Raw genomic sequence first — 59,059 nt, 5'->3', positions numbered from 1 at the left:
CTTCATTCCTCAGCCTCCATCTCTCTCCCTTATAACTCTCAGATTCAGCCAGGCTGTTCATAACTTGCTGCATTGGATTCTGAGAGTGGATTCTGAGAGTAGCTTCTGACCTGTGCCAGCACAAAGCCTCCTGTATCCGCCTCTGTCATCTCATTCGAGCCTGTCCCATTCTCAAAGTAGCTGCTGCTGCCGGAATCATCTTTGGTCCCTTCCTTACCTCCAGGCTTGACTACTTCACTGCTGCAATCAATAATTTTACGCATTTGCCCTTCTGTAAACTTGAAATCATCTCAGACTTTGCTCTTGTTTCATGGCAACAATTCTCATTCCTCTGTGGCTCATGTGTCCACTGACCTGTGCTGTTACCCATTCAAGCAACAACCAAATTTTAAAATTCTCATTTTAGTCTTCAAATCTCTCCAATGGTTTCTCCCATCTTTATCTTTGTAATCTCTGTATGTTGAGATGAGTGTGCTGCTCCAATAGTGAGTGTCTTTGAACAGAACTTGCAGGTAATGGTCTCCCATGTAACTGCTGCTCTTGACCTTCTTAACGGTAGTAGTTTGAAAGGAGCTATCTAAAGAGTTTTGACTTTCCAAACATCCTGATATTGCTTTCTTGATAATTGATTCTAACAGCTTCCCATCAACAGCTGTTGAACTAACTGGTCTGCAATTTCTCACGTATTGCTTCTCTCCCTTTTTGAATACAGGTGTTACATTAGTATTTTTCCACTCCAGTGGATTCATAAGATATCAGAGGCCATTCAGCCCAGCAAGTCTGCTCCGTCACCCAATCACGGCTGAAGTCAACTCCTTTCTGGCGCTTCCTCTTCGTAAACTTTGATCACCTTGACAATCAAGAATCTACCTATCCCAGTCTTAAGAAAGATTCATTGAGTTTATTTATGTCCAAGGAATTTTGGAATATTGTAACTAACGTATCCACTGCCTTTAGTACATTAGAATGTGGACCATTAGGCCCAGGGGACCTGTCTGCCCTCAATCCTGATAGTGTACCTATCGACGTTGATTGTTTAAGTTCTACCCTTTCGATAGCCTCTGACTCGCCGGTTCCAATGGGGATAGTATTGCTGTCCTCCAATGTGAAAGCTGAGGAAAGTTTTGATTTAGCAGCTCTGCTATTTCAGTGTTCCCCCCATTAACTCAGCGGTTTCACCTTCCAAGGGACCAACATTTACTTCAGCGATTCTGTTCCCTTCAGCATTTCAATACCAGCTCTTGCTATTCTTTTTGATATTTTGTGCTGGGTTTATTTCGCAATTTACCTTACCTATTTTTATGAATTTTATTCATATCCGTTTGTTTATGTCTGAAAGTTTCTCAATGCTTCAGCCTTCCAGAGGTCTGGAATAACTGCTGAAAATTGAAAGAAAATACGTTCAAACTTAAAAGAAACTCATCTTTCAAATGGCTGGGGGCGGGGAAAACGATTGCCCCGCCGCCATTGTCTCCGAATTCTTGGAGGACTCCTCCGACCGCGCCACTTCGGCGGGTGATGACGTCACCAGGAGGTAACCCCGCCCCCTTTGAGTTGGCGCATGTGCAATGGGACAAAGACAGTGTTACTGAGTGTGGGAGAGGAATGGCGCCGGCGGATGAAGGAGCAAGAACAGGAGCCGCTGGAAAAGCTGAGCAGGTCCGGCAGCTCGTGTCGGGAGGAATGTGAGGAGGTGTTTCGGGTCCGGGGATCCTCCTTCAGAACAGGACCAGGTTTCAGGAACATCCCGGGGAGGTGGCCAGGCCCGAGCGCCAAGACCTGGCTCCTGCCCCCGGGGAGAGGAGACAGTGAGACAGGGTAGGATTGGGAACCGCGGGAGGAGGGAGACTGGGGAGTTTATAAACTCCTACGGGGAGGCCTCAGGCCTCCAATAGAAGCCCCACAGGCCCAGTGTTTACTTCACCGGCGAAGGAGCTCTCGGGTTGCCCGGGCAACCGGCCGCCAGCTTTGTGAGGGTCAGGCGCCTGTTGTCTTGGGACGGGGTTGTTGGATTGTTGTATAATATTGATCTCCTCTGTACTTTTAATCTTGAAGATTTTAAAAATGTACACTGGCTTCAATTTATGAATTCTAAGTACAGAAGCAAAATATAAACATCTCCTTGCATGCCTCCCAACATGTACATAGGGGCCAAGACTGTCTCAAGATTTACTGAGGTGCTGAATCAATACCTCTTTCCGTTTTGATTTATGAAGGTGGTGCCCAGCAGACTCCTGCACACAGCGTGTTCTGTCAGCCTTTATGGGAGAGATATGATAGCAAAACCCGTGTAGCCAAGTAATTTGAAGTCACACTTTGGTGCTTTAATCCCCTCAAATTCAGCATTACGTAAAGGCTATAGGTGTACCAGACTCCCTAGGACAGCCAGGATGGATAACAAAGAGGAGAGCTGAGGTGTTATCCTCGTCAAGCCTGTAACTTCTGCAAAAAACACCATCAAGTTAGTTTCATGCAATGTTCCCTTCAGCAATCCCACGCTGACTCTTCCTAATCCACCTTTCTCCGTGTGACTACAAATTTTGACCCGAATAACTATTTCTGCTTTTCCACCAAATTTAAACTGGCTGCCCTATAATTGCTGAGCATATATTTACAACCTTTCTTAAACAAGGCTGCAATGGTTGCAGTTTTCCAGTCACTTCCTCCAATTCCATGGAAGACTGTTGAATTATGGCGAATGCTCCCACAATTTCTGTCGTCCCTTTCTTCAAGATCCTTGGATACATTTCATCGAGTCCCAGTGCCTTGTCAACTTCTAAGTGCCAACAGCTTATCGAAGACTTCTTTCATATTAATTTTGAACTTATACAGTGACAAAGTCACCTTGTTGGTTGCCCCGTAAGAATTAGTTAGAGTGGAGTGAAAACAGAGGGGGAGAGAGAGTGGGATGGTGTTTTCAATTTTGTGGAATAAGAAAAGAATATTCTGCAGAAAGTAGAATTGCTTGTTCTGAATTTCTACCCTGCACTGACAGTGATGAATTTTATAATTTCTTTTTGCAGCGTATTTGAAGATCTGAAGACAGAAGTTTCAAAATGAACAGGTGTAAGCGTTATGCCGGAAACATTGACTCTCTGCTCCTCGGATGCTGCCGGACCTGCTGTGCTTTCCCAGTGCTGCGCTTTTTGACTCTGACATCAATGTCTGACAGTCACCCAATCCATCAGGACCGCAACAATTTTCAACTATGATTCTGTGATAAGGAAACAAGCTTTTTGGTTCTTGTTTGAGTACTTTTTCAGCATCAGTGGGACTGGATGAGAGACCCTACTGTTGCAGCGCACTGAGCGTGGAGCGTGTAACAGCTATACGGCCTGAAAACAGGAATTCACAGTGGGGAGGGGCTGTACAAGTGTTTGCGTACAGCTGAAGCTTCAGCCATGGAGAAACCGGAGGAATCCCGTACTGTGGAGAAACCATGGAAGTGTGGTAACTGTGGGAAAGGCTTTCGTGCCCCGTCTGCCCCAGAGGCTTATCAGCGCAGCCACACCGGGGAGAGGCCATTCTCCTGCCCAGTCTATAGGAAGGCCTTCAGCAAATCCTCCGACCTGCTAAAGCACCACCAGATCCACAGAGGGGAGAGGCCATTCAGCTGCCCTGAGTACGGCAAGGCCTTCAGCAATTCCACCACCCTGCTAACCCACAAGCGGGTCCAGGCAGGGGAGAGGACCTTCAGCTGCTCCGAGTGTGGGAAGGCCTTCAGCAATTCCTCCGACCTGCTGAAGCACCAGCGGGTCCACACCGGGGAGAGGCCATTCTCTTGCCCTGACTGCGGACAGGCCTTCGGTGATTCCTCTGCCCTGCTGACCCACCGGCGGGTCCACACAGGGGAAAGGCCCTTCAGCTGTCCCGACTGCGGGAAGGCCTTCAGCAAATCCTCTGACCTGCTGAAGCACCAGCGGGTCCACACGGGGGAGAGGCCGTTCTCCTGCCCGGAGTGTGGGAAGGCCTTCAGCTATTCCTCTGCCTTGCTGGCCCACCGGCGGGTCCACACCGGGGAAAGGCCCTTCAGCTGCCCCGAGTGTGGGAAGGCCTTCAGCAGTTCCTACAGGCTGAACCACCAACGGGTTCACACGGGTGAAAGGCCTTTCAGCTGCTTAGAGTGCGGGAAAGCCTTCAGCAATTCCTCTAACCTGCTGACCCACCAGCGAGTCCACACACAGGAGAAACCCTTCAGCTGTCCCGAGTGCGGGAAGGCCTTCAACAGTTCCTCCCACCTGCTGACCCATCAGCGGGTCCACACAGGGGAGAGGCCGTTCCCCTGCACAGTGTGTGGGAAGGCTTTTAGCAATTCCTCCAACCTGCTGAACCACCAGCGGGTCCACACAGGCGAGAAGCCCTTCACCTGCTCTCAGTGTGGGAAGGGTTTCACCCGCTCCTTCAACCTGCGGAGCCACCAGCGAGTTCACGAGGATTGAAGGAGCAATGAGTTGGAGGGGTTGGTGGTGGCGGTGTTGGATGTGGAGAGTGTGTGCGCTTTGACCGTGAGCTGTTTTTAAAAAAAAACCTACTTTTTCTATGCCTTTTTGCTGGGGGGAATCTGAAGCTGTAACAAAGTTGGGTCACAGTAAAGTTTACCTGAACTTAACGTCAGGCTCAGGTTCTCATTGAAAGCTTTGAGCTCCAAATGGTTTTTGTTTTAAAGCTGCTCATTTCTTTCAGCCTCCTGCACTAAGTTTCCAATGTCGTGTATCAATGGAGCAGTGAATGAGTAGCTACTATCATTAGAAATTGTACATTTTTCAGTCTGTAATGAGTACTGCACTATTTCATCAGCATTGTAAAGTTTACTGGCAGTAGTAAAGGGTGTGGGCCGTGTTCACTAGAAACGACTTGGAGGAGCCAGTGTTGGACTGGGGTGGGTAAAGTTAAAAATCATAGTTAAGTTAAAAAGCACCAAGATATAGTCCAACAGGTTTATTTGGATGCACTAGCTTCCAGAGCACTGCTCCTTCATCAGGTAGCTGTGGAGCACGATCATCAGACACAGAATTTAAAGCAAAAGATCACAGTGTCATGCAACAGAAATGATATATTGAAAAAAACCTGGATTGCTGTTAAGTCTTTCATCTTTTAGAATGGGTTGCAGGTTTTGCTTCATTAATGTATAAATCCCAGAACATTTTTAAGTCAGTCTCGAGATGACTTAAGGTTTTATAAAAATAGGTGACATCTCAGCTCTCACAATGTATGAAAGGTGTGAAGTTTGAATGTGTCTGTATCCAAATCTTGAATCAGACTGGTTCTATTACCAAAGTAGGAATTTATAAAATAATACATGGATTGACTACCTGCCGATTTCTGCTCAAAGCGCACATCGAATGTATCTGCAAATGCAAATTCACCACATCGACCCATATGTATGTGTTTGCAAGTGTGCATGCTTGGTAACGTTTGTCTGTGTGATGGAGTATAAGCCTCTGAGAAGGACAGAATAGTGACAGACATCATCTCTGTTCTCTGCAGTTGGCAGCAGGAGGCCAGATGGCATCAGGATTCAGGAACCAACGTGCTCAGGGCTGGAGAAGTGGGAAAGGGAGGCTGCAGTGGGTGTGGTTCAACAATGTCAGGACGAGACAGCCAGTCAGAAACTACAAAGACAAAGCAGAACCCCAAAGCTATGGGCAGCACAGTGATTCTGTGGCTAGTGCTGCTGCCTCATATTGCCAGGGACCTGGGTTTGATTCCAGCCTCTGGGGACTGTCTGTGTGGACTTTGTGTATGGTTTACCTCTGGGTGCTGCGGTTTCTACCCACAGTCCAACAATCTGCAGTTCAGAGTAATAAGTCAGGGGGAGCTGCAAAGCTATATGGTAGGTGAGTTGGTCTGGTGGGAAGCTTGGTGTGAATTAGATGGGTCAAATAGCCTGCAGGGATTATATGATTCTGCTACCATGACCACGTGTATATTGAGAAGTGACTGCTGTGGTCCTGGGAAAGGTGGGATTTGTGGTGTCGCTGCCCGCTGTCCATTCTCTCCCTGTCCCCCCAACTCTTGTCCATTTTCTCTCTCTCGACCCCCAGCCATTCTCTTTCCTTACTTCCCCCAGCACCTGTTATTTCTTGTGCCTCAAGACTTCTTTGATTGCTGTATCAAGACTTTCTAAGAAAAGAGAGAGAATGGATGTTGATGAGTCTATATGAGAGATGGGGGTGTATGAGAAATGGCTGATCTTTAAAATGAAGAATAGCTAAAATTATATATTCAGAAACATCATTAAAGCATCTTCAATTTTATTAAAAAGCTGCAGGCACCTTTCTGAACCTGCATTGAAATATGAGCAGTTCGGCCACAGTTGAGTACAGGCTGTAATGGGTGAATTCCTAGTCTTGTGATATAGGTTCCAACTATGTAGAACAAGAGTCACAGAGTTAGCAACGGACTGCTTATGCTCTTCGGTGTCAGCAAAAATCTGCGCATACTCCTAGATTTCTGCACAAACGGTTTGCCACCTTCTTTTGATGGACCAATAGAGAGCCCTGGAGAATCGGAAAGAGACTGGACCTCCTGCCATTCAGAGCTCCCCATTCTCTGAATGCGGAAGTTGGACAATGAGCTTTGAAAGCTGCTAATCTCTCCCTGAACAATGGTTGAGCTTCACCCCAGACTGCAACTTCATTCCTCTGTCCAACATCTGTGAGTACAGCACTCTCTTTTCCGTTTCTTGTTTTGCATTCTGGGCTTCAATTGTTGACTTACAGCAAGTGAAAGGAAGTGAATCTAGGGAGGGGACGGACTACGGAAACGTTGGTCCAGGTCGTTCTCAGTCGGCAAACACATGGCAATTGCATTAGCACAAATGTGATAATATAGCCTTTAGTGTGGAATAAAAAGCAGAAAGGAGTTGCATTGTTAAAAGTGACACATTGGGATGTGAAGGAAGTGAGGACTGCAGATGCTAGAGATTAAGAGTCAAAGTGTGGCGCTGGAAAAGCACAGCAGGTCAGACAGTATCCGAGGACCAGGAGAGTCAACATTTCAGACATGAGCCCTTCATCAGGAATGATGTGTGATGTACAAAAGGCCTTCTACAGGCCGCCTCCTTGCGAAACGTTTCAGAGAACACCTCTGGGACGCCCGGACCAACCAACCCAACCACCCTGTGCCTCAACACTTTAACTCCCCCTCCCACTCCACCAAGGACATGCAGGTCCTTGGACTCCTCCATCGCCAGACCATAGCAACACGACAGCTGGAGGAAGAGTGCCTCATCTTCTGCCTAGGAACCCTCCAACCTAAAGGGATCAATTCAGATTTCTCCAGTTTCCTCATTTCCCCTCCTCCCACCTTGTCTCAGTCCCAACCCTCGAACTCAGCACCACCTTCCTAACCTGCAATCTTCTTCCTGACCTCTCCGCCCCCACTCCAGTCTATCACCCTCACCTTAACCTCCTTCCACCTATCGCATTCCCAATGCCCCTCCCCCAAGTCCCTCCTCCCTACCTTTTATCTTGGCACACTCTCCTCATTCCTGAAGAAGGGCTCATGCCCGAAACGGCGATTCTCCTGCTCTTTGGATGCTGCCTGACCTGCTGTGCTTTTCCAGCAACACATTTTCAGCTCAGCGTCCTTCTACACTCGTCAATGCCAATTGTCAGACAGGTGAAAGAAGCAATCAGCAAGGCAAGTGATATATTACTGGAAAAGCGCAGCAGGTCAGGCAGCATCCAGGGAACAGGAGAATCGACGTTTCGGGCATAAGCCCTTCTTCAGGAATGAGGAAAGTTTGTCCAGCAGGCTAGGATAAAAGGTAGGGAGGAGGGACTTGGGGGAGGGGCGTCGGAAATGTGATAGGTGGAAAGAGGTCAAGGTGAGGGTGATAGGTCAGACTGTGGTGGAGGCGGAGAGGTCGGGAAGATGATCTCAGGTTAGGAAGGCGGTGCTGAATTTGATGGATTTGACTGAGACAGGGTGGGGGGAGGGGAAATGAGGAAACTGGTGAAATCCGAGTTCATCCCTTGTGGTTGGAGGGTTCCCAGCTGGAAAATGAGGCGTTCTTCCTCCAACCGTCGTTTTGTTGTGGTCTGACGATGGAGGAGTCCAAAGACCTGCATATCCTTGGTGGAGTGGGAGGGGGAATTGAAATGTTGAGCTACAGGGTGGTTGGGTTGGTTGTTCCGGGTGTCCCAGAGGTGTTCTCTGAAACGCTCCGCAAGTAGCCGGTCTGTCTCCCCAATATAGAGGAGGCCACATCGGGTGCAGAGGATGCAATAGATGATATGTGTGGAGGTGCAGGTGAATCTGTGGCGGATATGGAAGTTTCCTTTGGGGCCTTGGAGGGAGGTGAAGGGGGAGGTGTGGGCGCAAGTCTTGCACCTCCTGCGGTTGCAGGGGAAGGTGCCGGGAGTGGAGGTTGGGTTGGTGGGACGCCCGGACCAACCAACCCAACCACCCTGTGCCTCAACACTTTAACTCCCCCTCCCACTCCACCAAGGACATGCAGGTCGGTGAACTCCTCCATCGCCAGACCATAGCAACACGACAGCTGGAGGAAGAGTGCCTCATCTTCTGCCTAGGAACCCTCCAACCTAAAGGGATCAATTCAGATTTCTCCAGTTTCCTCATTTCTCCTCCCCCCACCTTGTCTCAGTCCCAACCCTCGAACTCAGCACCACCTTCCTAACCTGCAATCTTCTTCCTGACCTCTCCGCCCCCACTCCAGTCTATCACCCTCACCTTAACCTCCTTCCACCTATCGCATTTCCAATGCCCCTCCCCCAAGTCCCTCCTCCCTACCTTTTATCTTGGCACACTCTCCTCATTCCTGAAGAAGGGCTCATGCCCGAAACGGCGATTCTCCTGCTCTTTGGATGCTGCCTGACCTGCTGCACTTTTCCAGCAACACATCTCCGGCTCTGATCTCCAGCATCTGCAGACCTCACTTTCTCCCCAAGTGATATATTAGCAAGAGGAGTTGAGTTCAGAAGTGGGGATGTCTTCCTGCAGTTGTGAAGGGTCATTGAATATATTCAAGGCTGAATTCATCTGATTTTTGAACAAAGTGGATGGTGATGGGGGAAAGTTTAAAAAAAAAAGTTTTTAAGACCAGTACAGAATAGTTCCAAAGTAATACAGAACAGAAACAGACCCTTCAGTCCAACTAGTCCATGCTGACTATATTCACAAACGAACCTAGTCCCATCTAGTTTGACCTATATCCCTCCAAACCTTTCCTATTAATGTACTTATCCAAATGTCTTAAATGTTGACAGTTCCTGCATCCACCATTTCTCAGAACATTGAAAGAGAGTGATTCCACATGTAAACCAAAAGAAAAAGGTGCTCTTCATGTCTTTTTTTAAAAATCTTTCTCCTCTCACCTTAAAAATGTACTCCTTAATCTTGAAACCCCCACCCGAAGGAAACAGCATCTGCCATGCACATCAATATCCCTTCTTGACTTTATAAACTAAGGTCACCTCTCAACCTCTTGTGCTGCAGTGAAAAGTGTCCCAGCATATCCACCTCGATGTAGGTATATTCATATCCAGTTATGATCTGTTCAATGCTGGTGCAGTCCCGAAAGACCAAATGGCCTACCTCTGCTCCCAATTCTCACCCTCATGAGTCTAAGGACAGCAAGAGACCATAAAACATTGGAGCACAAAATTAGGCTATTCAGCCCATCAGGTATCTTCATACCATTCAATCGTGGCTGATAGGTTTCTCAATCCCATTCTCCCGCTTTCTCCCTGTAACTCTCGATCCCCTTGATACGCGACAGCCTATCTATCTCAGTCTTAAATATCCTCAGTGACCTGGCCTGCTCAGCCTTCTGTGGCAATGAATTCAATAGATTCGCCACTCTCTGGTTGAAAGGTTCCTCCTTATCTCTGTTCTAAAAGGTCTTCCCTTTACTCGAAGGCTGGGGCCTCGGTCTCTAGTCTCTTCTGTCAGTGGAAACATCTTCCCAACGTTCACTCTGCCCTGGCCGTTCAGTATGTTTCAATTAGATCTCCCCTGTGTGGGGGCCTGTGTTATGAACTAAACCAGACCATGCAAAACATTCTTAAGCAGGCAGCCCCACACCATAACTTTGCAATTTGTTTCAGTAAGTGTACAGTAAAAATTACCTGGAGTAAGTTAGCTTGGTTGATTACTAGATTTTAAAACAAACAATAATTATTCACAAAATTACACAATTAAACACAAAGATCAGAATAAAGAACCCCTACAGAACTCAGCCTATCCAACTAGACTTAATTATGCTGTTCGAATATATACAACAGTCCGAATAAGCAAACTCAATTTGAAAACCAGTATAAATAGAACACATGCCTACAGATTGAAGTTGAGGGGCAGAAAAGAGAGAGAAAGTTTCCACACAGCTCCCTGTTGAATTTCCAACCAGTTTGAAAGCTGACTACGCCCCCTTTTTTTTTTTAATACAGGTCACTTCTAAAATATGACCATGTTGGCCTGAAATCTCATCAGTTTACATATAAACAAAAGGCCTCTTAAAATCCTTTTCATCTCAATACCAAACCAGACTGATCGGAGATTGACCCAGTTTATTACCCCTCTGGGAAAAAAGTCAAAGACACAGTCTCCTTGAGCCAAGGAACATCTTCTAGGAAAAAAAGGTACTAGCTTTGTGACACCTGTTAATCAGCAAGAACCAGACACTTCAGGAGGAGGTACAGCAGGGATTAGGTTCAACAAAGTGAGAATGGAGGGAGTGAGAGGGGATATGGGGCCTCTGGACGGTAGGATAAAATGGCTGAAGGAGCTGCACAAGATAGCTTCTGCTTTGCTACGTGACGAGCTGCTGCTTGTGTCTGTAGCTGTATAAACAACTAACTACTAAAACCACTAGAATGCAGAAGTAGACCAATGAGAAAGTACTAACCACACTCTGCAAGCTGCAAGTCCTTTGTATCTCAAGATAAAGATGACCTAACCTTTATGACTTAACTTGTTTACCAATTATCATAAGAGTCATAGAGATGTACAGCATGGAAACAGACCCTTCGGTCCAACCCGTCCAGATATCCCAACACAATCGAGTCCCACCTACCAGTACCCAGCCCATATCCCTCCAAACCCCTCCTATTCATCCAAATGCCTTTTCAAATGTTACAATTATATCAGCCTCCACCACTTCCTCTGGCAGTTCATTCCATACACGTACCACCCTCTGCGTGAAAAGGTTGCCCCTTAGGTCTCTTTTATATCTTTCCCCTCTCACCCTAAACCTATGCCCTCTAGTTTTAGACTCCCTGACCCCAGGGAAAAGACTTTGTCTATTAATTCTATCCATGCCCCTCATGATTTTGTAAAATTCTATAAGGTCACCCCTCAACCTCCGATGCTCCAGGGAAAACAGCCCCAGCCTGTTCAGCCTTTCCCTAAAGCTCAAATCCTCCAGCTCTGGCAACATCCTTGTAAATCTTCTCTGGATCCTTTCAAGTTTCACAACATCTTCCCGATAGGAAGGAGACCAGAATTGCATGCAATATTCCAACAGTGACCTAACCAATGTCCTGTACAGCCGCAACAGGACCTCCCAACTCCTGTACTCAATACTCTGACCAATAAAAGAAAGCATACCAAATGCCCTCTTCACTATCCTATCTACCTGCGACTCCACTTTCAAGGAGCTATGAACCTGCACTCCGAGGTCTCTTTGTTCAGCAACACTCCCTAGGACCTTACTATTAAGTGTTTCGATCAGAGTGGCGCTGGAAAAGCACAGCAGGTCAGGTAGCATCCAAGGAACAGGAAAATCAACGTTTCGGGCAAAAGCCCTTCATCAGGAATTCAGCTTTATTCCTGACGAAGGGCTTTTGTCTGAAACATTGATTTTCCTGTTCCTCGGATGCAGCCTGACTTACTGTGCTTTTCCAGCACCACTCTGATCGAAACTCTGGTTTCCAGCATCTGCAGTCCTCACTTTTGCCTAGTTGATCCTTACCATGAAGTGTATAATCCTGCTAAGATTTGTTTTCCCAAAATGCAGCACCTCACATTTATTTTAATTAAACTCCATCTGCCACTTCTCAGTCCATTGGCCCATCTGGTCAAGATTCTGTTGTAATCTGAGGTAACCCTCTTCTCTGTCCACTACACCTCCAATTTTGGTGTCATCTGCAAACTTACTAACTGTTCCTCTTATGCTTACATCCAAAATCATTTATGTAAATGACAAAAAGTAGAGGACCCAGCACTGATCCTTGTGACACTCCACTGGTCACAGGCCTCCAGTCTGAAAAACAATCCTCCACCACCACCCTCCGTCTTCTACCTTTGGAGCCAGTTCTGTATCCAAATGGCTAGTTCTCCCTGTATTCTGTGAGATCTAACCTTGCTAATCAGTCTCCCATGGGCAACCTTGTCGAATGCCTTACTGAAGTCCATATACATCACATCTATCACTATGCCCTCATCAATCCTCTTTGTTACTTCCTCAAAAAACTCAATCTGACTATCCCTAATCAGTCATTGCCTTTCCAAATACATGTACATCCTGTCCCTCAGGATTCCCTCCAACAACTTGCCCACCATTGATGTCAGGCTCACTGGTCTATAGTTCCCTGGCTTGTCCTTACCACCCTTCTTAAACAGTGGCAACACGTTAGCCAACCTCCAGTCTTCTGGCACCTCACCTGTTGACGATCAACGGTACAAATATTTCAGCAAGAGGCCCAGCAATCACTTCTCTAGCTTCCCACAGAGTTCTAGGGTACACCTGATCAGGTCCTGGGAATTTATCCACTTTTAGGTGGTTTCAAGACATGCAGCATTTTCTCCTCTGTAATATGGACATTTTGCAAGATGTCACCATCTATTTCCCTACAATCTATATCTTCTATATCCTTTTCCACAGTAAATACTGATGCAAAATACTAACTTAGTATCTCCCCCATTTTCTGCCGCTCCACACAAAGACCGCCATGCTGATCTTTGCGGGGCCCTATTCTCTCCCTAGTTACCCTTTTGTCCTTAATATATATATGTAAAAACTCTTTGAATTCTCCTTAATTTTACTTGCCAAAGCTATCTCATGTCCACTTTTTGCCCTCCTGATTTCCCTCAAGTATACTTCTACTTCCTTTATTCTCTAAGGATTCACTATACATAACATATGCTTCCTTTTTCTTAACCAAACCCTCAATTTCTTTCGTCATCCAGCATTCCTTATACCTACCAGCCTTTCCTTTCACCCTAACAGGAATATCCTTTCTCTGGATTCTCACTATCTCATTTCTGAAGGCTTCCCATTTTCCAGCCGTCCCTTTACCTGCGAACATCTGTCCCCAGTCAGTTTTGAAAAGTTCTTGCCTAATGCCGTTACAATTGGCTTTTCTCCAATTTACAATCTGGTCAATCCTTTTCCATCATTTTAAATCTAATAGAATTATGGTCGCTGGCTCCAAAGTGCTCCCCCACTGACACCCCAGTCACCTGCCCTGCCTTATTTCCCAACAGTAAGTCAAGGTTTGCACCTTCTCTAGTAGGTACATCCGCATACAGAATCAGACAATTGTCTTGTACACACTTGACAAATTCCTCTCCATCTAAACACTTAACACTATGGCAATCCCAGTCTATGTTTGGAAAGTTAAAATCCCCTATCATTACCACCCTATTTTTCTTATAGATAACTAAGATCTGCTTACAAGTTTGTTTCTCAATTTCCCTCTGACTATTAGGGGGTCTATAATACAATCCCAATAACGTTATCATCCCTTTCTTATTTCTCGGTTCCACCCAAATAACTTCCCTAGATGTATTTCCGGTAATATCCTCCCTCAGCACAGCTGTAATGTTATCCCTTGCTAAAACAAGGGTGGGCAGGACTTGTACAGTTAATGGTAGGGCCCTGTTGTAAAACAGAGAGACATGGGGGAGCAGGAGTTCAGGTACATAGTTCTTTGAAAGTTGCATCACTGGTAGATAGGGTGGCTAAGAAGGCATTTAGCACAAATACCTTCATTGTTCACGCTGTTGAGTTTCTGAGTTGAGACATCATGTAGAGATTGTACAGAATGTTGGTGAGGCCATTTTAGAGTACTGAGTACAGTTCTGGTGACCCTGTAATAGGAAGAACTCTATTAGAGAGGGTTTGGTAAAGATTTACCAGAACGTTACCAGGACTGGAGGGTTTGAGTTATAAGGAGAGGGTGGAGCACAGGAGGTTGAGGGGTGACCTCATTGAGATTTATAAAATCTGAGGAGTGGAGGTAAGGATTATAGCAAAGGGCTGTTCCTTAGCATCGGGATACTCAAAACGGTGGGGCATATTGTTTTAACGTGAGAGGAGGGAGATTTAAAAGGAACCTGAAGGGCAACGTTTTGACAGTGTTGTTTGCATGTGGAATGAACTTGCTGAGGATGTGGTAGATGCAGGTACAGCTACAACATTTAAACGACATTTAGATGGGTACATGAAGAGAAAGGTTTAGAGGGATATGGGCCAAATACAGGCAAATGGAACTAGTTTAATTTGGGAATTCTGGTCGGTATGAAGAGGTTGGACCATGCTGTAAACCTCTATGAACCAGAAATGATCTTATTCACAGAGACCTGGGTTCAATTCCCGATTCAGACGACTGACTGTGTGGAGTTTGCACATTCTCCCCGTGTCCGCGTGGGTTTCCTCCGGGTGCTCCGGTTTCCTCCCACAGTCCAAAGATGTGCAGGTCAGGTGAATTGGCCATGCTAAATTGCCCGTAGTGTTAGGTAAAAGGGGTAAATGTAGGGGAATGGGTGGGTTGCGCTTCGGCGGGTTGGTGTGGACTTGTTGGGCCGAAGGGCCTGTTTCCACACTGTAAGTAATCTAATCTAATCTAATCTAATCTAAACCAGTAGAATTCTGAAAGGGGCTTGACAGGATAGATGCAGATAAAAATTTTCCTTCGTTGGGGGCGTCATAGAATCCTGACAACGTGGAAGCAGGTCATTCGGCCCATCTATTCCATTCTGGCCCTTGATATTGCATCCCACCCATACCTACCCCCTTACTCCGTATTTCCCATGGCTAATCCATCCTAACTTGCACATCCCTGGCAATAGGACTCAGCTGGAGAGGTTCTCACACAATGTCAAAGGCATTGAAACCCATCATTCAGGGAACCCCTAGCTTCTGTCACGACACTACAGATTTCTTACAGAAACTCAGCACCCATGGACCAGTACTCTCAATGTCGGCATCACGGCAACAGCCTTATTACTCAATACCAACAACTGCCAATCTCAGACCACTGTCCTACAACTCATCCACTTTATCCTCGATCACAACATCTTCACCTTTGACAACCAGTTCTTCATCCAGACCATGGAGCCAAATTTGCACCCCAATATGCCAACATTTTTATGCACAGGTTCGAACAAGACGACTTCTCTACGCAGGACCTCCAACCAACACTATACACCAGGTACATTGACGACACTTTCTTCTTCTGGACACATGGAGAGGAGTCACGGAAAAAGCTATACAGTGATATCAACGTGTTCCATCCCACCAAACTCATTTTGGACTATTCTCTACTATCTGTCTCAATCTTGGACACCTGCATCTCCATCAAGGATGGGCAGCAACTCAGCACCACACACAACCTCAAACCCACACATAACCTCACGATGCTACACTTCTCCAGCTTCCACCCAAAACAGCCATCCCCTTATGGACAAGCCCTACGCATACACAGGATCTGTTCAGATGAGGAGGAACATGACGGGCACTTAGAAGTATTCAGGGATGCTCAACTCATTGGCCGCCGGTTCCAACATGCCATGGTGAACCATGGGAAATGCAGGGTTATAGTTTCATAGAAGCAAGAGTAGGCCATTTGGCTCGCCCAGTCCACTCTGCCATTTATTAAGATCATGGCTGATTTATCCATCGTCTCAGCTCCTCCTCCCTGCATTGTCCCAACTACCCTTAAGTCCCTGACCATGCAAAACCCATCCAACCGTGTCTTCAATATACTTAATGAAGCTGCCTCTACTGCTTCCACAGGCAAAGAATTCCATAGATTCATGACTCTCTGGGAATAGTGGTTCCTCCTAATGTCTGTCCTAAATCTACTCCCCCTAATCTTGAGAACTGGTCTCATCCACCAGCAGATATGTGTGGATAGGGTAGGGCTGCATTCCACAGTGCAATGAATTCCCATCTCCCACCAAAATCCCGGATGTACTCAGTTGCAGTCTCACAATTGAAAGATTTTACTTTAACTTCTGCTCCCACTAAGGGCAAAAAAGTCCATTCTTCATAACCACATTTCTGCTTTCACCGAAGACGATTAGAATCATATAGCAAGGAAACAGACCCTTCCGTCCAACCCGTCCGTACCGACCAGATATCCTAATTAATCTCGTCTCATTTGCTAGCATTTGGGCCACATCCCTCTAAACCCTTTCTATTCATGTACTCAGCCAGATGCCTTTTAAAATGTTGTAATTGTACCAGCCTCCTCCACTTCCTCTGTTAGATTGTTCCATACATACACCACCCTCTGCATGAAAAAAATGCCTCTCAGGTCCCTTTCCTCACCCACCTTAAACCTATGCCCCTCCTGTTCTGGACTCCCCTACCCTGGGAACAAACCCTATTCACCCTATCCATGCCCCTTAAACTTCTAAAGGTCACCTCAGCCTTGAATGCTCCAGGGAAAACATTGCTGGCCTACTCAGCCTCTCCCTGTAGCTCAAACTCACCAACTCTGGCATCAGCCTTGTAACTCTTTTCAAAACCCTTTCAAAGTTTCACAACATCTTTCCTATAGTAGAGAGACCAGAACTGTATACAGTATTCCAGACCTCCTGTACTGCCTCAACATAACCTCCCAACTCCTATACTCAATCCACTGACCAATAAAGGAAAGCATACCAAACACTTTCTTCACTACCATCCCTACTTGTGACTCCACTTTCAAGGAAAGGAACCTACACTCCCTGTCTCTTGGTTCAGGAACACTCCCCAGGACCTGACCATTTAATGTATAAGTGTAGAAGTCCTGTCCCAATTTGCCTTTCCAAAATGCAACACCTCACATTTCTCTAAATTAAACTCCATCTACCATTCCTCGGCCCATTGGCCTATCCGATAAATTATAATTCGTAATGAATTCTCTTTCCTCTCTTATTCCTGAGAAGCAGAAAATCTCCATCCCCCACACACTCCCTCCATTTTTATTTTGCTGAACCTCATCCTGAAGGGTCTGGATCATTCCGATGAACAGGTGCACACTCGGAGGATCTAATTGAAACATACAGAATACTGAACAGCCTGGCCAAAGTGGACATTGGGAAGGTGTTTCCACTGGTAGGAGAGACTAGGACTCGATGGCACAGCCTTCGAGTAAAGGGAAAACCTTTCAGAATAGAGGCAAGGAGAAACTTCATCAGCCAGAGAGCAGTGAATCTATGGAATTCATTGCCACAGAAGGCTGTGGAGGACAAGTCACTGAGAAAATTTAAGACGGAGACAGATCGGTTCTTGAGTATCAAGGGGATTGAGCGTTACAGGGAGAAAGTGGAAGAATGGGTTTGAGAAACTCATCAGCCATGATAAAATGATGGAGCAGAGCTGATGGGCAGAATAGCATTATTTCTGCTCCTGTGTCTTGTGGTCTGTTGATGTCCTGGACACAGTGTCAGAATTGGGAGCAGGAGTAGGCCATTTGGTCTTTCGAGCTTGGACCAGCATTGAACAGATCATAACTGGATATGAATCTACTTCCATTTCGGTGGATAGGCTGAGACGTTTTCACTGGAAGTAAGTGAGGGCTGCAGATGCTGGAGATCAGAGTCCAGAGTGCGGTGCTAGAAAAGCACAGGTCAGGCAGCATCTGAAAAGCAGGAAAATCGACGGTTCAGGCATATGTCCTTCATCAGAGCTTATGCCCAAAACGTAGATTTTCCTGCTGCTCGGATGTTGCCTGACCTGCTGTATTTTTCCAGCACCACACTCGTTTTCACTGGACCACAGGAGATTGAGAAGTGACCTTATAGAGGTTTACAAAATCATGAAGGGGATAGATGAGATGAAAGGCAGGGGTCCTTTCCCTTGGGTGGGGGTTTCAAGATTAGAGAGCAATTTTGAAGGAGAGAGGACAAAGGTTTAAAAAGTCATGAGGGGCATGATTTTTTTTTTAAACAGAGTGGTTTGTGTGGAATGAATGTCCAGAGGAAGTGGTGGATGCAGGTACAGTTACAATGTTTAAAAGGCATTTGGATAAGTACATGAATAGGAAAGGTTCTGAGGGATATGGGCCAATCTAGGTGAGACTAGTTTAGTTTCAGTACATAGTCAGCATGGAGTAGTTGGTCTGAAGGGTCTGTTTCTGTGTTATATGACTCTAACTGTTCTGTACTGATCTTAAAACCATTTTCTGCTTTCCCCCATAAACATCCACTTCTTTGTTGTTCAAAGATCAAGTGAACCTAGCCTTGAATATATTCAATGAGCCCCTAACTGCAGGAAGACATCCCCAATTCTGAACTCAGTTCCTCTTGCTAATGTACCACTTGCTTTGCTCATTGATTGCTGCACCTGTCTGACAACTGGCGATCGCTAGACGCTGAGCCCCCTTTGTACATCCATACATCATTCCTGATGAAGGGCTCATGCCCAAAACGTGGACTGTCCTACTCCTCGGATGCTGCCTAACCTGCTGTGCTTTTCCAGCACCACACTTTTCAACTCTGATCTCCAGTATCTGCAGACCTCACCTTCTCCACATCCCAATATATCACCATTTAAACAATGCACCTCCTTTCTGTTTTTTTTTTCACAGCAAAGGCAATAACTTCAAATTGCGGTACTGTATTTGCCATGCGTTTGCCAAATGTGGTCTTCTCTACATCGGGGAGACCAAACGTAAACTTGGGGAATGGTCCACAGCTGAAGCCGCAGAGTCCGAATGGACCTCCCAGTCACCACCCATTTTAATTCCCTTTCCCACTCCCTTTCTGACAATCACCTTAGGCCTCCTGCATTTCCACAACGAACCAAACCGTAAATTAAAGGAACACCTCATCTTCCACCTGGGCAGCCAACAGCCCTGAGGCCTCAACACCGCGTTTTCCAATTTCAAATAACCTCCCTTTCCATCACCGACTCCCTTCCCAGTCCCTCCCATTCCACTCTTCCTTGCCACCAACCAGATTCCTTCCACCCACTCATCAACCAGGTTGTACCCTCTACCTCTCTCCAGCTATCTCCACTTCACCACCCTGTCCCCAGCACACCTTTGTTCTGCACCTTCCCCTACACCCATCCTCAGTCTGGAACAAGGGTTACACCCGAAACGTCAACTTCTTCACCTCCTGAAGCTACCTGGCTTGATGCATTCTTCCAGCCTCCTGCCGGTCTATTTTGCCAATTGAGACACAGACCTGGACCAACATTTCCCGAGTCTGCCCCCTCTCTGGATTTGTTCCCTCTCCTTTCAGTTGCTGCAAGTCAACAATTAAACCCCAGAATGAAAAATAAATAGAAAAAGGGGTGAGAAAAGAGTGTTGTATTCACAGATGTTAGACAGAGGAAGGAAGTTGCAGTCTGGGCTGAAGCTCAATCTTCGTTCTGAGAGAGTGGAGCAGCAGCAGCTTCAGCTTCAGAAGGTCATGGTCCAGCTTCTGCTTTCAGACAGCAGGGGAGCTCTGGTTGTCAAGAGGACAAGTCACCTTCAGGTTCTCCAGTGCCCCTTATCGGTCCATCAAAAGAAGATCTTGCGCCTTTTCTGCCGACAGCAAGGAACATGCCCAATATTTTGGTGACACCACTGAACACGCGCCCTGCAATATGCTCTGTGGCGATACTAGTGTTACTGACAGATATTAAGTGTCCAAATACCAAGAGGAGAAAAAAAAACGATAGAGCCACAATTTTTTTTTCCCCCACATGGCTTGACATTTTGTTGTTTTGGCATTTTGTCTGGCTGCTCAATCTCTGTGTTTTCCCCAGTGTCGCGGTAAAGTTCAGAACTAGAGGGCATAGGTTTAGGTTGAGAGCGGAAAGATATAAAAGGTACCTAAGGTGCAACGTTTCCATGCAGAGTGTGGTACGTGTATGGAAGGAGCTGCCGGAGGAAGTTGTGGAGGCTGGTTCAATTACAACAATTAAAAGGTATCTGGATGGGTATAGGAATAGGAAGAGTTTAGAGGGATATGAGCCAAGTGCTGGCAAATGGGACTAGATTAATTTAGGATATCTCGGAGAAAGTGAGGACTGCAGATACTGGAGATCAGAGTTGAGAGTGTTGGAAAAGCACAGCAGGTCAGGCAGCATCCAAGGAGCAGGAGAATTGACATTTTGGGCAGAAGCCCTTCAACAGGAATCTTTTCTGAGGATGTAGAATCTGGGTTGCAGTTCTGGGAAAAGTGAGGCTCTGAGCTTGGGCAGGACTGACTGCAGGTAAAGTAAATGGCTGATAGTGTGCAGTGGAGGATCCAAAAAGAGAATCGTTGGTGAAGGTTTTGGATTTGTAGTGTGTACTGGGTATCCTGTTCAGGTCCAAACTAGGTTAGTCTGAATGTGGTCCGGAGTCCACGTGGGATCAGATGGTTCCATAGCTAAGCAATGAGAAAGGAGATATGGCTGTGGTAGTCAAATTGCTTGAGGACATGGCTGAAGAAATTCTGGGCAGAGGAGAGGACTTGGGGGGTTGGGGGGGGGGGGGTTACAGTGAGAGAGGGACTGTCAGATCTTTGTAGACAGAGGAGGAGAACTTCTTCCAGGTCGGCATCCATGGAAGAGACTTCGCAGTAATGTTGAAATCAACTAGGAGAAAGTGAGGACTGCAGATGCTGGAGATCAGAGGAGAGAGAGTGTAGTGCTGTAAAAGCACAGCAGGTCAGGCAGCACCCGAGGAGCAGGAGAATCAACGTTTCGGGCATAAGCATTTCATTATGATGAAGGGCTTATGCCCGAAACATCGATTCTCCTGCTCCTTGGATGCTGCCTGAGCTGCTGTGTTTATCCAGCACTATACTGTCCACACTAATTTTGGATATCTGGTCAGCATGGACAGGTTGGACCAAAGGGTCTGTACAACTCTATGAGAAGCATACTTTGACAAATTACAAACTACTGTATGTCCTTGTTAACAAGGCTCAGTGCACCACATGCTTTACTAACCATTCTCAACAGGATCCTACCCCTTCAATGACTGAGGAACATATACATGCTGGTGCATAATCTCCTTCACTAGTATTTACACACTACCCTAGGGAATTGCACAAGTAATAGCAAAGAGCAAACAGCACAAGGATTTTTAAAAAGTGAGGATAAACAGCACAAGGATTAAAAAAAGTGAGGGTAAAAATCACAAGCCCCAGTAAAAGCAGATGGAAAGTGAGTGTAAAATGTCACTATGACAGGACAGGCCCCACATTCCTTCCCCTCCATTCCCCCCCAACCTGCCTCACCTTTCACCTCCCGGGCCCAGTACCTTCCAGGTGGCCCCATAGTTGACACAGGGGCCGCCCCACGACCAGTAGAACTCCACCACCCAGGCGGCCGACGAGTTCCCAAGCAGGCCCTTAACCCCATCCGCCTCCAGAATGCTCACCGGCTCCTGCCTGCTGTACAGCCGGCCGGTGTGGCCGTGACACAGCAGCTGCGCCAGGAAGGCGGCGGTGCCCAGTGACGGGTGTCTGCCCCGAGCCGCACGGCGCCATTTTCCTAACGGCCGCCCTCCCGCCGCCTCCCCGCTCGAGCGACTTCTCCTCCCAACCGCCTTCGCCCCCGCGTGACGTCTGCACGGGGGGATGGGCGGGGCCGGGGGAGTCTCACCGTCACCAAGCAACAGCCACCTCGCGCTACAACTGCTCATTCACAAAAACAAACTCTCCTGTCTCGCTCTGCAGCTGCAGGGGGGACACTGCCACGTTTCCAGGAGCCCTGTCTACATTGGGAAAGCTCACGGCTCAATTTAAACAGATATTCCGAAATCTAACGGAACGGCGTCATACTAAATGGGGAAATCTGCATTTTAAAGGGACATGGACATTTTCACGGGCTATTTCTGCAAATAAAGAGATTTAATGGACAAGAGCTCGTGGGTCCACAGTTAAAATGCTTTAAACAACCGTTTTTTTATTTCACTGCCTTCCCAGGATACAGAACTTCTCCCATCTGAAATTGTTTGCCCAGAAAAAATATCCAGCAGGAATATGATTATGGAGCTATCAATAAAAATGTCTAATTTGGGTCACCCAACGTTATTAATGGAAGAACATTATCTCTTCAAGGTTCGATTTGCCCATCAAAATTCCTTGAATTTAAGGTGTTCCATTGTTGTTTCAATTATGATCCATTAAAAAGCAATATCCAGTCTCATCTGTGCAGAACCAACTCAACTGACTGAACAACCGAAACAACTATTCTGTATGAACTTTAGATGTGACATCCTCTCCCCCTCTCTCTGTTGACCCAATGGGATTAACCAGGGCTGGAAGTACCACTCTCAGAATACGATTGCTGATCTACAGTTTGCTTCTGCTGCTGAACATTAGGATTTAAAAGCTGCTAGCCTGATCCCGCACAATGCACAAAAACAGACTGTTCATCCGTGTCTGCGCAGAGGATAATTTTCACTTGGAATGGATCACAAAATAACAACTGTTACCAGTCCCACAACTCATGAGTTTCCTATGGATAAAGTTAAAAATCACAACACCAGATTGGAATCCAACAAGTTTATTTGGAAGCACTAGCTTTCGGAGCGCTGCTCCTTCATCAGGTAGTTGTGGAGAATTAGATTGTGATCCCGGAATTTGTAGCAAAAGAGTCCAGTGTCATGAAAATGTGATACATTAAACAATTTTAAATTAAATCTTCCATCTTTTAGAATGGGTTTCTGCTCTTAATCCCTGAATTTATTTTTAATTACCTTCTCAAGAATGTCATTTAAATGCAGAGTTTTTCTAATAACAGGTGTGAATTCTGTCTGGGTCCCAATGTTGAGTCAGACTGACATTTTTCTTAGAAAAGCTCTGCATTTAAATTACACTCTTGAGAAGGTAATTTAGAGTTTAGGGTGCAAATTAGGGTGGATTGGCTGTGCTAAATTACCTATAGTGCCCAGGGATGTGCAAATTAGGGTGGATAGTCCATGGGAAATATGGAGTAAGGGGGTGAATTTGTATTGGCAGGATTATTCTTGCAGATACATTCAATTTTGCTCAAAGAGCACACAAACTGCAGGCAGTCAATCCATGTAATATTTTATAAATTCCTACTTTGGAAATAGGACCAGTCTGACTCAAGATTGGGATACTGATAGACTCGAACCTCACACCTTTAAAGCATTGTCTGAACTGAGATGTCACCTATTTTTTATAAAACCTTAAGTCATCTCGAGAATGTGATTTAAAAGATTTATATTAATGAACCAAAACCTGCAACCCATTCTAAAAGATGAAAGAGGTAACAGCAATCTAGGTTTGTTCAATATATCCTATCAGTTGCATGACACTGTGATCTTTTGCTCAGAAATCTGTGTCTTATTACCCTGGTTCACAGCTACCTGGTGAAGGAGCAGCACGCCAAAAGCGAGTGCTTCCAAATAAACCTGTTGGACTATAACCTGCTGTTGTGAGATATTTAACTCTATCCACCCCACTCCAATACCAGCCCCTCCATATCGTATCTCGTGAACACAGCCCACACCTCCCGGTGCTGCTATTACACTTTACAATGCCAATGAAATGACTTACTCTGCACTCCTGAAAAATTCCCAATTTCTCAAGATACTAGCTTCTCATTCACTGCTCCATTTGATATGCGACATTGGAAACTTAGTGCAGCAGCCTGAAAGAAATTAGCAGTTTTAAAACTAAAAACTCTTGGAGCTCAGAGCTTTCAATGAGAACCTGAGCCCGGCAGTAAGTTCGGGTAACCTTTATTGTGACCCAGCTTTGTTACAGCTTCAGAACTCCCCCAGCAAAAAAGCGTAGAAAAATGAACTGCTTTTTAAACAGTTCAAAGCACACACACTCTCCACCCATCCCACCTCACCTTCTTTACTGTTTGTCACCACCAAGCTGTCCCTTTGTAACTGGATCCTTGGTACAGCGTAACTCGAAGGAAGTATTGCCTCACTCAGCAAAAAAAAAAATGTCAATTGAGGGTGCAATGCAGCTTCTTGATGAACAACCAGATAGTTAACGTCCCCAGGAAGGTGGGAGCAAAATGGAACATCAAGACATTAACACCAACACACTTCAGTCAAACATCTCTGCTCCCAGTAAGGGCAAAACATCCTGAAACTCCAGTCTTCAACATCAGATTTCTGCTTTCACAGAAGACGATTAAAGTCATACAGCACGGAAACAGACCCTTCGGTCCAACTTGTCTGTGCCAAACAGGTATCCTAAATTAATCTAGTCCAATTTGCCTGCATGTAGTCCATATCCTTCTAAATCCTTTCTATTCATGTACCCAACCAGAAGAATTTTAAAATTCCCCTCTCACCTCAAACATATGTCCCTCTAGTTTTGGACTCCCCTACCCTGGGGTAAAGACCTTGGGTATTCACCCTAGCCATGCCCCTTATGAATGTCAACATGGTCACCCCTCAGCCTCCGATGCTCCAGAGGTAATATCCCCAGTGTATTCAGCCTCTCTCTGTAGTTTAAACCCTTCAACTCTGGCAACAGCCTAGTCAATCTTTTCTGACCCCTTTCAAAGTTACACAATATCTTTCCAATAACAGGGAGACCAGAAACAAATGCAGTCTTCCAAACATGGCCTGTACAGTTGCAACGTGACCTCCCAACTCCTATACTCAATGCTCTGACCAATAAAGGAAAGCATACCAAATGCTTTCTTCACTATCCTGTCTACAGCGACTCCACCTTCAACAAACTATGAACTTGCACTACAAGGTCCCTTTGTTCTGCAACACCCCTCTTATATGTGTCAGTCCGGCCTGCATTGCTTGACCAAAATGCAAACCATGCATTTTCATCCGCTACTCCTTGGCCCTTCAGCCCATCCAATCAATTCTAATTTATAGTGAAGTCTTTTTTTCCCTCTCTTGTTCCCTAGAATTTGAAAATCTCCATCCCACATACTCTCCCTCCATTCTCAGTTTGCTCAACCTAATCCCTGCTGTACCACAACCTGCAGGGTCTGGTTCATGCTGGTTAACAGGCCCACACTTGGGGGGAGGGGGGTTCTAATTGAAACATAAACAATACTGAATCCTGAACGGCCTGAATAGAGTGGACATAGGGAAGATGTTTCCATTGGTTGGAGAGACTAGAACCAGTGGGCACAGCCTTAGAGTAAAGGGAAGACCTTGCAGAATGGTGGTGAGTGGTGAATCTATGGAATTCACTGCCACAGAAGGCTGTGGAGGCCTGTCATTGTGGATATTTAGGACTGAGATGGAGACTTTGAATATCCAGGGGATAGAGGGTTACGGGGACAAAGTGAGAGAATGGGGTTGAGAAGCCTATCAGCCATTATTAAATGGCGGAGCAGACCCGATGGGCTGAATGGCCTAATTTCTGCTCCTATGTCCTATGGTCTCTTGCTGTCCTGGACACAGACTTTGAGAACTGGAAGCAGGAGTAACCTATTTGGTCTTTCGAACCTGCACCAGCATTCAACAGATCATAACTGGATATGAATCTGCCAACATCTACGTGGATGGGCTGGGACATTTTCACTGGAGCATAGGAGGCTAAGAGGTGACCTTACGGAAGTTTATAAATTCATGAGGGACATAGATGAGGTGACCGCCGTGTATCCTTTCCCGAGGGTGGGGGTTTCAAGATTAGGCAGCAAATTTGAAGGTGTGAGGAGAAAGACTTTAAAAAGGCATGAAGCGTACCTTTTTTTGCATAGAATGGTTTGTGTGTGTAATGAATGTCCAGAAGAAGTGGTGGGTGCAGGTACAGTAACAATATTGAAAAGACATTTGAATACATACATGAATCGGAAAGGTTCAGAGGGGCATAGGCCAAACGCAGGCAGGTGGGACTAGTTTCGTTTGTGAATATAGTCAGCGTGGACTAGTTGGACTGAAGGGTCTGTTTCTGTGCTGTATGACTCTGTAACTGTAACTCTGTAAAATCATTTTCTTGCGTTCACTTATTTGATCTTCAAAAATCAGATGAATGGAGCCTTGGATATATTCAACGACCACCTAACTGGAAGAAAGCATCTGCACTTTACAACAGAATTCCTCTTGGCAAAATACCATTTGCCTTGCTGATCGCTTGCTGCGCCTGTCTGACAACTGGCATTGACTGGTGTCGAAGGACGCTGAGGCATCTTTGTTCATCCATACAGCATTCACGATGAAGGAGTCGGGTCCGAAACGTCGACTCCACTGCTCCTTGGACGCTGCCTGACCTACTGTGTTTTCCCAGTGCCACATTTTGACTCGAATCTCCGGCATCTGCAGTTCTCCTTTTCTCCACAACCCAATACATTAACGTTTAAACAATACACATCCTTTCTGTTTTTTTCACAGCAAAGGCTATAACTTCACATTACGGTACTGCATTTACCAGGTGTTTGCAAATTGTGGTATTCTCTACATCGGGGAGACAAAGCATAAACTTGGGAATGGTTCACCGAGCATTGCAGCCGGGTCCGCAGAGGCTGACCAGACCTCCCCGTCACCACCCATTTTAATTCCCCTTCCCACTCCCTTTCTGACATGAACATCTTTGGCCTCCTCCATTGCCACAACAAACTAAAACACAACTTGGAGGAACAGCACCCCATCTTCCACCTGGGCAGCCTGCAGCTATTTCAAATAACTTCACTTCCCATCCCCCGATTCTTTTCTCAGCCTCGACCCCTCCTTTGCACTCCTCTCTGCCACCAACCAGATTCCTTCCTCCCATTGACCAATCAGGACGTACCCTCCACCTGTCTTCACCTATCCCCACTTCACCATCGTGTCCCAAGCACCCCTTTTCTCTGTATCACTCCCTGTACCCACCTCCAGTCCTGAACAAAGGTTACACCAAGATATCGACTCCTCCACCTCCTGATGTTGCCTGGCTTGCTGTGTTCTTGCAGCCTGCTGCCTGTCTATTTTGCGCATTACGACACAGACCTGGACCAACGTTTCCAGAGTCTGTCCCCTCCAGGATTCACTCCCTTTCCTTTCAGTTGCTGCAAGTCAACAATTGAACCCCAGAACGAAAAAGAAATGGAAAAGCGGGTGCAAAAAGAGAGTACCGCACTCACAGATATTAGACAGAGGAAATAATTTGCAGTCTGGTTAAAGCTCAATCTTCATGCAGAGAGAGAGAGAGAGAGGAAGAACAGCAGCTTCAGCACCTCGTGGTCCAATTTCCGCATTCAGTCAATGGGATGGCTCTGATTGGCAGGAAGACCAGTCTCTTTCCGGTCCTCCTGGGCGTCCTATTGGTCCATCAAGAGAAGGTCGCGCGCCGTTTTTTCCGGATAGCGATGACTATGCCCAGTGTTTTGCTGACACCGGCAGGCATGCGTAATACGTTTTTTGGGGATGTGGGTGTTATTAATACATTTAAATGTCCAAGTGCCAAAAGGGAAAAAAAGGGTACAGCTACAATTGTTTTATTGCTTTTGCATTTTGTTTCGCTGCTCAACTTTTGTACATCTTTTCCCCTTGTTGAGAGAGAGAGACAGTGTCCCCCAGTGAGCTGACTGTGGGAAGGAGCTTTAACCAGTTCCACAGACTGAAGAACTATTACACTATTTGCAGGAGGGAGTGACTGTACACGTTTCCTGAGTGTGATCACAGTTTCACTTGTTCATCAGAAACAGAGAGCCAAAAGGACACCAGAACTGCGGAGAAGTCGTGGGAATGTGGGGACTGGGGGAAGGGATACCAATCCCTGTCGGCACTGGAGATTCATCAGCTCAGTCGCATTGGGAAGAGGCCGTTCTCCAAAACGTTACTACAACATTATTTCCCATTGACAAAAATACATTCACGCTGCCTGATTACCTTGAACTTATACAAGTGCCTTGTCATAACATCTTTAATTATAGATTTCGACATTTTCCCTATGAAAATAGTCTGCAGTTAAGGTAAATAGTCTGCAGTTTCCCATTCTGTGTCTCCTTTTTCGATGAAAAGAGTTTACCAATTTAAAGAAACCTTCCCTGAAACTAATGGCGTTTGGAAAATTAAAACCAATGTGTTAACTATTTCACTGGTTCGTGTTTCTTTAAGAGTCTTGGATGAAATCCTTCAGGTACCCGGAACTTGTCAACTCGTAGTTCCAACAGTTTAGTCAGTTTCCCTGGTAATTGTAATTTTCTTCAGTTCATCCCTCCTTTTCAATTCCTGATTTACAGCTAGTTCCAGGGTGTTACTTGTATCCTCTCTAGTGAAGACAGATTCAAGCTCTTTTCAATTCATCTACCATCTCTTTATACTCCGTTATTGAATCCCCAGACTCATTTTCTATAGAACCAACACTTATTTTGTTATTTTTTTAAAGAAAGCTGAAGAAACTTTCCAACCTGTTTTTATATTTTTGGCTAACTTCCGAACCCTAATTGCTATGCTACTGCCTGCATTATTTCAGCTGTTTTGCCCGAGCTGTCAACTCGAGCATCAACCTGGCTGCTTCTTCTATTGAACTGACCTTGATTAAGTGTTGCAAAACACACAAGGACAAGTCTTTCCTCTCCAGAACGTCTTGGTACTTAACATGATAAAATTCACTTTGAAATATTGTTCATTCAAACTTTACCAAGCACATCCTACAGATTCAAAATTCAACAATGAGATGCAGTTTTGTTACAATCATTCAGTTTGAAGAGAAAAATTATTAATTTTGAAGAGAAGTTTGAAAACCCAGTCATTAACTGGAAGAACAACTTTTTTTTTGTTTAAAAATGTGAAAACCTAATCAACAGGAGTAACTTAGCAGAATAGTATGTATGGCATTAAATTGTAAATCTAGTTTTCTTTCCTTCCCTGCCATAGTTCCCACAAATCTTTATATGAATCTTGATAGTTCATTCACTTTCTGGGAATAGTCCAAGACATGCAATATCTTTCCAGGATTCACTTGAATTCTTCTCAGGATTCCAAGTATATCTGGTAATTTTATGAGGATGCCTCCATTAGCTTTTGGCGAAGTGAACTTCTAGATTTCGTTTGAGACTTCAAGGTTTAGATTATGGCTGTCCGTACTTTTAATCTCACAGCACCTAGTGCGTGAATGACTAAGCTGCTGCTGAACACAAACTGCTTTCTGTCAGCAATGCAAACTCCACGGTGGGTTGTTTGAGTGTTCTCACCATCTGGAAAAATGAAGGGGCAAACTCAGTCAGGATAGCACAACAACACTTCTTCCTCAGGAGGCTTATGCAATTCAGTGTGTCAATAATGACCCTCACTAACTTTTACAGATGCACTATAGAAAGTCTTCTATCTGGATGTGTAACAACCTAGTCCGGCTACTGCTTTGTCCAGAATGATAAGATACCCAGAAGGTTTTATGCGCATCGCAGACCATCATGGAAGTCAACCTACCATCCATGGTCTCCACCTACACTTCTCTTTGCTGGAGAAATGCTGCCAACATCATCAAATTCTCATCCAACCCCCTAATGCTCTCTCACAACTTCTTTAGTCAGGCAGAAGATACAGAATCTGGAAACACATGCATCAACAGATTCAGAAAGAGCTTCTTCCCTGCCATTGTTAAACTGATGAATGGACTCTCTTTGTACAAATGGAATGATCTGCAGAGAAAGTGGTGGAGGCTGGTACAATTACAATATTTAAAAGGCATCTGGATGGGTGAATGAATTAATAAAAGGTTTACAGGGATATGGGTCAACTGTTGGTAAATGGGACTAGATTTATCCAGATTAACTGGTCAGCATGAACGAGTTAGACTGAGGGGTCTGTTCCCATGCTGGAAATCTCTGTGACTCTGTCCAATGCTCACTTACCATCCCCTTCAATAACAGCATAATTGGAAGTATATGACATAGCTACAACACATAATTACAACAATTAATTATAATCGAATGTGAGAAAACCACGAACAGCACATTGAATGTTTAAAAACTCAATAACACGAGACAAAATCTCTGACCCTTTTCACTTTCCAGTTCTGATAAATGCCATGAGGATCAGAAAGCCTTAAGAGAGAGAGAGAATCTGAAACCCCTTCGCTTGCATTCACACTCTCCGCCGCCAGTTGGTACAAGTGTACAGTGCCTTCCCTCTTCTCTCTCCCTCCCAGGATGAGGAATAGAAAGGGGGAGATATTGCTTTGCTCTCAGATATTGCCCAGAGTTGGGGAGGTCTCAGTCTGAAACTGATCGCACTACTTCCGCGTTGTGACGTCCTCATACGGGGCGGGACGTCCGGAGGGAGCTGGCCGATGACGATCCCGTGTTCCAAGATGATTCTCTCCTATTGGCCACGCGTTATGTCATCACACAGGTTAACTGTGATCCAATTGGAATCCCTGGATGACCGGAAGGAGACTGGTCCGCCGGCCAATCAGAACCGCCGTATTGACTGAATGCGGAAGTTTGACAATGAGCTTCTGAAGCTGATGCTGCTCCTCTCTCCCTAAATGAAGATTGAGCTTCACCTCAGACTGCAACTTCCTTTCTCTGTTCACTATCTGTGAGTACGGCACTTTCTTTTCTCACCCTCCCTTTCTATTCTGGGGTTTCTGACTCCTTATTCCATCCAGTCCATGCTGAACATGATTCTAAACTAGCTAGTCTCCACCTGCCTGGAAGTGGTCTCCCATTTCAGGGAGAAATTAGGAATTTATTCTTTTCTTGTTAGTTTATGGAATGTTCCCCCACAGAGGGTAATGGAGACTGGCTCATGGAATGTATTCAAGGCTTAATTGAAGAGAATTTTAAATGACAGGGATATGAAAGGTTATGGAGAACAGCAGGAAATGGAGTGAAGGCTAAAGCAGCACAGATATGATTTTATGGAACAGCAGAGCAAACCCCAGGAGCTGAATGGCTCACTCCTGGTTCAATCTGTGACAACCTGTGTCCAGGGCAGGAAGAGGTGAGCATAGATCCATCAGTCAACATTTTTCAGCATTTTTAGGAGAATGTGGAGCATGGGGCAATAATACCTAGTGAGAATGGAGGGAGACTGTGGCATTGAGAAGAAAGAATGTTCCACAGGAACCAGAATTGTCTGTTTGGAAATTCTATCCTTTGCAGACAGTGATGTCTTCTGTATTCTCTATTTTACAGGATATGAGAATGGATGGAATTGCAGCCAGAAATCTCAAAACAAGATCTGATCGAGACAATCGATTCACTGGCACAGGAATGTTATCAGTCTTTTGAATCTCACTGGAAATTTTATTTCTCTTCTGTCTTGTCTGATTTGAAATGTTTCAAACTTCAGTGAGGCTGAAGTACACAGACCTCAGTGAGCGTGTACCAGTGAACTGACTGTGGGAAGAGCTTTAAGCGGGTACAAAGTCTGAAATAGCAACATCCCGTTCGCAGCAGCAAGACATAGAACACCTTCCATTTGTGAATGGTCCTTCAACTGATTGTCAACACTAGAAGGCGGTGGGGATTCCCACGTGATGGAGAAACCGTGGAAATGTGGAGACTGCGGGAAGGAATTCAAATTCCCGTGCTTGCTTGAAAGCCATCGCCGCCGTCACACTGGGGAGAGACCGTTCACCTGCCCCGATTGCGGGAAGAGATTGTCAGTCATGCCATCTGCTCAGACACCAATCCAGTCACACTGAGTAGTGAACATTTGGATGCTTTGTGGGTGTTACTTGTCTTAATATTCAAGAGCTGAAAATGTGTTGCTGGAAAAGCGCAGCAGGTCAGGCAGCATCCAAGGAGCAGGAGAATCGACATTTCGGGCATGAGCCCTTTTTCAGGATTCCTGAAATGTCGATTCTCCTGCTCCTTGGATGCTGCCTGACCTGCTGTGCTTTTCCAGCAACACATTTTAGCTCTGATCTCCAGCATCTGCAGTCCTCACTTTTTCCCTTCATCTTCAAGAGGGCATATATTCCCTGGTGAGTTGAGCACCTATTAAGTCACACTTACTGATTTGGAGCATGTACTGAAGTCAGGAGGTGTGTATCTGTCATGTTTGACTCCGAAGAAATCTGGCTCCAGTTTCTCCAACCCCACCAGGATGCCAGGATGATAACATGGTGTGACATATTGTGTTATAGGTCTCTTTACTAACCCACTCTCAAACGCTTTCTATTTAGTCATTCATAACTCTTTTCTAAGCTGCTCACAGGAGCCCTATATCTAATAATTCTGCATTCCCATTTCATTCACTCATAACTTTTCCTATAACATAGCTTCATTCGTTCATTCATAAAATTGCAGTTTTGTAGTATATTTTACTATTACAAAATAGAATAAGTTAAAACACCTCTTTTGACTCATTCCTGCTTTTTCACACCTTCATCCCTTACCAGCTCTTGCTACAAGCAGTGTTTTAGGCCTATTTCTGCATCAAAAGCTCCCTCTGAATAACTGTCAACATAGTAATGTTTTCAGAATACCTCCCTGCCATCTTATCACCATGAAAGAATACAATATTAATCAGCCCTTGCCAACTGTCTGTCGGGACCTGAATAAATACATCAATACATAAATACATCAAACAGTTCCTCTGACTCGCAGCCACTGTCCCCTTTAAGAAGCTGACTATTGAGACTGTGCTTCTGTGAAATTGCAGGAATGAATGAAACTCACGCTGGCAAATACTAAACATATCTCACAATCCAGCAGTGATAAACAGTTTAATTTCCTTCATTATTTTATTCAGTGCAGGTACAATGTCTAACTTATTTAGAGCATATAGGCCGAGTAATTTTACGAACATTTGCTGACTTAAAAGACAAAAGGACTAACACCTCTTAATTCTGCAAGCAGACCACACAGACAATCTCAATCCTATCGGGAGTAGCAGCCAGCGTTTGTGTACAATAGATAAAACAATGGGGCACCATAGTGACGGAGTGTTAATCTCTGTAAGAACTGTGTGTAAAGAGGCTGCTGTCTGGACGGTATTTTGGGATTCCATCTCCACCTCAAACTTGTGCAACTTGCGGTTGCTGAATAAAGAGGCTATTTTCGCCAGTTGCTGATTTTGGTCACTATTTGAACACGATCCCACAACGGGAACAGAGAATGCTCGCCCAGTGCTGAAGGTTGGACAAAAAGGAAAACTAAAGTTTCTGACAGTGGCTGACAATCCGAGTGGCGTTTGTGAGAAATGCCCGAAGCTATGTGGAAATTGTCAGGGTCTGGGTGACCCAACGATGTTCCCGGGCTCTGAGCCACACAACAAGTGGCAGGGTAGAGGGGGGGAATGTGGACATGGGTCATGTCCCCACCATAGTGCTGGACAGCATGGAAACTGACCTTTCCATCCAACTTGGCCATGCTGACCAGATATCTGAAGTTAATCTCATCCCATTTGCCAACATTTGACCCATATCTCTCTCGATTCATCTATCCATCCAGATGACTTTGAAATTTTGTAATTGTACCAATCCCAACACTCCCTCTGGTAACTCATTGCGTACGTGCATCACCTTCTGTGTGAAAAGGTTGCCCCTGAGAACCCCTTCCCCATCTACCTTAAACCTATGCCCTCTAGTTATGGACACCAAAGGATCTGATTCCATGCTGTACAGCTCTATGAATCTAGTGTAAGTGATAACATATTGGTGGTACACATTTGATGGGCCAAAGGGCCTTTTCTGTACTGTATGATTCTGTGATTAGAAAACTCCTGTAGGGTTCCACAAAAAGGATGCCTCTCTGAATCGGACACCATTTATAACAGATTAATGCAATAATAACCTTAATGTGGAATTTAAGAACAGACATCATTCCATTAGAGCATGTTCTTTCTGTTGTTGGTGGGAGATCAGGCTGAGGAGCTTTAACTATTTAGGTTTAGATGTTATGCATATAAGTCTGGAATAACAGTGGATTAGGAATCGTGTTTGGAGAGAATGGTACTCCAAGCCTCTCTAATCCTGTTGTGTTAACGAGAGAGAGAGGATGTCGCAACTACAGATCCGACAGAAGAGTTGTGCAGCTTGTTCGGTCAGTTGAGTTGGTTCTGCTCTCAGACAAGACTGGATGTTGATTTTGATGGATCCCGATTAAACGCTACATCAGAACACTCCAAATCCAAGGAATGTGTCATGAGTAGATCAAACATGACATTTGGAGAAATAGGTGCTGTCATTTCTAACCTTGTAGGGGCTGGGGGAAGTCTTCAGATCAGGGAACGTATGTGGAGAGAGAATTGGTTAATGTCTCGTGTCTGATTTCACTCTCATTCAGAACTGAAAGGGGCTGGAAAATGCTCGTTTTTTTGGCATAGACAGAGGGGTGAGTAAGACCGAGGGGAACATATGGTGAGAAGTACCCAGAGCCAAAGAGATAGATTGCTAATGATGGTGAAGGTGAGATAGAGGTATCATATGGGTGTTAATGGAAGTGTGAAAGGGAGAAAGCATCTATACTGCTCAGAACAAAGTCAACAAGACATGCCTGTGTGAGCAAATGGAACAAAATTGGAGAGGGCTAAGCAGGGCAGACTGATACATTGAATGGTAGACCCCTGGGGAGTGTTGCTGAATGAATAGCTCCAGGAGTGCAGGCGTTAATCCTTGAAAGTGGAGTTGCGGGTAGACAGGGTGGTGAAGAAAGTGCTTGCTTTTGTGGGTCACAGCATTGAGTAAATGAGTTGGGACGTCACGTGGTTGTACAGGACATTGGTGAGACCACTTTTAGAACATGGCATAGAAGTCTGGTCGCCATTCATTTGGAAGGACTCTGTTAAACTTGTGAGGCTGCAGACAAGATTTACAGGGATGTTGCTGGGACTGGTGGTTTTGAGTTACAGGGAGAGGCTGGGGCCTTTTTTTACCCTGGAGCGTTAGAGCCTGAGGGGTGACCTTATACTGATTTATAAAATCATGAGGGGCATGGAGAGAGCGAATAGCCAAGCTCTTTTTTTCTAAGGGAGGGGAGGGGGGTGGGGGGCAAGGTTCAAAACTAGAGGGCATAGGTTTAAGTTGAGGGGGGAAATATTTACAAAGGACCTAAGGGGAAACATTTTCATGCAGAGGGTGATGTTTGGATGGAATGAGCTGTCTGAGGAAGTGGTGGAAGTGGGTACAATTACACATTTTAAAATGTATCTGGATGAAGGGTTCAGGTATCGAGAGATATGGGCTAAATGTGGAACTTGGGTCTGGGCCAGATTGAGACATCTGGTCGGCATGGATGGGTTGAACTGAAGGGTCTGTTTCCATGTAGTGTGACTCTATATCTATCCTCTATGACCAAAACCAGTCCTCTTCACTGATAATCTTCCTGCTGGATTTTTTTTAGAGCACCCAATTTCAGGAGATTTCTGGTGGGTAAAATTGGCATCTGTCCTGTATCATGGAAATTCTGGAAAATAAAAATAAATAGTTCTCCCTGTAAATGGTACAATCCTCCCCACTGCTACCTCTCCAATGAACAATTACAATCCTTTCCGCCCCCACACCCATTCAGGGTACAGTCCTCCCCTACCCACATCTGACATGAATGGTATGACCCTTGCTGTCTGAATTGTATAATTGTCCCCTTCCCATGTGAATGGTACAATCCTTCCACACCGCACCACAACCCATGAATAGTAGGATCCTTCTCAGTCCCCATTCCCCCCAGAATGGTACAATTCTCCCCTGAGAATCCTGAGCTGGGAACTCCCAAGTCTCTTTGTGTTTCCAGCATGGACCCTTTCTGGAACTCCACTTGCCCCCTCCTGAAAAATGTCCCTTTATATCACCACTCTGCCCTCTGCCAGCCAATCCTCAATCCATGTCAGCACCTTGCCCCTAACACCTGGGACTCTTATCTTATTTCACAGTCTCCTGCGCTGCACCTTGTCAAAGGCCTTCTGGAAATCCAAATCACTCACATCCACTGGCTCTCCCTTTGTCTAACTTACTCGTTCGCTGCTCAAAGAATCCTAATAGATTTGTCAGACGTGACCTCCTCTTGTCAAAGCCGTGCAGATTCAGTCCTGTTTTACCATACACCTCGAAATATTCCACACTCTCACCCTTCAAAATGCGTGTTCAGTTTACCCATTTACCATAAATAAGCCCTTCTGTTAATTAAAATGTAACCAAGTTTAAAGACATCATATTATGTATGTACACTGTTTTTGCCCCTTGTAATATATTATCCTTCTGAAGAAGTCCTTCAAAAAATATTAGCACAAGGTATGAAATGGACATAGGAGTGAAAAAGGATGAGAGATGTCTTAATAGAGGTATACAAGATGTTGAGAGGCACAGATAGAGTGGATAGCATTGGAAGAAATGATTGTTACAAGTCGGCATAATTTTAAGGTAATTGGAGGAAGGTTTGGGGGAGATGTCAGAGTAGGTTCTTCACACAGAGTCGTGGGTGCATGGAATCCACTGCCAGCAGTGGTAGTAGAGTCTGATATATTAGCAACATTTAAGCGATAGGCACATGGAAGTTAGTACAATGAAGGGTATGCCTCATCTGAAAGTAGGATAAAGTGCCTGTACTGTTCTGTGTTCTATGTCAAAAGTTTCGGATTTGTGAGCAGTACAGTCAGATCCGAGCAAACAAGGACATGCAGGTCATACGGCGCTTAGACCGAGCGAGGCGTGCAGGGTTACGGCTGCACAGGAGATGCACAAAAGCAAGGTCAACGTTTAGATTTCAAATTGGACCATTTGGATGGTGTTGGACAGAGGAAGGAAGTTGCCGTCTGAGTTAAAGCTCAATCTTCATTCAGAGAGAGGAGCAGCAGCAGCTTTAGAAGCTCATGGTCCACCTTCCGCATGCAGACAATACGGGGTGCTCTGATTGGCCGGATGACTAGACTCCTTCCGGTCAGCCGTCCATCAGAACGATGAGAGGCGGTGCCTCATGCCGATCGACACATGCGCACGAGCACCTCGCTCTCAGCGCACGTACACTGTCCGCATCAGAAGAGCGGTTTCTCCATCGCATGGGGGTGTGGGAGATATAGCTGCCATTAAAGAGATTAAATCAAGTGTCTCATATGCCTCCTTAACCGTCCTACTCGTGTGTTGTTGTAGTACATCTCAGGAACCAACCTTTAATCGATTTTAAATGTATACACTGCATGAGAGACTACAGGTGTTTACCTCAAAACTCTATTTCCAGTTCAGTGTCAGTATATTGCTCTTTATCTGTCCTCAAATAAGGACCGAGTCAATACCCTCCACCTGTCACTCCTGAACGTTGATTTTGTTTTTTGTTTGCACATTCCAACACTCTGTTTCAATCATTTGTTAAAAGTTATTCGTGGTATATGAGAGTTGCTGGCTGGCCAGCATTTTGTTCCCCTTGAGAAGGTGGTGATGGTCTGCCGTTTTGAACTGCTGTGGTCCACACGCTTCACGATGACCAACAATGCCCTTAGGGAGGGAATTCCAGGATTTCGGCCCAGCAACACTGAAGGAACAGCAACATATTTCCAAGTCAATATGATGAGTGGCTTGGAGGGGTACTTGCAAGAGATTGTGTTCCCAAATAGCTTTTGTCCTGGTCCTTCTAGCTGGAAGTGGTTGTTAGTTTGGAAGGTATTTTCTCAGGTTCTTTGCTGAATTTCTGTGGTGCGTCTTGTAGATAGTACACACTACTGGTTCTGAACAGTGGAGTAGAGGGAGTGGATGCATGTGGATATCGTGCCAATCGACCAGGTTACTTTGTCCTGGATGGTATCATGTTTTTTTCAGTGATGTTGAAGCTGCACCCATCCAAGCTGGTGGGAGAGTATTCCACTTCACTGCTAAATTGTGCCTTGTAGAAGATAGACAGATGAAAGTATTTGACAAATGCACTGCTTGCACAAGATCTAGTGGATTTGTGCCACTTTTACCCACCAAAAAGCTCCGGACACTGGGTGCATTAAAACAAATCCAGTGGGAAGATTATCACTAAAAAGGTCAAGTTTCGCTCATAAGAGGTTTACAAAATTATGAGGGACATGGATAGGGTAAATAGGCAAAGTCTTTGCCCTGAGGTCAGGGAGTCCAGAACTAGAATGCATAGGTTTTGGGTGAGAGGGGAATGATATAAAAGAGACTTAAGGGGCAACGTTTTCACACAGAGGGTGGTACGGGTACGGAATGAGCTGCCAGAGGAAGTGGTGGAGGCTGGTACAATTGCAACATTTACGAGGCACTTAAATGGGTATATGAATAGGAAGGGTTTGGAGGGATATGGGCCGGATGCTGGCAGGTGGGACTAGTTTGGGTTGGGATATCTGGTCAGCGTGGACGGGTTGGACCGAAGGGTCTGTTTCCATGCTGTACATCTCTATGACTCTAAGTGTTATTGACTTATAGAGTCACACTGCACTGAAACAAACCCTTCAGTTCAACACATCCATGCTGACCAATTGTCCGAGACTGACCCAATCCTAATTTCCAGCATTTGGCCCATATCCCTCTAAACCCAAATGATTCATCCAGACACCTTTTAAATGATGTAATTGTACTCAACTGCACAACTTCCTTTAGCAGCTTGTTCCACAAACACACAACCATCAGCATAAAAAGATGGTCCCTTACATCCCTCGATCTAACCCATCACCCACAGCACCCCTTGTCCATTCCCCTGCCACACATATCGCCCCCATTCATTCATCCCCGTCACCCACAGTGCCCCCTGTATGTACCCCTGCCACCCACAACGCCCCCTGTCCATTCTGCCCGCCCCACCATCCACAGTGCCCTATCCATTTCCCCCGCCACCCACAGTACCCCCGTCCATTCCCCTCGCCACTCTAAGCACCCCCTGTCCATTCCACTACCCCGCAATTCATAGCATCCTCTGTCCATTCACCCATGGCTCCCACCACCCTCCCTGTCCATTCCCCCTGCCACCCACAGCGCCCCTGTCCATTTACTCCGGCACACACAGCGCCCCCTGTCAATTTCCCCCCCCCCCCCGCCCCACACAGCGCCCCCTGTCCATTCTCCCTCTCTACTTCTAACACCCTGTCCATTGTCTCTCACGCCACCCTCTGCACCACTGTTGTTTCTCTTCGCACTGTCTCCCCTCCATCCATTCTCTCTCCCTCACCCTCTGTCGCCATTCATTCTCCATCACTTTCCCCAACCTCTGCCACACAGCCCATTCCCTCGCCCCTCCTACCTTCCATCCCCATCCATTCTCTACCCACCCAGTGCCCCTGTGCATTCTCTCTGTTTCTTTCTCTCCCAACACTCTGCATATCCAATTCGCTCTCTCCTCACCCCATTCTGTATCACTCCTCCCCAGCACTCTGCATCCCCTCCCCCATTTTCTCTCTCTCTCTGGCCCCTCTCTCATTCTCTGTCCCCCCCAGTCTTTCTCTACGCTCTACCCTCTGCCCCCCTGTCCATTTTCTCTCTCTCTCTCTACTGCCCCCCTCCCCCCCGAATCTGTCTCTTTTCTCCCCAGCTTCCCCCTAACTCCGGTCTTTCTCGTGCCTTGAGCCCTCTTTGATCGTTGTATCAAGCCCTCCTAAGGAGAGAGACGGAGAGAATGGGTGGTGATGACTCTACCTGGGAGAAGGGAAAGATGAGAAATGGCTGATCTTTACAATTGAGAATAACTAAAATGATATATTCAGAAACATCGTTAAAGTCTGAAAGTACATGCATTCTTTTTTTAAAAAATACCTGCTGAAATCTTTCTGAAACTTGCATTGAAATATGCGCAGTTAGGCTACAGCTCAGGACTGGCTGGAAGGGGTGAATGGACAATTCCTAGTCTTGTGTAATTGGTTCCAACTATGTAGAAATAGAGTTGTAGAGCACGGAAACAAAGCCTTTCAGGCAAGGCTGACCAGATATCCTAATTTAATCTAATGACCCATTTGCCAGCATTTGGCCCATCTCCTTCTAAACTCTTCATATTCATATACCAATCCAGATGTCTTTTAAATGTTGTAATCGTAGCAGTCATCACCAATTCCTCTCGCAGCTCATTCCAAACGCACAACATTATCTGTGTGAAAAATTTGCCCCTTAGTTCCCTCCATAAATCTATACCCTGTCGTCCTCGACTCGCTCCGACTACCCTGGGGAGAAGGCATACAAACGTTGAGCAGCCAGACAGAATGCAAAAGGAATTAAAAGTTGAACCACAGGGGAAGAAAAAGTGGCTCCACCCTTTTTTTCTCCTATCGGCATTTGAACACTTAAAAACTGTCAGTAACAGCGACATCTCCACAGATCATTCTGCGTGTGCTCCTCGATGTCAGGAAGGCACTACTCATGTTTGCCAGTGTCAGCAAATCACTGCGCATGCTCCTCGCTGTTCGCTGAAGACGCATGCGACTAACTTTTGACGAATCAATAGAAAATCAAGGAGGACCGGAAGAAGAATGATGCTCCTGCCACTCAGAGCGACCCTATTGTCTGAATGCGGAAGGTGGACCATGAGCTTCTGAACCTACTGCTGCTCCTCTATCTGAAAGATGATCGAGCTCCAGCCCAGACTGCAACTTCCTTCCTCTGTCCAACATCTGTGAGTATGACACTTTTTTGTTCTCACCCCCTTTTTCATTCTGGGATCAAAGGGCGTGGGTTTTGACCATGCTAAATTGCCTATAGTCATCAGGGATGTGTAGGTTAGGTGCATTATTGAGGAGTAAATGTAGAGTAATATGGTAGGAGAATGGGTCTGGGTGAGTTGCTCTTCGGAGGGTCAGTGTGGATGTGTTGGACTGCAGGGATTCTATAAACTATTGACTTGTAGCAACTGAAAGGAAAGGGAGTGAATCCAAAGGGAGGACAACTCATGTTGGTCCAGGTCTGTGTCTCAATTGGTAAATAGACAGGCAGGAGGCTGGAAGAACGTAGCAAGCCAGGCAGCATCAGGAAGTGGAGATGTTGAAGTTTCAGGTGCAACTCTTCTTCAGGACTGGGGGTGAGTATAGGGGGAGCTGCAGAACAAGGGTGTGCTGGGTCAGCGTGGTGAAGTTGGGAGAGGGTACAACCAGGTTGGTTAATTTGTGGAAGGAATCTGGTTGGTGGCACGGAGGAGTGGAAGGGAGTTGGGGAATGGTAAGGGAGGGTACCTGAAATTGGAGAACTCAGTGTTGAGTTCTGGGAGCTGTAGGCTGCCCAGGCAGAAGATGAGGTGTTGTTCCTCCAATTTGCAGTTAGGTTCATTGTGGCAATGGAGGAGGCCAAAAATAGTCATGTCAGAAAGGGAGTGGAAGGGGACTTGAAATGGCCAGTGACTGGGAGGTCCGGTTGGCCTCCGCGGACCCGGCTGCGATGCTTGGCGAACCATTCCCCAAGTTTACACTCAGTCTTCCCGATGTAGAGAAGACCACAATTGGCAAAGATGTGGCAAATTCAGGACCTCAATGTGAAGTTAGAGCCTTTGCTGTGAAAAAATGCAGAAAGGAGGTTTATTGTTTCAATGATGATATATTGAGACGTGGAGAAAGTGAGATCAGAGTTGAAAAGTGTGGGCTGGAAAAGCACAGCAAGTCAAGCAGTATCCGAGGAGCAGGACAGCTGACGTTTTGGGCATGAGCCCTTCATCAGAATGATGTGTGGATATACAAAGGGACCGCAGCATGCTTCTCCACCAGTCAATGCCAGTTGTCAGACAGGTGCAGCAAGCAATCAGCAAGGCAAGTGGTATGTTAGCAAGTGGAATTGAGTTCAGAAATCCGAATGTCTTCCTGCAGTTAGGGGGTCATTGAATATATTCGAAGGTTGAGTTCAATGATTTTTGAACAGCAAAGAAGTGTAAGTTTATGGGGCAAGGTAAGAAAATGGTTTAAAGACCAGTACGGAACAGTTAGTCATACAGCTTAGAAACAGACCCTTCAGTTCAACTTGTTCGTGCTAATTATATTCACAAACTAAACTAGTCACACCTGCCTGTGTTTCGCCCAAATCCCTCCAACTATTCATATTCATGTACTTATCCAAATGTCTTTTAAACATTGTTACAGTACCTGCATCTACCACTTCATCTGGCCATTCATTCCACATACAAATCACTCTCTGTGAGGAAAGAAAAGGTGCCCCACATGTCTTTTTAAAATGTTTCTCCTCTCACCTTCATTATTTGCTCGTGAATCTTGAAAACGCCCACCCGACAGAAAGGACACCTGCCGTTCACCTCACCTACTCCCCCTTATGATTTTATAAACCTCTATAAGGTTAACTCTCAACCTACTGTGCTCCAGCGGAAAATGTTCCAGCCTATTCACTTAGATATTGGTGGATCCATATCCAGTTATGATTTGTTGAATGCTGGTGCAAGCTTGAAAGACCGAATGGCTTACTCTTGCTCCCAATTTTCTCTCACTGTGTCCAGGACAGCAAGAGACCATAAGACATGGGAGTCGAAATTAGGCCATTCAGCCTATCTGGTCTGCTCAATCATTCAAACATGGCTGATAAGTTTCTCAACCCTATTCTCCCGCTTTCTCCCGATAATACTCGATCCCTTTGATACTCAAGAACCTATCTATCTCAGTCTTGTATATCCTAAGTGACCTCACCTCCATAGCCTTCTGTGGAAATGAATTCCATAGATTCACCATTCTCCGGCTGAAGACGTTTCTGCTTATCTCTGTTCTGAAAGGTTTTCCCTTCACTTTAAGGCTGGGCCCTCAGATGCTAGTCTCTCCAACCAATGGAAAAGGTGCCTCTGTCCAGGCCGTTAAGTATTCTGTATGTTTCAATAAGATACCCCCTGAGTACGGGCCAGTTAATCAGCATGAAACAGACCCTTCAGGATGAGGTGCAGCAGGGATTAGGATAGGCAAAGTGAGAGTGGAGGGAGAGTGTGTGGGATGGAGATTTTCAGCTACTTGGGAATAAAAGAGGAAAGAGAGTTCGCTACGAATTAGAATTGATCGGATGGGCCAATAGGCTAAGGAGAAGCAGAGGGACTTTAATTCAGAGAAATGTGATGTTTTGCATTTTGCCATAAGGGGAAAAGACATACAAAAGTTGAGCAGCCAGACAAAATGCAAAAGCAATAAAATGTCGAGCCACAGGGAAAAAAAACTTGTGGCTCCAACCTTTTTTTCTCCTGTTGGATTTGGACACTCAAAATCTGTCAAGGAACGCGAGCATTCCCATTGAGCATTCTGTGCATGTTTGCCGGTGTCAGCAATGCAGTGCGCATGTCTGCGGTGTCAGCAAAACACTGGGCATGCTCATCGCTGTCCGCAAAAAAAGCGCGAGACATTCTTTTGACGAACCAATAGAGAACCCTGGAGGACCGGAAGGAGATTGGCCCTCCTGCCAATCAGAGCCACCCCATTGTCTGAATGCGAAGGTTTCAGCATGAGCTTCTGAAGCTGCTGCTCCTCTCTCTCTCTGAATGAAGATTGTGCTTCACCCAGACTGCAAATTCCTTCCTCTGTCTAAGATCTGTGAGTACGGCTGTCTATTTTCTCGCCCCCTGTTCCATTTCTTTTTAATTCTGGAGTTCAATTGTTGACTTGCAGAAACTGAGAGGAAAGGGAGTGAATTCTGGAGGGGACAGACTCTGGAAACGTTGGTCCAGGTCTGTGACGCAATGAGCAAAATAGACAGACAGGTGGCTGGAAGAAGAACACAGCAAACCATGTAGCATCAGGAGAAGGAGAAGTGGACGTTTCGGTTTCTTCATGACGGGGGTGGAGGTGGGGGTAGAGGTGTAGATAAAGGGTGTGCTGGGGGCAGGGTGGTGAAGTGGGGATAGGTGAAGACAGGTAGAGGGTACGTCCTGGTTGGTCAATGGGAGGAATGAATCTGGGAGGGAGGGAGGAATGGAATCAAGGGATGGGAAGGGAAGGGCAGGGCGATTTTGTTTTGAAATTGGAGCACTCAATGTTGAGTTCTCCGGGCTGTTGGCTGTCCAGGTGGAAGATGAGGTGTTATTCCTCCAATTTGCGGTTTGGTTTGTTGTGGGAATGGAAAGTCTATGATGGTCATGTCAGAAAGGGAGTGGAAAGGGGAATTAAAATGGATGATGACTGGGAGGTCTGGTTGGCCTCTGTGGACTCAGCTGCGATGTTCAGCGAACCATTCCCTAAGTTTACGCTCTGTCTCCCTGATGTAGAGAAGACCACAAATTGCAAACAGGTGGCAAATGCAGTACCACAATGTGAAGTTATAGCTTTTGATGTGACGAAAAAGCAGAATGGAGGTGTATTGTTTAAATGGTGATATAATGGGATGTGCAGATGCTGGAGATCAGAGTCAAAAGTGTGGTACTGGAATAGCACAGCAGGTTAGACAGCATCCAAGAAGTAGGAGAGTCGATGTTTCGGGCACGAGCCCTTCATCAGGACTGATGTGTGGATGTACAAAGAGGCCTCAGCGTCCTTTGGAACCAGTCAATACCAGTTGTCAGATGGGTGCAGCAAGCAATCAGCAAGGCAAGTGGTATCTTAGCAAGAGAAATTGAGTTCAGAAGTGGGGATGTCTTCTTGCAGTTATGGGGACATTGAATATATTCAAGGCTGACTTCATCTAATGTTTGAACAACAAAGAAGTGGATGTTTATGGGAAAAGGCAATAAAATGGTTTTAAGACCGGTACAGAACAGTTACAGAGTCATACAGCACAGAAACAGACCCTACAGTCGGACTGGTCCATGCTGACTATATTCACACAAACTAGTCCCACCTGCCAGTGTTTGGCCCATATCCCTCCAAATCTTTCCAATATTTGTACTTACCCAAATGTCTTTTAAATGTTGTTACTGTACCTGTATCCACCACTTCCTCTGGATCTTCATTCCACACACAAACCATTCTGTGTAAACAAAACAAAGTGCCCCTCATGCCTTTTTAAAATCTTTCTCCTCTCACCTTCAAATTTGCTGCGTAATCTTGAAACCCCACCCTTGGGAAAGGATACCGAGCAGTCATCTCATCAATGCCACTCATGATTTTATAAACCTCTGTAAGATCACCTCTCAAACTATGCTCCAATGAAAACTTCCCAGCCTATTCACCTAGATGTTAGTAGATTCATGTCGAGTTAGCATCTGTTGAATGCTGGTGCAGGCTTCAAAGGCCCAATGGGTGACTCTTGCTCCCAATTCTCACAGTCTGTGTCCAGGACGGCAAGAGACCATAAGACATAGGAGCACATTTAGGTCATTCAGCCCATCGGGTCTGCTCTGCCATTCAATCATGGCTGATAGGTTTCTCAGCTCCATTCTCCTACTTTGTCTCCGTAATCCTCGATCTCCTTGATACTCTAGAACCAATCTATCTCAGTCTTCAATATCCTCAATGACCTGTCCACCACAGCCTTCTGTGGCAGTGAATTCCATAGATTCACGACTGTCTGGCTGAAGAAGTTTCTTCTTATCTCCATTCTTAAAGGTCTTCCCTTTACTCTGAGGCTGTGCCCACTGGTTGGAGAGACTAGAACCAATGGAAACATCTTCCCAACGTCCACTCTGTCCAAGCTGGTCAGGATTTTGAATGTTTCAATTGGAACCCCCCTGAGTGTGGCCCTGTTAATCAGCATGAACCACACCCTTCAGGGATGAGGTTCAACAAAGTGAGAATGGAGGGAGTGTGTGTGTGGGATAGAGATTTTCAGCTTCAAAGGAATAAGAGAGGAAAGAGAGTTCACTATAAATTAGATTTGATCAGATGGGCTGATGGGCCAAGGAGTGGCAGATGGTGTTTAATTTAATGAAGTGTGTGTTTTGCATTTTGGTCAAGTAATCCAGGCAGGACTGACACAGTTAAGGGGAGTGTTGCAGAACAAAGAGACCTCGAGTGCGGGTTCATAGTTCCTTGAAAGTGGAGTCTCAGGTAGACAGGACAGTGAAGAAGGAATTTGGTATGTTTTCCTTTATTGGCTAGAGCATTGAGTATAGGAGTTGGGAGGTCATGTTGTGACTGTACAGGACATTGGTTAGGCCACATTTGGAAGACTGCGTTCATTTCTGGTTTCCCTGTTATAGGAAAGATATTGTGAAACTTTGAATAGGATCTAAAAGATTTACAAGGCTGTTGCCAGAGTTGGAGGGTTTGAGATTCAAGAAGAAGCTGAATAGGCTGGGGATATTTTCCCTGGAGCATCGGAGGCTGAGGGGTGACCTTATAGACGTTCATAAGGGGCATGGATAGGGTGAATACCCAAGGTCTTTTGCCCAGGGTAGGGGAGTCCAAAACTAGAAGGCATAAGTTTGAGGTGAGAGGGGAATTTTAAAAGGCATCTAGATGGGTACATGAATATGAAGGGTTTAGAGGGATATGGACCACATGCAGGCAAATTGGACAAGATTAATTTAGGATATCTGTTTGGCACAGACGAGTTGAATCGAAGGGTCTGTTTCCGTGCTATATGACTTTAATCGTCGGCGGTGAAAGCAAAAGGGTCGTTGTGAAGACTGGAATTTCAAAGCAGCTTTCAAGGATGTTTTGCTCTTACTGGGAACAGAAGAATTTGACTGAAGTGTGTCGGTGTTAATGCCTTGATGTCTCATTTTGTTTCCACCTTTCTGGGGATGTTAACCATTTCATGTCTGGTTGTTCATCAAGAAGCTGAATTGCAGGTTCACCCTGAATTGACAAACTTTTGTTTTGCTTTCCAAAGTCAGACTTGCTCACTGTCAGCAGGAGCCCAATGTTGTGAAAGATATTAACTTTCAGGTGGAGTTACCCAAAATTCAGAGAGGTGTCAGTCTTGATGTTTTCGCTTTTCTGCCCCTGTAAGATCCTGAATCAGCACCTTCAGGAGGATTAGTTAGAGCAGAGGGAGAGAGAGAGTGGGATGGTGTTTTCCTTTTTGTGGAACAACAAAAGAAAAGAATATTCTGCAGAAAGTAGAATTGCTTGTTCTGAATTTCAACCCTGCAATGGTAATAATGACTTTTGTAATCTCTTTTTGCAGAGTATTTGAAGATCTGAAGACAGAAGTTTCAAAATCAACAGAGAAGGCCGCCTGCCCAAAACATTGACTCTCCTGCTCCTCGGATGCTGCCTGACTTGCTGTGCTTTTCCAGTGCCGCACTTTTCAACACCGACTCTCCAGCGTCTGCAGTCCTCACTTTGACGTCAATGTCTGACAGTCACTCAATCCATCGGGACCGCAACAATTTTCAACTATAATTCTGTGAGAAGGAGCAAAGCTTTTTGGTTCCTGTTTCGGTACATTTTCAGCGTCAGTGGGACTGGATGAGAAATCCTGTTGGTGCAGCGCACTGAATGTGGATCATGTAACAGCGATACGGTCTGGAAAGAGGAATTCACGGCAGAGAGGGACTGTACACGCATTTGTGTGCAGCGCAAGCTTCGGCCATGGAGAAACCAGAGGAATCCTGCCCTTTGGAGAAACCATTGAAGTGTGGCAACCGTGGAAAAGGCTTTCATGTCCCATCTGTCCTGGAGTCTCATTGGCGCAGCCACACTGGGGAGAGGCCGTTCTCCTGCCCTGTCAGCGGGAAAGTCTTCAGCGATTCCTCCACCCTGCTGAAGCACTGGCGGGCCCTGACAGGACAGCTGAAAGGCCTCTCCCTCGTGTGGACCCGCCAGTGCTTCAGCAGGGTGGAGGAATTGCTGAAGACTTTCCCGCAGTTGGGGCAGCAGAAAGGCATCTCCCCCAAGTGCAGGAAGGCTTTCAGCAATTCCTCTTCCCTGCTGAAGCACCGGCGGGTCCACACTGGGAAGAGGCCCTTCAGCTGCCTGAGTGCTGGAAGGCCTTCAACAATTCCTCCAACCTGCTGACCCACTGATGGGTCCACACGAGGGAGGGGCCGTTCTCCTGCACCGAGTGCTGGAAGGCCTTCAGCGATTCCTCCGCCCTGCTGAAGCACCCGCGGTTGCACACAGGGAGAGGCCTTTCAGTTGCCACGAATGCGGGAAGGCCTTCAGCAATTCTTCCAACCTGCTGAGGCATTGGCAGGTCCACACTGGGGAGAGTCCATTCTCCTGCCCCGAGTGCTGGAAGGCCTTCAGCAATTCCTCTGCCCTGCTGAAGCACCAGCAGGTCCACACGGGGAAGAGGCCATTCAAATGCCCTGAGTGTGGGAACGCCTTCAGCAATTCCTCTGCCCTGTTGAAGCACCAGTGGGTCCACACTGGGGAGAGGCCGTTCTCGTGCCCCAAGTGTGGGAACGCGTTCAGCAATTCTTCCACCCTGCTGAAGCACCAGCAGATTCACAATGGGGAGAGGCCAATCACCCACTCTGGGCACTATGGGCAATATAGTACAACCAATCCACCCTAACCTTCACCCTTATCTATAAATTACCTTCTCGAGAATGTAATTTAAATGCAGAACTTTTCTAAGAAAAATGTCAGTCTGACAACATTGGGACTCAGACAGAATTGTCTCTTAAAGGGATATTTCTGCTTATAAATAGGGCAACGTCTCCTCGAAATGTCGATTCATTTAGATATGACTGCGTCACTTTACATATTAAGATATTCCTTTTAATGTGCACGCATCCGTTTGAAATATAATCTTGTCCATTTAAATCTCTTTATTTGCAGAAATAGCCCGTTAAAATGTCCATGCCTTTTAAAATGCAGATTTCCCCCATTAGATATGACGCCGTTCCGTTATATGTCGGAATATCTGTTTAAATTGAGCCGTGAGCTTTCCCAATGTAGACAGGGCTCCTGGAAACGTGGCAGTGTCCCCCTCTGCAGCTGCAGAGCGAGACAGGAGAGTTTGTTTTTGTGAATGAGCAGTTGTAGCGCGAGGTGGCTGTTGCTTGGTGACGGTGAGACTCCCCCGGCCCCGCCCATCCCCCCGTGCAGACGTCACGCGGGGGCGAAGGCGGTTGGGAGGAGAAGTCGCTCGAGCGGGGAAGCGGCGGGAGGGCGGCCGTTAGGAAAATGGCGCCGTGCGGCCCGGGGCAGACACCCGTCACTGGCCGCCGCCGCCTTCCTGGTGCAGCTGCTGTGTCACGGCCACACCGGCCGGCTGTACAGCAGGCAGGAGCAGGTGAGCATTCTGGAGGCGGATGGGGTTAAGGGCCTGATTGGGAACTCGTCGGCCGCCTGGGTGGTGGAGTTCTACTGGTCGTGGGGCGGCCCCTGTGTCAACTATGGGGCCACCTGGAAGGTACTGGGCCCGGGAGGTGAAAGGTGAGGCAGGTTGTTGGGGGGGGGGAACGGAATGTGGGGCCTGTCCTGTCATAGTGACATTTTCCACTCACTTTCCATCTGCTTTTACTGGCGCCTGTGCTGTTTACCCTCACTTTTTAAATTCTTGTCCTGTTTATCCTCACTTTTTAAAAATCCTTGTGCTGTTTACTCTTGCTTGTTTACTTGTGCAATTCCTTAGACGAGTGTGTAAATACTAGTGAAGGAGATTATGCACCAGCATATGTTCCTCAGTCATTGAAGGGATAGGACCTGTGGAGAATGGTTAGTAAAGCATGTGGTGTGCTAAGCCTGGTTAACATGGATATAGTTTGTTATTTGTCAAATTATACTTTGTATTATTTAGAGTCGTCAGAGTTGTACAGCACAGAAACAGGCATCTTTGTTCCAACCCCTCCATGCCGACCAGATATCCTAAATTAATCTCGTCCCATTAGCCAGCACTTGGCTCATCTCCCTCTCAACCCTTCCCATTTATATACCCATCCAGATGCCTCTTAAGTGCTGTAATTGTACCAGCCACCACCACTTCCTCTGGCAGCTCATTCCATACACACACCACCCCACCCTCTGCATGGAGAGGTTGCCCCTTATGTATACCTTTTATATATTTCCGCGGTCACCCTAAACCTATGCCCTCTCGTTCTGAACTTCACCCCGACACTGGGGAAAAGTCAGACAAGATGGAAAAGCAATAAAATGTTGTGCCGTATGGGGAAAACAATTATGGCTCTACCCTTTTTTTTCTCCTATTGGCATTTGAACACTTAAAATCTGTCAATAATACCAGCAGCGCCACTGAGCATATTGTGTGCGTTCCTGTGTTAACAAGCACGGCCATGTTCACCGGTGTCACCAAAACATTGCACATGTTCCTCACTGTCGGCAGAAAGGTGTGAGACCTTCTTTTGATTGACCAAGAGTACGACACACTCATTTCTCATCCCCTTTTCCATTTATTTTCCATTGTGATGTTCAATTGTTGACTTGCTGCAACTGAAAGGAAAGGGAGTGAATCCAGGGAGGGAACAGACTTGGGAAAAGTTGGGCCAGGTCTGTGACTTAATTGGCAAAATAGACATGCAGGAGGCTGGAAGAACGTAGCAAGCCAGGCAGCATCAGGAGGCCAAGTCGATGTTTTGGGTGTCACCCTTGTTGAGGACTGGGGATGTGTGTAGGGAGAGCTGCAGAACGATGATGTGCTGGGGGCAGGGTGGTGAATTGGGGATAGGCGAGGACAGGTAGAGGGTACAACCTGGTAGGTCAGTGGTAGGAAGGAATCTGGTTGGTGGCGGCAGGGAGGGGCTAGGAAGGAATTCAAGGGGTGGCGAGGGAGGTAAATAAATTGGTGAACTCCATGTTGAGTCCACCAGGCTGTAGGCTGCCCAAGTGGAAGATGTGTTGTTCCTCCAATTTGCGGTTTGGTTCGTTGTGGCAATGGAGGAGGCCAAAGATGATCATATCAGAAATGGAGTGGGAAGGGGAATTAAAATGGGTGGCGACTGGGAGGTCTGGTCAGCCTCTGCGGACTGGTCCCCAAGTTTATGCTCAGTTTCCCCAGTGTAGAGAAGACCACAATTGGCAAACACGTGGCCAATGTGAAGTTAGAGCTTTTGCTGTGTAAAAAAAAAAGCAGAAAGGAGGTGCTTTGTTTAAATGTTGATATACTGTTTTGGGATATGGAGAAAGTGAGGACAGCAGTTACTGGAGATCAGAGTCGAAACGTGTGGTGCTGGAAAAGCACAGCAGATCAAACAGCATTCCAGGAGCAGGAGAATTGACATTTTGGGCATGAACCCTTTGTCAGGAATGACGTGTGGATGTACAAAGGGGCCTCGGCATCCTTTAGGAGAAAGTGAGGACTGCAGATGCTGGAGATCAGAGCTGAAAATGTGTTGCTGGAAAAGCGCAGCAAGTCAGGCAGCATCCAAGGAGCAGGAGAATCGACGTTTCGGGCATGAGTTTCCTGAAGAAGGGCTCATGCCCGAAACGTCGATTCTCCTACTCCTTGGATGCTGCCTGACCTGCGCTTTTCCAGCAACACATTTTCAGGCCTCAGCGTCCTTCCTCACCAGACAATGCCAGTTGTCAGGTGCAGCGAGCCATGAGTTGTGCAAGTGGTACATGAGCAAGAGGAATTGAGTTCAGAAGTGGGGATTTCTTCCTGCAGTTAAGGGGTCATTGAATATATTCAAGGCTGAGTTCATGTGATTTTTGAGCAACAAAGAAGTGGATGTTTATGGGGGGCGGGGGGGGGGAAGGTGAGAAAATGTCTGGACATTCATTTCACACACAAACCACTCTCTTTTTTAAAAAAATGCTGCCCCTCAAGTCTTTTTAAAATCTTTCTCCTCTCACCTTCAAAATTTGCTGCCTATCCTCAGTGACCTGGCCTCCATAGCTGTCTATGGCAATGAATTCCATAGGTTCACCACTGTCTGGCTGAAGACGTTTCTCCTTCTCTCTTTCTAAAACGTCTTCCCTTTATCTAAGGCTGTGCCCTCCGCTCCTTGTCTCTCCTACCCATGGAAGCATCTTCCCAACGTCCACTCTGTCCCGGCTGGTCAGTATTTTGACCCTTCAGAGTAGGGATTCGGTTCAGCAAAGTGAAAACAGAGGGGGCCTGTGTGGTATGGAGACTTTCAGGTTCTAGGGTATAAGAGAGCAAAGAGAGTTTGCTATAAGTTAGAATTTTTGGGGTGGGCAACAGGCTGAGGAGTGTCAGATAGAGTTTAATTCAGAGAAATGAGGTATTGCATTTTGGTTGAGCAATCCAGGCAGGACTGACAGTTAAGGGGAGTGTTGCTAAACAAAGAGATCTTTGAGTTGCAGGTCGATAGGCTAGTGAAGAAGGCGTTTGGTATGATTTCCTTTATTGGTCAGAGCATTGAATAAAGGAGTTGTGAGGTCATATTGTGGCTGTACATTGATTAGGGCATTTTTGGAAACTACGTTAAGTTCTGCTCCCCCTGATATAGGAAAGAACTTATGAAACTTTGAAAGGGGTCGTGAGAATGTTTGTAAGGAAAACTTGTCCTTTAGCATTTAGACTAAAATGTAATGTTGAATTATAGAACACATTTGCTCCACACTAGAAAATAGACAGGCAGGGAGGGTAAGGCATATAAGAACATTTGCCTTAACATCAGTGAATTTGTATAAACAGGATATTGAGTGATCACATTCACGGCAGTTCCTTTGTGAAATGAATAAGTGTTTGATTCTGACCTCGAAATGAAACTCGGTATCAATTACTTCTCTCCCGAATTATTGCCTTTCACTCCTCCCACCCTGCCCCTGTAAAAACGCCAACCCATTCTCCCAATTCCTTCGTCTCCGCCGCATCTGCTCCCAGGAGGACCACTTCCAAAAACGTACAACCCAGATGGCCTCCTTCTTCAAGGACCGCAATTCCCCCCCCGACGTGGTCGACGATGCCCTCCACCGCATCTCTTCCACTTCCCGCTCCTCCGCCCTTGAGCCCCACCCCTCCAACCGCCACCAGGACAGAACCCCACTGGTCCTCACCTACCACCCCACCAATCTCCATGTACAGCGCATCATCCGCCGTCATTTCCGCCACCTCCAAACGGACCCCACCACCAAGGATATATTTCCCTCCCCTCCCCTATCAGCATTCCATAAAGACCACTCCCTCCGTGACTCCCTCGTCAGATCCACACCCCCCACCAACCCAACCTCCACTCCCGGCACCTTCCCCTGCGACCGCAGGAGGTGCAAGACTTGCGCCCACACCTCCCCCCTCACCTCCCTCCAAGGCCCCAAAAGAAACTTCCATATCCGCCACAAATTCACCTGCACCTCCACACACATCATCTATTGCATCCTCTGCACCTGATGTGGCCTCCTCTATATTGGGGAGACAGGCCGCCTACTTGCGGAGCGTTTCAGAGAACACCTCTGGGACACCTGGACCAACCAACCCAACCACCCTGTGGCTCAACACTTCAACTCCCCCTCCCACTCCACCAAGGATGTGCAGGTCTTTGGACTCCTCCATCGCCAGACCACAACAACACGACGGTTGGAGGAAGAGCGCCTCATCTTCCGCCTAGGAACCCTCCAACCACAAGGGATGAACTCTGATTTCACCAGTTTCCTCATTTCCCCTCCTCTCCCCCCCACCCCCCCCCCACCCCCCCCCCACCCCCCCACCCCCCCAACCCCCCCCACCCCCCCCACCCCCCCCACCCCCACCCCCCCCACCCCCCCCCCCCACAACATTAGTCTTGTTGTTCATTGTCGGGTTGTTGATTAGTGAAAGTTTTAAGTCGAGATTATCTTCTCTGTTGTATCTATTCATCTTGGCTTGTCTTGCTTTGCTGTTTGTGTTGTTTGTTAGTTATAGTTTTGTTCTGTTGGGTGTTCTTCATTTATGAAATAGAGGGTGGCTGCTGCTTTTGTCATTTATATCAAAAAAAAGCTGGCCAGTGATACAATTCTTGCATACTTGGTTAAGCAACTATGTGCCACATCCAGGATTTATGAGAAATCTGGAATGTGAGTGCCTCATTTCTCTTAAAATGTTCATGTGTATGTACGAGAGAGTGCGCATGTGAGACAGACAGAGACTCAGCACTGATTCCCTGCAGCTTGCAGAAAGTTTAATCCTGTGAGATTTGGTTTGGATGCACATTTGCTTGTTGATGAATGAATGTTTGCGTTTGTACTTTGTGGGGTTGGAGCCCTTGTTGATCAGTAGTTTTGTGAAGATTTAAAGTAGGTCAGATAACTGAGTGTGCCCCTAGATAAGATGGAAGACAAATGTCCCCTAACAGAAATAACAAGTCTGTATCCTTAATTATGAGAAACAATTAAGGAGAATATCAGCTGCAGCTGCTCAACAGAATAAGGATTGGTCTCTAGGAGGCGCACATGATTTAACTCTCTTCACTAAAATTGAACAAGGGATTTGGGAAAAAAGAAAGGGAAGTAAGCAGAAAGAAGTCTTATCAGAGTAGAAAAGGGTAGCTCGGGGAAAAATGGGAAAAATCCATGCAATCATCATGGAGACAAAACTGTATTAAAAGGGGAGTTAGTCCATTAACTGAGGAAGGATGTGAACTATTTGGACAGAACTAAAACATAAATGTGAAGCACATGATTTAGAAGCAGAATTGGGATAGGCAAGGGAGAAAATTTAAAAAACGCGAAGATTCAGAATCTACGTTGAAACGTCAAGGGCACCAAAGAAAAAGGAAACTGATGAATAAACAACAGACTGCAATTGCAGCTGCGCAGGACGAAGCTCACAAGGACTGTTCCTTTTCCCCCACCCTCCCCTCTTCCATAGACCCATTACAAAAGAATCCTGATCCGTTTGTAGATGGTGGGGGAGATATTGATTCGGAGGAGGAAATATTTTATGCTTCTAATCCTGTCAGCTGACCACTTCCGGTTCCCTGCCTGAACCCTACCCCCTTACTCTGATGACGAATGTGCCAAGGCTCATGACCTCCTCCCAGCTGTCCTGCCGAATAAGAATTCGGCTTACCACAAACCCGGTGCCTACTGTACTAGGAGTCAATTAAAATTAAAACCTGGAAGAAACACTGAAGAGACTCCTTTTGATTTCCACTGCCCCTAAACTAAAACTAATAAGTCCCGAAGACACTGATGATTTGCAATCAAAGTCTCAGGACCTTAATATCAGACCTTGCACTCACCCTGATGTGGGAGGGCCAAAAATAAATTTCCCGAATAGAAGAGGTCCCTAACCCACAGGCTCTGAATCCGGGACAAGCCCAATTTATGGATCTTTATCAACCATGGAAACCTCATGACTCTCAAGCATTATCAATAAGGCTGCAGATTATGGAAGGAATCCTGAGGGATCTGTTAATTACATTAATAGGACTAATACCATTTATAATGCTGCCTCCCAAGACCTAATTCACCTCAGAATGCAGCTTTTTGCCTGAAAAATGGGCGAGTTCTGAGAAATTTTACAAGGTAATAATCATACCCAGCCTGTAGTCCGGCACCCAGTGGAAACTATCAGATTGGATTATTACCTGTCTCCATCAAGCAGTGCATCGTGTAGTTGATGTGGGTAAAGTCTTAACATGTAAACCCAGCTCAGGCGAAGAGGCTGAGGAGTTCCTTACCTGTTTTAAGGAATGCTATGGCGCTTCCTCTGGTGACACTAACTACCTACAAGGATGATCATCCCAATTTAATGCCCTATGTATGATTCTTACCTGATCAGGTACAGAAAGCTATTAAAACCCACAATAACCACCGGCAAGATGCTGAGGTTGCACAATTCAGCCGAGAGGTTTGTTACTTCTGAGAACTAAAGGATCCCAAGAATAAGGCTACCATCGGCATGGTAAAGACAGAACTTGCCCAAACTACAGTGGCTAACCTTAAACCCAGTATTCAAAGAAGACCTTTACGTCTGCAAGGTCAGTCAAGCTAGCAAATGAAACCCTCATACTATCGTCCAGTATGGCACAACAGTAGAAATGGTACTGTGTATTCACAACATCCCAATGGACCTTGCGGTCCTCCTGTGTATCCTTCCCCAACAGTCCATGATGCCCCTAGACACCCTCTCATGACTCTTCACTTCCTCCCCCATCCCCTAGAGTCCCCCAACAACTACACCTTTGTTTCAATTGCAGTGAACCAGGACATTGGTCCAAGAACTGCCCTTTCCGTAGCAGTCCCTGGTTCATCACCGCAGTAAAAACAACAGACAATCTCCTGGTCTCCCTCCCCAGTGACCTTAGCAGGTTGCCCCTTTTACTGCACAAAACCCTTTTCAAAACTGACTCCCGGATATAGAGCAGCTTCCTGCTTTGAATTTTCCCATACTTACCGCTAGCCCAGAAGATGGACCTATGCTAATTCGTAACCATAATGGCCACGATATTGAATTTATGTTTGACACAGGAGCCACTGTTTCATCACTTCCCGTCCATCTTGCTAATGCTTTTGATTTTCAAATCTCGGACGATGATGAAATCCTGCAATGTTTTGATGGTTCCTCTAATAAACATGCATACGCTGTCCCTCTGACAGTGGTGTGGAAAACTTGTGCCACGCTCCCTTTTTGCTTTGTTACTAATGGATTACGTATTCCTCTACTCGCTAGAGATCTCCTCTGTCCTCTAAATATTACTATTGAATGTCATGATGATGGTATCCTGATTCAGGATCCACCTCATTTTGTTCAATGCATCAATACCAAACCAAAGCCTCCTCGATGGTGGTCATTTGATTTGGATCCTTATGCTTTTGATCCTATTTTACATAACGTCCCTCACCCCCACATTATTTTAGCTTATGACTCATCCGGGAATGATCTCAGGTTTGAACAGATACTATAATCCCTTACTGGGCACGACTCAGCACGTTTGGGTGATTGGTGAGATCAGATCACCAGCTGGTGTCAGTTCCTCTTCATAGCTGGAAAACTGGCCCTCTCATTTTCCCTGTGTCACCACTCACTTGAACCCAGAACATAAAACCTAAGAAGTAGGTTTTGACACTAAGACTCTTTTTGATCATGCTGATCAAACTTGCCGTGAAATTCAGCCGCTCACTCAAGGATCAATGCTATTTTATGCACAACCTTAGTCGATTCATGGCAGCCTGCGTCATCATCATGCCCACCATCACCCGCAGGACGCAGTATATCCTGGAGTCTGGATGGACTCTAAAACACAAGTGGGCCTTGCTAAGGTCCCACCCATCATTGTTCTGATCAAACCTAATTCTGTCCTCCTGTCTATATCTCAATACCCCCTGAAACCAGAAGGTGAAGCTGGCATTCAACCTGTCATTGCTTTATTTCTACAGCAAGGCCTTCTAGTCCCATGCCATTCTTCTGTCAATACACCTATCTTTCCGATCCCTACACCGGGATGTCCTGAATGTCATTCACGACCTTCGTGAAGTAAATAAAATCATTGAGGCTCATAATCCTCCAGTTGCTAATCCTGCTACTATCCTCAGCCAAGTTCCAGTTGATGCCAAGCTCTTCACTATCGTTGACCTCCAACATACATTCTTTTGTCTTCCTTTGCATCCAGATAGCCCAATACATTTTTGCCTCCTTTTAAGGGCCACCAATATATGTGGACTTGCCTACCTCAAGGGTTTATTCAGTCGCCGACACTCTTTTCAGAGACTCTTCATGCCCAGCTTGAATTATTTGAATTTCCTGGAGACACTACCCTAGTTCAATACATCGATGACCTCCTCGCTAGCCCTGACAAAGTGTCCAATCACACTGACTCCACTACCTTTCTCAACCATCCACATCAATGTGGCTCTCTTGTACCCCCCAGCAAAGTTAAGACTAATCAGAAAGAAGTTAAGTTCCTAGGTACTCTCATTTCTGAATTCGATTGGTGCTTGACACCTGAACGTATTGATCCTATTCTTTGTATTGCCCCTCCAACCACTCCTAAACATAAGGTAGTTTCTCAACCTCATCAATTATTGCCGACAATGGATTCCTAATTGTGCCCTTCTGACCCAAACATTATCTCCCTTGTCCTCGTCTAATGTGCCTTAACGGTATGAACTCACCCCATAACAACTACAAGTCTTTATGGAGCTTAAAACTGCCCTCTCTTCAGCACTCACGCTAGGCCGACGTTTGTATGATTGCCACTTTCATCTTTATGTTGCCATCCTTGATACCTGTGCTTCAGCTGTTCTCACCCAGCAGCATGGCTCCTCTTGGCGCCCTATTGCCTATTTTTCTACTCAACTTGACCCCATTGCTCAAGGTATGCCTTCCTGCACCCAGATTCTCTCTGCCATCCATACTATGGTAGTGGCTGCCTCTAATAAAACTTTACATCAAAATGTAGAAGTCTGTACCTCACATTCTGCAGTATCCTTGCTGATTTCTAAATATACTCAACACCTCGTTAAGGTTCGTCTCAGTCGCTGTGAGGTTTCATTACTTCTGAATCCGTTTCTCTCCTTTAAATGCTGCTCTAACATTAACCCTCTACATTCCTGCAGGAAGAACCGCTTGAACTGCCTGATCCTCCCCATGATTGTGTTCTCATAAATGAACTTGTTACTAAACCATGTCCTGATCTTACGGACAACACCGATGTGATCAACAAAACTGGTCAAGATGCAGGGAAGATACTTGCCCAACTGTTGTCTGATTCATATGGATGGAAGTTTACTTGCTGGCTATGATCGCTGTGTGGATGGATTGTACTGATAATCCTTGGTCTCATCCTAGGAATATATACTGTCGTCCGCTTATGCATGAAATGGACTGTACATTGTTTTTCACCTAAGCCAAAGAAGAGTCTGCTTAATTGACCCTTGTCTAACCCTCTACCTCTATGCCTGAACTTCCATGCTGAAATCCAGTATCTTTCAGACTCTGCTTCTCTGGACGATGACCTGGCAGAGGAGGCACTTGACTTATTTGAAAATACAAATTGACTGAATGGACTAATTATTGTTATAAGCCAAGTAGTTGTCATGAAATAACAAAAGAAGGGAATAAGAAAGTCTTTAGCATAAAACTTGTTTTTAAACATTTAAACTAAAATATAATGTTGAATTATAGAGCACATTTGCTGCACACTAGAAAATAGACAGGCAGGGAGGCTTGGTAAAAGGGGAGAACTCAAGGTATGCAGAAGATAACCAAATGATAACAGGATACCCTAAGGCAATTAAGTACATTTGCCTTAACAGTGAATCTGTGTAAATAGGACACAGAGTGATAACATTCATGGCTGTTCCCTTGTGAAATTAATGACAGCGTTTGATTCTGATCCCCGAAACGAAACTTGGTACTGTCAAAAACCTTGTAATTGACAGTCAGGTCCTGTTAATTATAATAGATTCCTATTACCCTTTGCAATCTAGGCAAACAGAGGGAAAAACACCTTTGCTGTTAAAAGTCCCTGACTTGAGAGTTCAAAAGGACAAGAGAGAGAAACCATTGT

At 45.9% G+C, this 59,059-nt stretch overlaps 1 pseudogene across 1 annotated transcript; it reads left to right on the top strand.

Annotated features, from left to right (window-relative positions):
- Positions 1 to 1,586: 1,586 nt before the first annotated feature.
- Positions 1,587 to 48,216, top strand: LOC148144267 (uncharacterized; annotated as a pseudogene). The gene is made up of 3 exons (XR_015751675.1): positions 1,587 to 1,818; positions 3,024 to 4,424; positions 47,565 to 48,216. The product of XR_015751675.1 is annotated as an uncharacterized LOC148144267 (transcript).
- The last annotated feature ends 10,843 nt before the right edge of the window (positions 48,217 to 59,059 follow it).

This window comes from Chiloscyllium plagiosum, unplaced genomic scaffold, assembly GCF_037043375.1.
Source record: "Chiloscyllium plagiosum isolate Xiang-an unplaced genomic scaffold, Cpla_swu_hap1 HiC_scaffold_27, whole genome shotgun sequence".
Classification (NCBI taxonomy): domain Eukaryota; kingdom Metazoa; phylum Chordata; class Chondrichthyes; order Orectolobiformes; family Hemiscylliidae; genus Chiloscyllium; species Chiloscyllium plagiosum.
Note: the sequence above shows the minus strand (reverse complement) of the source record. Positions and strands in the feature narration are given on the sequence as shown.